Raw genomic sequence first — 72,089 nt, forward strand, 5'->3', positions numbered from 1 at the left:
ATTATGGTCCTGACCTCAAGTCATGACACCTTGTCACTTTCTATTTGTGACTTTTACAAGGAATGCAAGCCCAAGGGGAATTCAATTGCAGAAATCAAGCTCACAGGTAGAAGTGAAATCAGGGTTTGCAAGGGAGCCAATATGACTGAACAGGGCAGTGTGATTCTATAAACACCACTAGTAGGTGTTTTTTTTTTCCCTCTTCCTACTTTGAAGACTCAGTAGCAGCTTCTGTTTCAGCTAATTGTCGTTCAGAAAGATTTTCTGAGGAACTAAAGCCAGTCTATGATCAAGGACATACAGAAACAGCGGAGAATAAAAACCTTTTTTCTCCTCAGCTTAGACAAGATAGAAGTTGTGAGATCAATCTGCCAATAGCACACACTTGTCAAGTTTACCTGCTTACTCTTCTAGCATCTTTGTTCAAATTTCCTCTCATCAGGAAATCAAACGCTCTTAAAAGCAGTTCCTCTGTGGACTGGCTCTGGTGTTACTTGGCTGCGACACTCTGCTGATGACATTCGTTACAACCAAAGGTTGTCAGTATACAGCCTTTAGACCATTTCCACCATGCCATTCTACCTTGCCATCACAAATCCAGATTAAAAACAATGCAATGCCAATAGTCCGGGAAGGCTCTGGAAAATGGAAGAAGTTTATTTTGATAGACAGTGAATGCTCCTTTGCTCACCTGGATTTAATTTAATTTTACTTATTATGGGACCCCTTCATTAAATGCAGTTGTTTTGAAATTAAACATGAATTAAGAGGTAAATGTCTCTGCCAACTCTGAAGTTCAGTGATATATTCTTAATTAATGTGATGTACTGGTCTGTAGTTTACCATTTTTCTGGTAACTTCAGGATTTGCAGTGTGGCTTTTATCCAATGCAATAAATATGTTAAAGATTAAAGTCAGTGTTCTTGCTTTACAGGTATTAGACCCGTGGGATAAGTAAAACCAACATCCACTAAACCATACTTAAAATTATTGTTTCATATTTTATGGACATAAAAATGTACATAACTTGAAGGCAAGTTGCATAATATAAACATTAGGTTGTCTTTGCATTCCCAGTTCTTTGTCTTGCTTCAAATCAAAAGGCGGGAGGCCATTTAGAAGACAGGCAAAGATTCCCTTTGCAGTATCATTTCTAATGCTTCCAATGTGATGTAACTTACAGTGAAAAATAAAGATAGAAAGAAAGCAGGAAGTAGAGGATTTTTGATTGAGAAAGAGCATTTAAGCGATCTGATATAGTGAGGGCTGTAGGACAAATTGTACTTGCACAGTTTTTCCTAAGGCAGGAAGAATACCAGTTAAAGAATTATTCCTAAAGTCTTGTAACTGTAAACAGAATCTTGAGGTGAAGAGGTGTTATTTCCAGAGAAATGTAAATATTTAAGAGGTCTATTAAACATAATAACACGCTCCTAGATAGAGGCAATGAGTTCAACAGTGCTTGGAAAAACCTGTCTTGTGTGCTGTAAATTGATTGCACAGTTGTTTATACGGTGCATTGGCCTGTGGAAGAAGTCAGCTTACGTTTATCCTGCAGTTTTCAGTTGGAAAGGGTCTTCCCAAACTTGCAGAGGGTGGGTGAGTCTGCTGATGCAGTTCTGTAGTACCACAGGCTGCTCTTGAAGCATGCGAGTGATTAGGTCAATTATATAGCCTTAGGTAGTATTCAATTATAAAAATGAAGCTACTTAATTTCCACTGTGGCATGTCAATTATTTCTTTTGTAAAACACTGGGTTTAACACCTCTGATTTGAAAATCATAGGCCTGAACATTTAGTATGCTGTTTATCTGATCAGGTCATCCCACTGTCCCACTAATGCCAAGAGAGATGAGGTGTGAAACCAGTGTTAAGAGAGAGAAGATCTGGTACCATAAATACAAAAAACCCTCCCCTATTTAAAGTGCCCAACGACTACCACAAATTTCATCTTCCTCATGTTCTTTTAAGTAAGCTTTTTCTCCTGCCTGTTTTGTGGAGTAAAATGTGATGACTTAAAGCCAAAAGGCTGTAAAAGCAGAAGACAAACTATAAGAAAGCTGAAAATACTGGGGTTTAATTGACATTATTTTTAAACTGTTTGTGATTTTGAAAGCAGAGATTAATGATATCTCCTGTGAGTTTAGTTGCAAAAGTAAACAACTCTGAAAGCTGTGCAAAACGTTCTCTGCAAACTTTCCCAATTTTGAAAACCTGTTTATGTAACTTGGGTAATGCCAATTCATTGTACATGTTCTGCCTTTGTTTTTTTTCTTCTTTTTGGCATATATGTACCTATTTCTGTGTTTACTCTGGTTAAAAATATTTCTGTAAATGTATTTCATCCTTTATTCCTTAGGAAGATTTCCTACCCAGTCCTTGTCTGTATACATACCTGCTGCATATTCAGTCAAAATAAACAGGAAACAAGAAAAAGAGTTAAAGATTCTCCTGTGCAAAACTGTTCATCTTTGGTATTAACGTAACAGCCAAAGCTATCAGGTCAGGGTATTATTTATGTCTTTGAGTGTACCCGGTATCTGATCTTTGCTCTTGCCTGAAAGGGTTTTGTTTAAATAATCCCAGTAGTACAGATTCTCACATTCACAGTCCTCTATTTTAGTTCTCCTTTCAAGGGAATTACTGCAGTTTTAACCTGCCTCTTACTCTCTTTTCTAGTGCAAAGCTGTGTGATTACAGGGGAAGGGTGATGAAGCACATCAGCTCTGTCTCTTAATCTTCTTATAAACCCTAACAGATTTTGAAGATGAAATTTGGGAAATGTTAATTGTCGTGCAGAATTCATGCTGGGAAAATCTCTTTCACAAAAAAAAAATATAGAGAAGAAAAAAAGCTGAGTGCACAGCCGGGCTGTTATGCAAGATGTTTATTTCCAACAAATATAGCCCAGTGGAAGCTATGCAGAAAATAGGCCAAAGCTGCTGAGTTGTGACATCGTAGCATCATCAGAAAGGTCAAAGAAAACATCGGCACACTGAAAGTAGTAAAAATACTACTTGATACTACTAACCATTTTGCTCTACATTCAATATCTGTCTTTATCCTACATATTTGGAATAAAGCCACATAGTGGTAAGCAAGCCTGGGCTGTTTTAAAACTTCCAAAGAAACATGTTTGTGATAGCACATGGCAGCATAGCAACATGGCTGTGAGAACTACTCATTGTTTTGATGATGAAACTGAAAAACAGGAAAAAAAAATAAAATTGGTAGAATGTGAAAAATTGCATTTCACTAAAATCTGACTTTGGAATTTTGTCTTAAGAAATTGAAACATTCTGCATGCAGCATATCTGAATGAATCTACCGATTCCTTAAACTCACATTTTTTTCTCAGTCACTTTAAGACAAAAAGGATGATGTCATTAAAATGTCATTAAACTTTTTTTTTTTTCTGTTGAATAACCTAGTGATCAGAAACATTTCTCCAGCTCTCACTGTATTACAGTATCACAGTATCACAGTATGTTAGAGATTGGAAGGGACCTCAAAAGATCATCTATTCCAATCCCCCTGCCGGAGCAGGAACACCTAGGTAAGGTTACACAGGAACGTGTCCAGGCGGGTCTTGAATGTCTCCAGAGAAGGAGACTCCACAACCTCCCTGGGCAGCCTGTTCCAGTGTTCTGTCACCCTCACTGAGAAGAAGTTTCTTCTCAAGTTTAAGTGGAACCTCTTGTGTTCCAGTTTGTACCCATTACCCCTTGTCCTTTCATTGTTTGCCACTGAGAAGAGCCTGGCTCCATCCTCGTGACACTCCCCCTTTATATATTTATATACACTAATAAGGTCACCCCTCAATCTCCTCTTCTCCAAACTATAGAGACCCAGCTCCCTCAGTCTTTCCTCATAAGGGAGATGCTCCACTCCCTTAATCATCTTAGTTGCCCTGCACTGGACTCTCTCCAGCAGGTCCCTTTCCTTCTTAAACTGAGGGGCCCAGAACTGGACACAATATTCCAGATGAGATCTCACCAGGGCAGAGTAGAGGGGAAGGAGGACCTCTCTCGACCTACTAACCACCCCCCTTCTAATACACCCCAGGATGCCATTGGCCTTCTTGGCCACAAGGGCACAGTGTCAGCTCATGGTCACCCTGTCGTCCACTAGGACCCCCAGGTCCCTCTCCCCTACACTGCTCTCTAACAGGTCGTTCCCCAACCTATACTGGAACCTGGGGTTGTTCCTGCCCAGATGCAGGACTCTACACTTTCCCTTGTTATATTTCATCAAGTTACTCCCTGAGTAACTTGAGTATTACTGAGTATTGTCAGGCTCAGAATGAAACCAATGCACTGATGCTGTTCTGTTCTGTCACTGAGGAATCTTCAGTTTAGCCAGGCATCCCATTACCAAGTGCAAGGTCCTACACCTGGGTCAGAGCAAACCCAAGCACAGATACAGGTTGGGCAGAGAAGAGATTCAGAGCAGCCCTGCAGAGAAAGACTTGGGGGTGCTGGTCGATGAGAAAATGAACATGAGCCAGCTTCAGTGTGCGCTTGCAGCCCAGAAAGCCAACCGTACCCTGGGCTGCATCAAAAGGAGCATTACCAGCAGGTCGAAGGAGGTGATCCTGCCCCTCTACTCTGCTCTTGTGAGACCTCACCTGGAGTATTGTGTGCAGTTCTGGTGTCCTCAACATAAAAAGGACATGGAATTGTTGGAACAAGTCCAGAGGAGGGCCACGAGGATGATCAGGGGACTGGAGCACCTCCCATATGAGGATAGGCTGAGAAAGTTTGGGCTGTTCAGCCTGGAGAAGAGAAGGCTGTGTGGAGACCTCATAGCAGCCTTCCAGTATCTGAAGGGGGCCTATAGGGATGCTGGGGAGGGACTCTTCATTAGGGACTGTAGTGACAGGACCAGGGGTAATGGGTTAAAACTTAAACAGGGCAAGTTTAGATTGGATATAAGGAGGAAGTTCTTTACTGTCAGGGTGGTGAAGCACTGGAATGGGTTGCCCAGGGAGGTTGTGAATGCTTCATCCCTGGGGGTGCTCAAGGTCAGGTTGGACAGAGCCTTGGGTGGCATGGTTTAGTGTGAGGTGTCCCTGCCCATGGCAGGGGGGTTGGAATTTGATGATCTTACGGTCCTTTCCAACCCTAACTATTCTATGATTCTAAGATTCTACATTCACACGGATCACCTCTTCTCATGTTATGACTAAAGTGAGGCATATATATGCTCAAGTACATAATAAATTCTACACAAAGTAAACATTTTTAATTCAGATTTATTTTAGCTTTCATGCCTCTTCATACTTGTGTCTAGGTTTAAAAAAGCACCCAAACCAAAAGCAGACGATTCTATTTGAAAAAAGATGTTAGTATATAGACACAAATGCATGAGTACAAAAAATAATTCTGACCAGTTTCTTACATACTATTGAATGCCCATTTTTTTAAATTGACTTGTTTTTCTTACATGCTGTATATAACTGAAGAAAATACCAGGGGCCTTTTAAGTGTTCATAGGAAGGTATCCTGGCTTGGGTGCAAAGAAAGGTTCTGTTAATTCATGTTTTATTCCCTGCCCTTTGTGAAGTAGGTTATTTCAAGAACAGAAAGAACATGTAGCCAGTAGGCTAGCCTATAAGGAACACCAGTGACCTAACAGCATATGGAGGTCAGGAGAGGATCCTCAAATTTTCAGGTTTCAAGCTGCAGCTGCCAAAAGCCTCCTACTCTCCTGGCCAAAGTCAGGGCCACTGGGGGGTGGTGAAGGCACCTATATAATACCCACTAGATGCCTTGCTGCTCAAAAAGTCATTAAAAACATTTAATCTCTGATTTATTTATTTTTTTCTACCCAGATTGGGTGACAGTTTTCTGTAGATTCACAAACAGAAATTTGGAAACCAGCATTAACAGCAGATTGTATTTGCCTCAGCTTGTGTATGCAGGGGAAGGAGAAAGCAACAAGGCTGAAAATTCATCTGACCAAGTGTAGGTACCTACAACACAGTTGCCATGTAGGCTGTTTGCTAGATTTACGGAGAGAAACAGACATTGCTAGAGAGAATTTTTTCTCATCCTACAACAGACATCCCAAGCAGGATGGACAAATCATGCCAAAAAATGCCTTCTGCAGTGCTGCACAAGGCGCAAGAAGGATTTGTGGATTAATAAAACACATGATCTGCACTGTAGGTGCCTAAAGTCAGATGAAATGAATCTCATCCCAAATCTCCTTTTGCACCTTCTTCCCTCTAGGACAAGGAGTCAACATGGCTTTTCACATGGAAACTTCTTTCAGGCATGTATTTTTGTGTGTGCTTGTACGGAGCCTGGCACAATAGAGACTGCTTCAAGGATCTGTTCATATGGTGCAGCACCTACGCCCCATAGGTAGCCTGAAGTTTAATTTGTGATAGTAAATTTTTAGCTGAGTACTTTAAGGGAACGCAACCTGCTATAGGTTGCTTTGCTTCCTGATGGGCACTTAGGCACAGGAGATGATCTCACAGCCATCTGCACGGTCATGGCTACAGGTCTGGCTGCCTTTGCAAAACAGTTTGTGCTCTTGGGAGAACCTCAAGGCACATACTCATTGTTATACCTTGTTTGTAGCTTTATACATCCAGTAGCACACTTTCACAACTGAGGAATGGGACATGTAGATAATGCCACGCAAATATTTATTTCGCCCCGTGAAACCATCTGGCATTTAAATCCTAATGGGCTCTGCCCTTTCTTTTCTGCAGTGTGAAAGTCAATGTCCAGGCCTGGTGCTGGGTTCTGAAGGCAGTAGAGGAGGTGCTTTAAGCCTCATATAGTTCATATAGCTCAGCCTTCTCTTTTGCTATATTTCTTCTTCTTTACAGACTTCATACTTGTCCCGCACAGGTTAAAACTTTCTATGCCAGGAAAATGAGTTCTTGATTTACTGTCATTTGCTTTATCTCTGTCCCTTGGCTAAGTTCCAGTGGGATTTATTTGATTAGGATATAAATGAGACAAAATGGAATCATAATAGGCATTCAAACAAAACCAAACTTTGTCATGATTATTGTGTGATTTATAGCTGATATCCAGAGGACAGAGGAACACTAATCAAAAGAGGAAAATTTTGCACATAAAAACCATACAATTCAATGCAATCAAAATCGAATCAAACAAATGACAATCCAAATTAGCCAACATCTATTTTTCTCTTTTTCTTCCAGTGAGTGAATGACTTTCAAGCTAGACAGGGTTTGAGATTATTACAAATTTAGGTCTGCTGCCCCTTTTACACTTTAAATTAGTTTGATATCTTGAATATATTAATCTTGCCTCTGCCTTAAACCATGATGGCTCTCACCACACTCTTCGTATAAATAGCTGCCTTATTAAGGCTCATTCTGTGCTGAATTCCAATGAGGACAAGAGCTTACTGCTTTTTCAGTATGTGTGAATCGTGTGTTCACAAAAGAAAAAGCTTTAACTCAGACTGCTGTGCGCAGTTTCTTGATGGTGGTGCAATGACCAGTATCATCGTATTAGACTGTTCAGAAGGATGTTCTTGAGAACTGCTTTTAAATTCAGGCTCCCTCAGCTGTTATTTTGCTGGCTGAGGAAAATACCTCTCCTGAACAATATGAGCATACTTTGAAGGCCTTATGTATTGAAAGGATGCAGATCTTTATGCTTGTTCTTTCAACTTTTATGTGAGCCACAGTGAAAGCTGGGCCTGATAAAATCATTAAGTGGTTTCATTCTGTTATCCAGTGTTCCCTTTTCATCTTCCCAATCCCTGCACTTCATCAAGAATAATGTTTCAGGTTACAGAAAACTCAACTGTTGGAGCTTTCAGATGACAGCTATAGATGAGATTTCCCAATATTGATCCCCTTTCCCCCTATCACTTTTCTTTCCATACCTGAATCATATCTATCTGAATTATGAGCCAGCAAGGATTTCTCGCTCTGGCAGACTGGATTAGAATCACATAGCACTGGGCCCCAGGTTATTGATTAGCAGCAGACTGACTCTGCTGTTAACCAGGCATTTCTCCTTCTGCCAGAGACATCTCCATTCACAAATACCAGTGTGGAGACACAGAACCTTCTGCACTTGGGGAAAGCTCTGCTGCCATTGTTTGAAAAGATTTTAGCCAAAGGACCACAGCTACTCTCTTTGATGCCCATCAGAACTAACACTGACATTGTTGAGCCTCTTTTGACAGCAGTTGTGCATGTGGGGAAAGATTAAGTGACCCTGAGGTCTGTTTCAGGCCTGTGCTTCTATGATAAACAAGTATGAAAACCAAGTGCTTCATGATTACTGATACAAGTGTACTGATTTAAATGAGAACACATTTAGGGAAATTTGACCATGACTTTTAGGTTTGGATCATATAAAGAATTAAACATGGCAGCATTCAACCTCATTTTAAAGTGCCATTTTGTCAGTTAAATCTGAAGGTGACTCACCACCTCATATGTGGAAATGCAAATGCCTTTGATGGATCACCATAGTGGGGATGTACACACAGCACACAGTAGGATGCAGTATTGATTCACCAGGAGCATGTTATGTTATTTACCATAGCAATTTTTTGTCTTATATTCTTATTTTAAAGGGGTCGTCCATGAGTGTCAACATTTTAAGACAGAAACGTATGGAGGACTCTAATTTTATGAAGCCTGGAAAACATGCATTGGAAGTATTGCATTTTAATGAAGTAGTTATGAAACATGGCTGAGAAAAAAATAAAGATACTCTACAATACAAATCAATATAAAGCATGGCAAGTACAATTAGTACAGCTGACCAAGTAAGAGTCTTTCAAGTACAGAGTTTAAGATACTGGTATATAAGGTAAAGCACATGACAGAATTCTTACATGTAGCTCACTTATTTCTCCTTCTGAAGAAAAGCAGTAGTGAAGACATTCATGTACTGCAGTGAAGTGCGAGCTTTAGAAGAACAATCACTTGAATCTCCTTGTATGGAGAAAGACAAGAAATGCAAGCAGGCAGCTCCAACTCATATATGCTGGATTGCTTTCTAGAGCTTCCCGTATCTCCCACAAAGAACTTAGGACAAACACAACAGGCAACGGTGGAAAGTCCCAAGAAAGGAAATCCAGTTGGGTTACAGCACAAAACCTCTTCAGGATAAGGGTGGTTAAGGACAGGAACTGACTGTGTGGGGAAGCTGTGGGTGAGGCCCTGAGCAAAATCACCTTGCTTTGAAGTTAGCACTTCTTTGAGCATGTGATCAGACTAGAGTTTGCATTAGAGACCTCCAACTAAAACCAACCTCAGTCTATGGTCCTGTATACTCTTGGCTTAGGTACTCTGCCTCCACCCCTCATCCCAAACCTTCCTCTTTTTACAGTAATACCGATCCTGGATGTATTTACAGGTATAATTGGCCACCGATTTCACAAAGAGTATTTGTATGCATAAACCTAAGCATATTCATGGAACATGGCTACATAGAGATGTGGATATTGGTACGATCTTTTTTTTTTATTCTACCTTTCCCCTTTCCACAAATGCTTCAAGAGTTTTTAAACTTTCTTTTCTGTCAACTCCAATTTCAGTTGCCACATGGCATATTGCTATAGCCCTTTATCTTTCTGATTTCTATCTTGCTTCCACTGGATTGCAGTTGCCACTGACACAGAAATAAGAATCCTATGATATTTTTCGATGCTCATCAAGAAGATGTCTTAAAAATGATGGGGAAAAACCCCACATTATTTTTAGAGTCTCAGAAGTGGCTTGCAATTTTTGATTAGGAAAGGTATGTTTGAATGATATCTGTTGATGTTCAGAGACTGCCTCAAAGATGAGTCACTAGAACTGGCAAATACAACCTTGAAAATGCCACTAAGCTGTTTTCTCTTTTCTGTTTGTCTATGCACTGACTGAAATGTTACCTTGATGTAATTTCACATAATAACATTGTGCTCTCCTACACTACACTCCATGCAAATTATCTTCACTACTGTATCTCGAATGGTCAACGTTGTATTATTTAGGTTAAATGTTACAGAAACTTACCAGGGATGGTAAAAAATCCATACAGCCTCTGATAAAATCTGCAGAGCCTTGCAGGTCTAAGTTAAATTTATTTAGCTACACAAATTCAGTAGAAAGGATATTTTCAGCTCTATGGAGGCCAATGCATACAATTTTGTGAATTCTAACTCTAAGAGACTGCACATGCTCTTGTCATAAAAATATATCCATATATGTGTGTCTAATTTTACCCTTGGTACATGCTCTTCTTCTCTTCAAAAGAATGGGAAGGCAAAGCAATTGATACTATTTATCAGCTCAGAACAGGGCAGATAAGAGGACAATGGACTAGCTGATCTGCCGAGCTCAGCAGGTTGTGATCAGCAGCACAAAGTCCAGCTGAAAGCCAGTCATTTAATGATGCATCTCCTGGGTCAATACTACGGAGAATACTGTTGAAGCTCATTGATGATCTGGATAGTGGGACTGGGTATAGGCTCGACATGTTTGCTTATGACACAAAACTAGGAGGACCATTTGTTACACCAGATGGCTGTGCTGCCATTTGGAAGGACCTCAACAGGTACAAGAAATGGGCTTACAGAAACCTCATTAAGTTCAGTCAAGGTAAATGCCAAGTCCTGCACCTCAGCAGGAATAACCACATGCACCAGTACAGGCTGGAGGAAAGCTAGCTGGAAAGCAGCTCTGCAGAGAAGGACCTTGGAGTTCTGATGGACAGCAAGCTGACCAGATGTCAGCAATGTGCCCTTGCAGCAAGATGTCCAACAGCATCCTGGGCTGTTTTATGGAGACCCATGGGTCAAGGGAGATGATCCTTCTGCTCAACTCACCCCAGTGAGACACATCTGGAGGGCCAGGTCCAGTTCTGGACTCTGCAGTAAAGGACAGTCAAAGAAATACTAGACCGCGTCCACCAAAGGGCTAGGAAAATGGTTGAGACTGGAGCATCTCACATAGGAGAGGCTGAGACAGCCAAGACTGTTCAACCTGGAGCAGAGAGGGCTCAATTGGGTCTTAACCATGCAAATACTTTCTGGGTGAAGTAAAAAGATGGAGCCAGGCTTCCCTCAGTGGTGTCCCGTGACAGGATGACAGGCAATGGGTACAAACTCATACACAGAAAATTCAACTTAAAACACAAGGCAAATATTTTTTACTGTGAGAGTGATCAAACACTGAAACAGGTTGCTCAGTGAGGTTGTGGAGTCTCCATCCTTGCTGATATTCAAAACCCAGCTGGACACAGCTGAGAGTAATCTGCTGGAGCTGATCCTGCTTTGAGCAAGGGGGTCTTAGTAAACGATCTCCAGAGGTCGCTGCCAACATCAGCCATCCTCTGATTCTCTGTTATTTCATAAGTATCCAAGAGGAGTGGCTGGCATAGTCATGAACTCAGGCTACACAATAAAGAAATTATCTAAAATCTTGTAAGTTACTGACTGAATAATTATGGCAAGCCATTGCTCAGCATGCTCAGTAAACAGTTGGATCTATCTGAGTTTCAAAACAGACCTGTGCAACAGACTAATTCTTTTTAAAAATAGAACATGGATAGTCTTAAAAAGGAAGGTAAAGCAAGGACACACAAAACTTCATAACTATTTGTTCAAGTGGTTTAATGTAGAAACTCATTCTCATATGAGAATAGAAACTATTTTATCTATTTTGAAATAATATAAATAGCTAAGAAGACCTAAACCAAGAAGGGAATTTATGAGCTGAAGAAACAATTCTTAAAAGAAAAGTCCCACAAAATACATTTATATGATAGAAAATACCTTTCGAAAGGTTTTGCACTAGGATGTGCAAAATATATTTCCACAGAATTCCATGGGATACTTCAGAAAACCTAGACAAAGATTTTAATTTTCTATTAAACATGAAAGATTTTTAATGTAATTTTCTACATCCATATTACTTTTCTACAGAAGACTTGTCTTCCTCAGATCATTCAGATCCTCAACAGTAGTGTGAACATTCATTCATTTTATTGTTACTATTTTTGGCTTTCTTTTACTTTCACTGCATAAAACCCCAAAACTCCCAATAATAATAAACTCAATTCAGAGCTGTTGTGCCTAGTTACTTGAGCATGCATTGTACCTGTCATGGCTTTTTGGCCTTAGAAATCTAACAAATGCTTTTAGCTTTTGTGACTCTTTATGGAGAGTGCATACATTACTGACTTTTTATACACATTTCATGGGGGTTCAGTTCCTTTTTTACTCTCTGGTGTCCTCTCTGAGGCATAACAGCTAAAAACACTATTTAACTTCAACTCCAGTGCAGGATGGCTATGAAAAGATCAGAGACAGAAGAACTATTTCTCTTTCTTTCTTAAATATGATTGGGTTAAGAACTTTCTTTCAGAAGTAAACTAAAATGAAACATAGAATAGAATAGAATAGAACAGAATAGAATCACAAATAAACCCCACCCACTGTTCGAGCATTCCATTTGAAAATATGCTTAACAGTTTTGAAAGATATCTGGGAATCCATCAAGTATGTGATTATCTTGGTGGTGGAATTACACAGAAATTGCATCAACCTACTGTGTAAAACTCTTCTGGCATGCTGCCCCAGACACAGTACAGAGCCTATATGCCAGCTAAGCAATGACTGTAAGTGAACTTCAGGCTTTAATTTTCACCTGTGCATAGCATTGGAGAGCATTTAGTGCTGTACAAAGCTGTAGTTTAGCTGGTCTATGCCTTCTCTTGTTGAGGAACTTTGGTATTAATGAAGTGTCTCCCACTAAAAGTGAACCAGTTCTTACTCTCTGTAACAGAATCACATGGAAATAGTTGCTCTGTGTGTTTTCATGTTTGATAGTTTCTTTCCTCTATAATTTCAAAACTCATATGAATCCAGTGATTTTCTCCATGATCTATTTTTGCAGAAAAACAGGTATATCAGTGATCATACAATGCACAGCAGTCGATGCTAAGAAAAAAATCCAGACTATATAATAGCTGCTCATTCTTCACTTTGATGTCTTTAACAATTGTCAGCTATTTGGTATCCACCTCATTCTTCCATTCTATTATGCAAAGCTCTACTACCTAATAAAAATCATAGTGTTATGATAAAGAGAGAAGCTTTATGAGACTTCAGCAGGTGCTAGGATATTTTCTTCTATAAAACTGCACTTGTTCAGGATGGCTTCAGTTACATTTTAGCAGGATGTTATTTATGTCCATGTATTTCTCCTTTAAAAGTTTCAAAGGGCAAACTAGGTAATGTCATTAAGTGGCTGAACACAGTAAAGGTTCCAAAAACTAGGTCATTATTGAGATTAACGACTGGATTAAAAGGATTTAGGAGAGTGGTAGGATTTTGATTTGCAAATTACTCCAAAGACCTTTGACTTATGTAAAGTCTCCTCTTAAAGACTATCAAGCCAAAGTATTACATCAAGCAATTTAGTTGTTGCAAATTACTCTTGCCTGTTTTTTGACCTTGTGTGTATTACCCATATTTCTATACTGGAGTTGTTTTTTATAATTCAACACTTGGATTGCTCTTTTGGATGTGGCAAATGCAGAGGGAGCACTAATGTGAAAGAGATAATTTGTAAAATAATTAAATCTTATTAAGTATAAACTATGAGATTCTTGAAGGATTTCACCTGAGAGTCTTTTAGCCAGATGCTAAAACAGGAGACCTTGTTTAACAGCAGATTCTAGAAATTCAACCAAAATCAAGTCCCCAGAAAAAGCCTCACAAATTTATTTAGATTAAACTTTGTGTCATTCTACAAGAGTATACACAGCTGTTTTAGTATATGAAAAATAATTCTAAGAGTGCAAGCTTATAAATGCTTTGGGAAATTAAACTGGAGGGTCTGCATGGCTGAGGTCACCCATTTAGCATCAGCTAAAGGGAAAAAAATACTTTTAGGGGTTACTTAGTATAAAACTCCCTCCATTGACAGCACGTGTTCGTGTCTTAGCCTGTGTGAGAAGGTTGTTTATGGCACTTGTATGTTTTGGTGTTTGAAAGAAGGAGGGGAGGTACTTCTGTGCTGGCAATTTAGCACAGCCAAATGTGGGGGTGGGAAAGAGGGCAGATGACATTCTGCAGATGAGTGGTTCTGTAAGATACAACATTTGTGACAACAGGCAAAATAGGCAAAATGCTTCAAATGCACCCCAGGGTTAGAAAAGGTAAATAATTTTAGGATTTTCAGCACATAGTCAATAAATGAAGGCAAATACTTGCGGGTCATATTTTCATGAAACATATTCTTGATACATTATCCAGTTACTCATATCTGAAGAGCACTCTATTTTTACAAAACTTTAACCTGGCAAATGCTCTTATAATTTTACTGCTCTGCTTTTAAACAGTATTACTTTAAAATGTCAGTCCCCACTGGCTTGTCAGAGTTGGGATGATGTAATTTCAGAAATTGCCTTAATCACCTTCAACCTTTAAAGTACAAATTCTAACCAAAGGTACTAGTAATGCTGTTGTGTCTGAAAAACATACGTGGTATATGAGATCACTAGTTCAACTATGGGATTCATGTACATACATTACTCACAACGTGCATAAGTTTCTTCTGAGTTCAAGGGGAATGGATGACAAAATTCCCAGGTAAATACATCTTAATTATGTAGTGAGTGAACGAATACAAAAGTAAGGGCAAAGAATGGTCCAATAAGATGAGCTTAGGTTTATCATTCAGGAGTTGGTTTAGTGTTAAGATACCCCTTGTGCAACATTATAAAAGCCTATCAGTAACTTTTAGATTCCAAAAAAGCCAGAACCGAAACATTTAATTCTTACATCAAGAAAATAACAGAGCTTCTCTTTGAACACAGCTTCAGCTCTAACAAACTGTAGCTTTCAACATTTTCTTCTGTCAGTACCTTGTTGGCAGAGTTATTATGAGGAATGCAGCTTTTCCACTTGCTGGCTTCATCCCCTTAATTTTGTTTGTAGTCAAGCTGGCTTTCTATTTCTACAGCATTCAGATCTCATCAAATGTTTTCTCCAGTCTAAAAATGTGATTCTTCTTTCTTTCCTTAAGCACTTTTCCACTGTAATTACAGAAAGCAACATTTAAATGTGCATCATGAAAAGGTGTTATTCATGTAGAAAACTCCAAGAGAAAAATGCCTCATTTTAAAATCTGGTCTCAAAAGACTCAAGGCTGGAAGGGATTAAAGGGATAAAAAAGGGATACAAGAAAAGCTGATGTGGTAAATTGTCCTGACTAATGTCCATGGTTCTGACCAAGTGTTAGATTTTGATCCCAACATTATTTTTTTCTCTATTTTACTTAAAAACAGGTGTTGACTTTAAAAGGAGAGGATCACAACACAGGCTGCCTTAGTTATAGATGACAGGCCAATACTCAAGATGCAAATTTAGCTTCTCGGTATTGTTTGCTTATGGTTTTCTGGAGTCTTGGCTGTAATGTCTTCAGAAGGAGACGTGAAGAGCTTGTCCTATACAAATTGCTTTTGACCTGATGGAAAAGGCCACCACTTCAGAAGCAAGAACTGTGCCTTTGAACTTGACAGAGTTATAGAGTGGCTTTGCTTGGGAGAGACCTTGAACATAGAATCATAGAATCACAGAAACATAATCACAGAATGGTTAAAGTTGGAAGGGACCTTAAAGATCACCTGATTCCAGACACAGACAGGGACACCTTCCACTACATCAGGTTGCTCAAAGTGCTGCCCAGCCTGGCCTTGAACACTTCCAGGGATGGGGAATTCACAGCTTCTCTGGATAACCTGTTTTCCAGTGCCTCGCCACCCTCATAGTAAAGAATTTCTTCTTTATACCTAATCTAAATGTACCCTCTTTTGGTTTAAAACCATTACCCCTTGTCCTATCCCTACATGCCCTTTTAAAAAGTGTTTGTTAGACTGAGATGTCCAGCCCAGCAGCCTTACACATCCTGGGAAACTGTCCTTGCCGCTAAGCTGTATCATTGGATGTAATTTGTAGTGATAAGTTGTTGCAACTACCTTTTATGAAGAATCACATCTTGTTGACTTATTTTGGCCATGTCGTGAGGATAGCTACTCCCTTGAGGGGATTCACATTGGAAAATGCCATGTTGCTGGGTTCACTTCAAGTCTGAATGGAAGACAGATGTTGAAACATCCAACTTCAAAACTCATGGTCCTGTAGAAAACAGAGTTTTAGCTGCCAAGGGATCCTAGATGTCTGAGAAGCACCTACAGAAGAAGAAAATAGCTGAGTCAGGGGTCTGGGGCTGTAATACTCAAACCTGATTTTGGTATTTAAGAGCCTTAATTCAGTCCTTTAAAGAGACCTCAGGTTTGGAAGGCACAGCATGTTAAAAGGTGTAGTGGGAAAGTGAACATCCATCCCACAGATTCTCCCCAGCCCCCTGCAGAGGAGTGACAGTGCTCCTTCAGTCAGCCATGCCTGCAGGTGCTGGGAAGTGCTGTGTGAGATCCTCACTGCACACAGCCTCTGACTGCCTACAAACACTTAGCAGCAAAGAAGCACATATTGGTGGATTATACTAGTTCGTCATGACTAACATAAACATGTTTATGTTTATCTGCTCTTGGCTTCAGCACCTGTTTCTTGCTCCAGCAGAGGTTTCTATTTAAGAAAGGATTAAATGATGTTCCCTAAAATATGAGGAAGAAGTGATTAGCGATATTTCCTTTGCTTTGGAGGATCAAAAGAAAAACAGTTTCAATAAAAAAAAGTTTCAATGTACAAAAATCGGAACCTTTTGATTACTAGTTCTTATTCACAGAATCTAGAAGGAAGCAAGTCCTGAAAGAATCATTCATAAACATCAGTTACAACAATACTGCAGAACAGCATCTTCGTAGCTGTTCAACCAAGTGAACCAAGGACAAGGAAAGGAAGAAGAGATTCTTGGATTTTTTTTTTTTTAATGGAAACCAAAAGATTTTAAGAAAAAGCTTCTTGAAGTGCCAAAATATTTGATGCAATATCTCTAGTTTCATACAAAAATAATTATAAATATAAAAAAACAGGTGTGCACACCACAAACTTTGGCAGGTCAACATAAAAAGAGCTCTAGCTGACAAGTACTGTGCAATACCATTGGAAGTGTAAGATTTGGACTTCCCGATAGTTCCAGCAGGTCTCAGCCCAAAGACCTTTATGTCTTTTTCAGGCATCTAGACATAAAGGGTCAGCTTTTCCAAGGTTCTCAAGGTAACTTGGGAAGATGTCACAGAAAATTACTGGTGGAAGCCAAACATATCTATATGTGTTTAGGAGGTTTATTGTTATTTTGAAATGGTAAAGCTTTTTGTGTTTTGGTGGTGCTTTTTAGTTTTTGTGGTGGGGTTTTGGGGGGTTGGTTGTTTTTTGGTTTTGTTTGGTTTTGTTTGGTTGGTCGATTTGGCTTGTTTTAATCCCATGGGTATCTACAGGAACATTTGGAAGACTTACTTAAATTGTGTCCCTGAATTTCTTCCTCAAACAGCTTCCACTCTAGAGATAGAATTCACCTACCTTTACCTATATAGCAGTTGAGCATCTACTCCATGCTAGATGGCTGCATTCCCTTCAAAAAGTAAGTGGGTAGCCCACTTCCAGAGGGCAATTAATTTTAATCTTTCTAAATTACTTTTTATAGTATAAACTGAATCACCCTCAGGAGGTTCCTGTCACTCTCTACTGACTCTCACTTAGACTAGATTATTAACTTCTAGATGGCTGAAGTTAGGTGAATCCCATTTGAAAAGACAATGTTTAAATGATGAATAGGATAAACAGAAAGGTGACAAGAAAGAAGGACAAGGGATTTTAAAAATACATTTTAGAATCAATCATCACAGTATGTAACCTTTATTAAATCAGCACCAGAAACTGCATTTTTTTACTAATCTAAGTTTTCATTACTTCAGTAATTGAAATGAAGAACATCTATCAGTAGGAAGAAGATGAGATCTGCCACTCAAATTTAGCCTGCTAGTCAGAGAAGTCCTTGCATTACAGAAACCAATTAATTTGTCTGTCCTTTCTTTTAACAAGAGGTAATTCAGATTACAGACTATTTCCATCAGTATTGGTTGTCATATCGACTTAAACAAGTGGTCCAATCGTATTATTCTTCAACTGCCCACACACAAACATGCATGTTTCTCCAACTTCTGGTTGCAGAATAGAGTGACTTCCAAAAATAATTTCATAATTTTAAATTTCTCATCTTACTACTGAGTGTACACACTCAGCATCTACATTTTATCTAAAGTGCCGGAAAAATGAGCAAAAACATCATTCAAACTGTTCATTTCATGTGATAGATTAGCTATACACATTATTATATGTTCCTTCTGTCTTTTCGTTGCTTTCCTCTTCTTTCTTTTCTTTCTTTCCTTCAAGCAGCAGCCGTTATATTCAAAGATGGAAAAAAAAAATCAATAAGGGTCACACATCTTTCTTTTATTTATGAGCTAATTCAGTTACATCAGATGAATAAGTGCTGTTTCCAACTATGTTTTTTAACACTTACCACAAGTGATTTAGATTGTGGGATTTTGAGTCTACTAATTTTATTAGCCAGTGTCTGAGCTGTTGTTTTACAACCAAAAAAATCTGAGAGATAAGAAATTCACTGTAGCCCGGTATCTCTTCACACTGTGCAGTTGAAATACAGCCTTGAGCAACCACCATTCCACACAATAGGATACAACCTTCTGTGGCTCTGCATCCTCTATGCAGAGATTTACAGTGCAATCCAAAACATCACTTACACGCCCAAAGTAAAAGATCCAGCAGTATTAGATTGTATCTATGAGACTTTGGGTAAGATATACTCCACAACCCAATACGTACTTGTGGTCCCACAACTGGCCAGATCAAAATCCCAGCTGGAGAGCAGTGCCATACAGGCAGCTCCCTCCCAGACCATTCCCCTGGCCCTGCTGTCTGCACAGGGGGTGGCATGGCAGCAGTACAGGCATGCTGCAAGGAGCAAGATGTAGCTCAGGTTCTCCCAGAACTGGAAGTCTCAAAAAAATCTTGAGGTCCCACAACAAAAAATAAACTCTACTCTGTTACTACAGGAGTTACTGGGCATGTGCAGATCTGCAGAATTAAAATTTGATATTTTTCAAGCAGAAAGATCAAAAGAAAATAGGATTGGCGGTGCTTCATGACAAAAATCTGTGGACAAGGTATTCTTACAGTATCTGATTATGCAATTTATTAAACAAATCATAGAATTTCACATTATAGAATCTGGAGAAGAAATTATGTGGGAACATGATGCTTTTTCTTTCTTGGCACTAGAAAGGAAATCAAGCTATGAAAAGCTTTAAGGAAGTATGAAAAACATGAAATGAAACCAAGCTGAGCCAGGAAAGTCAAACTTGTGGTTGAAATTCATGATTGTTTAGGGGAAATAGGGAGGAGGGTGCATCACTTTTTTCTAGTTTAGTGGAAATACCACTTTGGGCAAGGCATTCTGGCTTAATTTTTTGGCTTAGGTTTGTCTGTTTCTGTCAATAAAGTGGTTCAAAATCGAAAGATTAGATTAAAAAATCAAAATTTAAAAGGCTGTAGAGGTTCCTGACAAAGTTACAGCCTAAATTCACACTCTTTGTGGGAAGGAGCTCCAATGAACAAAGACATCTTCATATTAATTTTACCTGCGAAAATAAACCATACAGATATAAATGGAAAAAAAAAACCCTCAACTTTGTAGTCAAAGATACTATTTCTTCTTTTGTCTTTTTTCTTGACACTTTTAACTATTTTTAGAACACCACAGTGAATTCAGACTCAGGGTAAGAAAAAATATGAAAGCTGAGTTGCCATTTTTTCTACTTCTCCATTTTTCAGCTTCCAATTTCATCAGTATCAACACTAAAAAATACTGTTAATTTTCCTTATACCTGGATATTCTTATATAAGAACATAGCTGAAAATAAGGATATTGACCTTTCAGTTAATATGTTTTAGGCTACATCAGGAGTTAGTGATATATTCAGGATACTAATTTCAAGCTAATCATTTGTTAATTATGTTAATGAGGCTGTTAATAACTTTATTAACTTAGTATCTCAGCACATCATCATCTTCAGCACTGCTATCCCACAAATCCCCTTGGATGGCAGCTCCCATGGAAGCTATGTGACGTTCCAAGACAGTCTGGGTGAGACTGATCTCACGGAAGCATCTATGATTCACATGACTCCTTTTTGAATACCTTCTATAGAAAATTAAGAGAAATGGGTACCTTAGGAAATGATTAATCTGAGCTATCTATTTCGGGATGAGAGAAACCATGTCCTAGAAATGTCTTTTTCTTTCCTTCAACTATAAAGGGACTCTGCCCTCCAAGTGTGATGAATCCTAACTTTCCTGGTCATAGAGACATCATTTAAGGTATGATGGAATGAAGCTCTTTGCTCCAAATACTTTAGGAATAGGCTCGTTGCTTCGGGGACAGGAATCTAGGGAAGATTTGGGCATTTGTGTGAATTTTGATCCCAGCAATAAAATGGAATCCTTTAAAAAAAATATCGAGGCCATTTTAAGAGGTAGTACAAAGTAGTATTCTTTTCTAGACTTACTATTGTTCCGCAGAGTTAATTTAAATGTGAATTCAGCACCAGAGATCTTTTCAGTGCTGTTTACATTTCTTCCTCTGGCAGATTGTTGGTTAGATTGAACTGCACTGAGCAAACTTTATATTTGTGGCATCTGCAAATCAAGGACTAATGTCCCTACGAGATGTCCACTCTAAGGGCACAGACTGACCCCCTAGGAACAAACCTAGGAGAAACCTAGAGTTTCTCGTAAGCATAATCAAAATTGAGAGTTAGGAGACTGCATGAAGAAAACTATAGGCAACTTTTGATACATCAGACTGAACCTTAAACTAGGCTAGGTCTTCACTTGTTTTATTTTTCTCCAGTACTTGACTTCCTACTCAGCTTCTACTCTTTCACTCTCAAGGGTGTCCTGAAGGTATTTGGAATGAGCTTAAAACAGCTTTGGGTTTCTTTCCAATTACACTGCTCTAAAAGAGCACATCACACTGATCTTTGCATAGTGAAATTTCTTTTTGAAATATCATCATCATGTTTAGTGCTACAAAGAATGGTATTTTTTTGACCCTTTTAGGGTCCTTAAAGTGGAACTCCTATCGTGTTCTTTAATGACTTTAGGGTGGAAGACCTTGATGCTGTTCAGCAATATATTCACCTGAAAATTTCTGACCTGCTTACTATGGGTTTGGTCCTACACGAGTGCATAAGAACAATGACACATTTTTGCAAGAAACTTTATGTCTTTGAAAACCAGAAATTCCATCAAGCAGTTTACTGTATGTGAAGCCATTTTGTAAAATTAGCGTGTGTAGCAAAGAGTTTAAATATCCACGTGTATCCCTAGTATGAACGAATACATATATAAGAGCATGTCTATTTTTCTGTATGGGTGTACATGCAGAAAATTGAGTACCAAGTAATGAAGGTTTCCTTGAGTATTACACAAATGCCAAATAGGCAGAGAAGGCTGAAAGCCAGACCATTCACCAGTGATGAAAATCTATTAACAGATACCCAGTGCCTCCCAGGAAATTTCAGTTTATCTAAAATCAAACATGTCTGATGCTTCAAAAAAGTTATGGGCTGCCTCCACAGTTACCACACATTCAAACCCCCCACCAACTATTAGTAAGTCCTCATTAGTACACACCTGAATGTATCCTAGGAGAATACTGGGTTATAGATGCAGCACTCTGAAGAGGTTATCAATTCACCTTAATCATTGTCATCTGTAGCATTTAAACAGTATTCTGCCTAATGCTAAGAACACAGTCCTGAACTCAAACTGCATAATTAGCTACACTATTGCTATTTTAAATTATTTTCTTTTTCAAATCATCAAGTCAAACAGTAAAAATGATTATTCACTAGAAAATGAGTAAACCTCTTATTTGCCCTTTGGTAAGAAGAGTGACAGATTTTAGATCTAATATTTGTATAAAGCAACACTGTGCTTTAAAAGTGGCTCAATACAATGGGTATTAAGAACTCAGCAAAAGCTCAAGGCTACCAACATGGTAAGTAAACCGTGTTTCTGGATGGGTTCTGACTCATATTCAGATATCACCAAGTTTCATGTCAAATCTCAGGCCAATGGGGTGTAAAGCAGAAGACAGGGAATGAAGTAATTGTGGGAGAAAGAGGAGGAGAAAATAAAAATACTGTTCAAAATTAGAAGCACAAGGTAGATAGGAACAGAGAGGGGATGACAACTCCCTTTGCATTTGATATTGAGATGTCCATCAGGATTGGACTGAGGCACTAACTAATTTTGTCCCTGGACCTTCACAAACACCTCACAACTATTCCACATCTCCTTCAGATTGCTCAGCTTTCGTAATACCACAGGCAAGGCACAAAGCTTGCCTAGGCTCCTCTTTAACAAATCATCCAAGGGCTCCCCCACCTGCAGTCACGGCCACCCTTTATCTGTAAGTTTACAAGCATTATTTTAAAGCCATTCTTGCTAAAACCATGTTAACAACTAGTGGGCTTGTAGAGAGAAAAGTGTCAGACACTTTCACCTTAGATCCTTCACATTCCCATATTTAGGTAAAGCAGCTGCACTGACATGCAGAAGCATCATTCTCCCTGAACTTCAAAGAACACAACTCACATCAAACTGGAAAGAGTCCATTGAAAATACAGCACCATGATTGAAGCTATTTTTTAAAAAACTTAGTGATTTTGTAGGACTTCCTTTCATTTATTCATCCTGGCTGCAAATTCTTCTTCTGATTTGTAACAAAGAGCCAACACTATAGCTCTGCTAATTCACGCACACAACATTCACCCATTTAAACTATGTGGCCATGGCTCTCAAGTCATGGCCAGCAAGGGACTGAACATGTTTGTACTAATATTTGAGATTCATTTTCCCACTAATGCTCAAGGTTATTTAGGATTGGGACTCCAGGATAATTTAAAATTTTTAGAAGAAAAAAGTCTTAGAGAACAAGTGAGAAAAAAAGATGAGCACAAGTTGTGGAGAGTTACAAAACGCAGTAAATTATGGAAAAATGGTTGAAATAACAGAAGTTTTGACAGACTTTCATACTCAGATTAGCTGATGGAATCCTATGCAGAGAAATTACATAAATCGGTGGATTTACTGGTGGTTTCAACAGAACCACATAAAGCTACTCTGCTGGAGATTTTTAAGTAGGGATAGTCTTCACCTATCCTTAACAACTATCAATGTCCCCATGTCAGATAATAATGAGCTAAAAGTGGATCTTTTATTTTTACTTTAAAATCCTTTCATTATTGTACTTTTCACATTAAACATCTTTCCAGTTGGCAATGAAAGTAGTGCAATTTGGAAAATATAGCTTGCTCTGAAGATTGCCAGTATACATTTCAGGCTGATAGAGATTACTTCCCAGCCGCTTCCCATTCACAGACAGTATGTGTGGCCTTCCCTAAAGAAGATGGAAAATGCGGTACTATATCCCATACCACATGTCTTACACACACTTCATGTGTTTATATTAGGTTTTACTTCTGGTTGCTAAAAGGCACAGTTTTCTCAAGACATTGCTTCTTGATGTATTTTGTATATGACTTTTGGTTTTGTTATTGTTTTTGTTGCTGTGTTTTATCCTGCTGTCTATGAGAACATTTGTGGGGCTTCAAATGACAGACAAAACTGGGTGAGCTCTGCAAGTTTGTTCTGGAAGTTCTTTGATGCTATTTATCATCACTCTGAGGGAAACTGTGCCCCAGCAGGCTCAACTGATGCACCAAACTGAGTGTTATCTACAAAATGGTCATCTCATGCTGCTCTTTAACTGCTGGCTCCACTGTCAACAGTAATAAAACTAGGGGACAGTCCTTGGGAGGTAAGCCAGCCATTGACTCACTCCTGATACCTGACGGCATTGGCTAATGTTTGATCTTGTGGTGTCACAGAGATAAAGTGCAAATTGTTTTTGAAAATCATTGGCAGGAGTGGAGTGGATGCATTTTTCAGAATGTCACACCCAGTGAGCTGTGACACATAGCCCAGCTTTGTTCCTTTACCGAGTAGAGGAATCAGGTTTATGTTTTATGGAAAGACCCAAGATCAGCCCACCACTGATTTACTCTTTTTTAACCTCTTCTTGTCCTCGGTGCTCCTCCTGAGACAGATTAATGTTATACCTGCCAGCAATTCAGTGAGCAGAGCAATAGCTTTTCAAAAGATGGTGAACTACTGCATGCATTAAATGCATGCCCTCCCAACTCATGTTTATATTCATGCTCTGATGTGTAAAGCACTGCATCGGTGGTCTGTGATGCCCATAAAACAGTCTAGCTCAAGAAGAGGCTGCTAGTTCACCCACCACCCCTGAATGGAGGGAGCACATCCATCTCTTACTGACAGCAGGGGAATGAGATGCACTGTCCTCAGCACACCTCCATCACTGGGCTACGAATGATCAGCTTTCAAGAGCAGAGTATTGCCATGGTATGCTCAAGGGCAGAGTGCAACCTCAACCATATTGCGCAGATCAACTCCCAGTGTTTGCCTGACTGGAAGCGACTGGAAGTGGGGTGGCTTTCCAAAAGCTTTTCCCTCATAAGAGGGCATGATACCAAGTGCCAGGCTTATGCCCAGGAGGGCTTTCACTGAGAAGTTTGCCCATGCCGCTATCTCTGTACTGAAGCAAGAGTTCCCATGAACTACTTTCTCAGCTGCACTGCATAGGCAGTTAAACTCAGCTCCATGTTCTCTATCTAAAATCACTGTAGTAATGCCTGACCATTTAGTTGGCAGTGGCAAAACATGGGAATGCAAAGACACAGAAAGCTTTTGGGCTGCAAACTGCTGGGGGCTTGGAGTACTCCATAGCATGAGGCAAGTTCTCTTTTCTGCAGGCAGATACTAGAGATTCCATCACTGCCAGGATAGCACATTGCCTTGCCTTTTGGGCATATTTGGTGTTTAAAAAGAGGAACAGTTTCTCCAGTAACTTGGATACATAGTATTTGAGCTTTCTGATCAGCCAGTCTGGAGAAACTGTTTGTATACCAGATACTGATACCCTGCTCAACTCCTTTGCCAATAAAATACAATAGCTCTTGGTGGCAACAAAAGACCAGTTCTCAGCCACAAGGGTCTGTGGAAGAAAGTGTAATAATCTTTAAGTATCATTAGTGGTTTCTATTCTAACATTCAGTATCCTCTGACAGACTCCAAACACAGTTTAAGATGCTGAAAGGCAGGAATTAAATGAAAAAAAATAATCTAAAAATACAAAAACAAAGGGATAAATACTACTGTTTTCTGCAATAAAGTGAGCCACTTAATTTATTTATCTCCTTCTGGATTCCTTCTGTTTTGTACGTCTGCTTGCACTGTATTCCTCTTAGGCAGACAATGCCTCTTGCTACGTTTACGTATGCGCACAAAGCCAAAATCAGCAGCATTACCAAATGGGCATTAAATTCTAAGCTCACTGGGGAAGGGCCCCACACCAACTGGGTATTTGAAGACCCACACCAGTGCACAGGGACCCCAGTATTACCTGGAGCTTCTAGTGAGAACACCAGTAAAAAAAAAAAGACAGAGGGGGAAAAGAAAAGATAGAAATGGCAATGACTCAACAAACAGCAGAGCCAAGACCATGATTTCTAATAAGAGACTGTAGGCAAATTAATACATCGCTAAACTTGGTTCAGCTTCAGTCTGCATCCAGAAAAACAGGCCACGAACTGGGCAGGAATAAAGCAGCAAATAGCAGTCTTTCAGAGCAAACAAGGAGCGAACATGCTGAGACTATGCAACAGAAGCAATTGCAGTATGCCCAGTGGGTTAGGAGGAAAGGTGGTTATGGTGCCACTCACTACTGTTGTGTGAAATTGCTTTGGTATAGGGTTCCCTACTATTTCCTTGATTCTGTTTTGCTTGAAAGTGGCAAAACCCCTAAAAGATACTCAGTTACACTCAACACTGAAAGGAAGATGCTAAGTGGTAAAACTTGTACCAGAGACACAAAAGTGAAGCAAGAAACTGAAGGGCTTGTCAAATCAGGGAAAGATCTGCTCCTAAAACACAGCTGTAGGCAAACATGCTCGTAAAATATAATTGTGAAGCCTCCCCAAGAAAGAGGTCATCCATGATTTAAGTGACCAGCTGTCATATCCTCAAGGAGCACCATAGGCAGTCCCATAACCACTTCTCTCACTAAAGAATCCAGCTGAGTATGAGAGCAGACTTTCCCCTGATTTTTCAATTCTCTTAGAGAGGAGGGAAGGAAAAGAATTCTTTTTGCAGCTTAATAAAATTTAGAGGAAAAACAATCCTGAAATAACTGCTTTAGCAGTTAACAAAATTAAAATGTAGTTATGAAAATTATGAAACTACAAATTACTTTCAAATTCAAGCCATGATCAGAGTTGCCAAAATTCATAACCTGAATGTTACTTATTTAATACACATACCTAGAATAATGCAAATGAAAACTGGCTCCAGTCAAAGTCCACATTACAGACAACATAAAACCAGGTCCTACTAAATAAGAATGTTTGGTACCTCTGCCCAGAGCTTCGTCTGCATCCAAACTAAGCATCATCTGAGGTTCACGAAGTTCAGATAACTTTGCTGATTTTTTAACTGCCACCTGCCTCCTTAACAGTTCTTGGAATTAGAGGCCAGAGTGCCAAAACTGCCCTGGAACCTGTTTCAGTGCCATTACGTGAATGCCACAAAAAGTCTTCCACAAAACTTTTGGAATTCCAGCTGACTTCTGACTTGACTGAAGGAATTATTGGAAGAGGCAGAGAAGACACAATCCTATGCATAGACTGGAACGGACAGGGCATAAAGAGGCAAAGAAGTGCACTTTTTCTTCACCTATATTTTGGGGTTTCTTTACAGCTGGCTGCTGCATTTTATCCTGAAAATAGGAAAGGGGAAGAAACAAAGGAACTTGACTGCTTAACTTCTGGATTTCCTTGTATTCCTTTTTTCCCCACAGAAGCAAGAATATCATTCTGTTCCTGAGTCTTTTATCAAATTATTCAACACAATTCACCCCACCCACAACTAATTCCAAGGTATTCCTGTCCTTTGGTGTGTCCTGTTGCAAGGATGGTCTCTGCAGTTCTGAAGATGTGGCTACTGCAGTGTCTCACCATCACTCTCAGCATCTTGGAGCATGGAACCTACTGTGCTTTCTTGATCCAGAGCAACAGAAACATGCTACTTCAGGGCTAATTAATTGAAGGCCAAAGTAATGAAATAACTGTGCCCTTGATTCACAGAAGGGTTTGGTTTTAGGGTGGCATGAGGTGCAACATTATATTACGGAAAATATGTCCTAAACCAATGCCTGTGAGGTGAATGGCAGCCTGAGCATGTGATGGGGTACTGTGGGTTTAAGCAAAGAAGCATTTGGCTGGGAGTTGAAATTAGAGCTTATTGTGTGCCCTTGAGTAAACAAAGCTATAATGGGTTATTGAGACTGCTGACTTCTAACAAACAATACTTTCTGTGTAAGCATGACATTTTAAAACCATGAAGCCTGAGGCATGTATGCTTATTATCATATGTATTTTTATTGACTCATTTTATGTAATGCTTTTGAAAGAACACAGAAATACACAGTATATGAAGGGAACAGAGCTGAGGTGTATGAATAGGACTGTCAATGATTATTGGTACATGCCAAGATGACAGACAAGTAAAAAAAAATCTAGGACAACACTTCAGAAGTAGCTGCAACTATAAATGAGCAATATAGGTTTGTTCCAAAGGTGTTGCCTCTCAGGAAAATTTCCAAACTAGATCTTAATGATCCGGGGATGTACAGATATACAAAAATCCTTACAATGGTGTTCACAAAATGGACCAAGAATGTGCTCTTTTTCAATCCAACTTTGACTATTCCTAGACCAATACACTTCTTTGTCAACATTACATTGGTGAGAAGATGTGGAAGCTTTACAGATTGTTTCTCAATGATTGAGGTCTTTTCTGTACATTCTGTGTCACTTTTGCTGTTTTTACAAGCAGTTTGCCAGTTTGCCCGGTTCTTGTAGGATCAAGCCCTAGTGAAAACTGTATTTATTTTTTCCTCTGGTTAATATTTTGGTTAAAAAGATGGGCAAGTAGAAAAAGCTGTATAAACCAGCTGTTGTATGAGATTTTGAGGACATAAAGCATTTCAAAACATACCCTTAGAAAGAACCAGAGCTGCCCTTGTCCTATTTCTCATTCCTGTCACAGCCTGAATGAGCAACCATGCTGCCTCTTCTGTCTACAGCTGGAGGTGCTGGGATGGGAACAGATTCATGCTGTGCCATGGTCAGTTCTCATTTCTGGCTGTGGATAGTGAGTTACAGCAACACCACTACAGCAGCAAATATTGTTACAGGCTCATTTTGGGGACACATTAAGTAATAAAGAACACATTAAAAAACAGAACCTGTTATACAAAATTCTTAAAGTTGTGAGGAAAATAAAGAAAAAATAATCCATTTTTAGGGTAAAAATTTTCCTGAAAAGCAGAGAAAAAGCCTTGCCAATCAAAGCTGTATCACTGACAGTCATGACTAAATGCATGCATGACAGGGTTTCATCTGAGAACAAACTAACTCAGGAAGTATCATTCCCAGAGAGACCACTGCAAAATGTCTTCCTTAATCTCAGTTTGTGTGGTAAGCCCCAGGCTCACAAACATGATACTGAAGTATACTGAATTTACAGCAAAAGGCTTTTTGTTTGTTTGATTTGACTTGGTAATATGAAATCCCAAGCAAAACATCGCATCCTGATTTTCCAAGTAGAAAGCAAAAAAAGGATTGGAAAAATCCAGAATTTCCTTAAGAACCAAGTGTCAAAAGCTTTACTCATGACATTTCTCCTGCATACAGTTCAGCTCCATCCAAGATATCCAGCTTGACTAAGTGACTACAAATAGGACTTAAGTTTGGTGGCTATAAGCATACCTAATACTCTATCTCATTTCTGAAGCAGGAGCTCACGCTGTACATTTGGCTTGTCTGGCTCTGTAAGACAGCAGAGCTCTACTCCAGTATTTGAGGCTGGGCTCCTCTCAGGACAACCTTTCTTTTCCCCATCAGAAAGAAAGCAATCATGAAAAGTGAATGCATAAATTGCATTTTTGCTGTGACCTTGTTACTTCAGTACCTCCCATTTCCAGACAATGTATATATGGAAACCCTTTGTGTGTATTCATTTTCCAATGCATCCCAGGTAATCAGGAAATCGTTTTCATCCACATTCTGAACATAAAAATATTTATAATATCTAGCAATAGCATACCAAAGGAAAGCTACACACAATAGTACCTTATGTTACTATGCACTCCACTACTGAATGTTATCTGTTTCATGTATTAAAAAAAATTTGGTTTTCATATTTTATTAAATGCTAAAAAAAAAAAGATAAATGCCTCAATTCACGTGGTTCTGTGATGGCAGTAAAAGCTCAGAGAAGAGTGGAGTATCTTTATTTCTTTTGATTTGACTTTCTTTCATCTGAGTTTCACTTATAATAGCAGCTGGTTTGAAAGACGTAATGTAATTCCCATCAGTGATTTTTTTTTTATTTATTTATGCTATTATGAGCTAGAGGCTCCATTTGACACAAGATCAGGCAGATGGTAACAAGTTCTTTTTATTTGCTGTTGTTTAACAGTGAGTTTTTTCAATATTTTACATACAGCTGTCCTGTGGGGAAGAGATTAAATTCTCTGAGAAGAGTGTTAATATCCTGGAATAAATATGGAAGGTCAGATAATGTGGAAATGCAATTAATGTCACCAACTAGCTAGAAGGAATGGAGGTGGGAAAAGATTCCAGTCAGCTAAGTTATCACTACATTATATATAATACGTTAATCATGCGATAAGGAAACATACCAGTTTCCCAGGTGACGTGGATCTATTTCTGGCTTTGCCACAGATATGAATTCTGACATGGGGTGAATAATTTTATATATAAATAGACATTTAAAATATATTGTTTCTGGCCAGCAGTCAGACCACAATCAAAACCAGATCAGTACCACAATCAAAAACAGATTCTAAGGTATGTTAGGCACCTGCTTTGTCTCAAAAGTTCAGAATATTTTAGATACAGATTCTCATTTCTAACTGTTTTTATGATAGCCACACAGCAGGATCTCAGCTGAAACCTACAAGTAAGATGCAGATAATAGCAAAACCGTACCATCACCATATGGATAGTATGAACTTTTGGACAAATGTATCTGTTACAATTTAGCCATTGTTTTTTCTTTTGTCTTCTTCCTCTTGTTGAGACTGCCGGTGCTTCATTCATTGCCCTTTGCAGCAAAAGGACTCTATGCTCTTGTTCTTGGTGATCTCAGGAGAAAAATGAAGGAGGGAAAAGGACATAATCCAAATGAGTGATATGTTTTCTTCTTTACTATCTCACATTTTGTCTTATTCATGACTTGGCCTTAGCTATACTATTTGCACAGCAATTTCATGTTGCTGTAAAAATGTTTTATTGGAAAGGAGTAAGCTAAAGGAACTTAAACAAAATCTACATTGATATCCTTACAAACACCCTTTTTAGCATAAAAATGTTCTCTGCTTTTTTCCCCCAGCTCAATATATTTCATTTTGTTTCTGCTATTATCACAAAGCTTTTATTTCAATTCCCTACTAACTTTATCTGAATTAATTCCACATGAAATGCTACTTGCTTTATCTTATACTATGGTAAAATTAATCCAAGAAATGTGGAGACGATCATCAGTTCAAAAGGATTAAGGCCATTTGAGCTAGCTTTGATGTTTGTGCATGTCATCTAGAAATTAAAAAGAATTACTGGGAGGTATCTTTATATCTCTAATTAGTTGGTTATAGTAGTTCTACAATCTCTGTCATCAATTCTAGGTCTCTGGACTCTGCACAAGCAGTTCATTGATACCACTTACTATCTGAAATGTAAAAAAATTACACTGCATTTTTACAGTGTAGTTGGATACAGACACACAAAATTCCACAAATAGAGTTTCCATTAGGGTAGCACATTTGTCAGTTCTAAATAAATTGATTTTCAACAAAGTCTTTACTCCTTGATGTGCGTTCCAACTCATTTGCAAAGGGATAGTTGTTGAGGAAGACAAGAGAGAAAAAAAATAGTCTCAATATACGTTTAAACCAGAATTGTTTAGTATATATACGCTTATATTTATACTAAGAGAATAAAGATTAGATTCCAATTCAATTTGTGACACGGCTCCTTTCGAAAACAGCTACTGCAAGACCATGCTCATGCTATAATTTGTATTAGACAGGATGAGCCATGATGCAGAGCACATGTCTTAAATTAGAAGCTGCCTTTTCATCAGTATGTCAGCTAAAGACCACATCCTAATCTTAGCCATGTGCCATTCTTCACAGCACATGCATGTGCATCTGAGACAAGAGTGCTGTCTCAGGATGCGGCATAAAAAAAGAGGCTGTTCATCCTGCTGTGGGCCATGAAGAAGCACCTTGGGGAATTAAAAAAAAGCCAAAAGCCAACCGCCCCCCCCCAAAAAAAAAAAAAAAAAAAAACAGAAAAAACAATCCCAAAACAGAAAAAGGAATAAAGAAAAAAACAAATAGGCTAAAAGTCAGCACCATACAGATATGTTTGACTCTAAATGGCTTTGGAATGGTCCATTTCAGGCAGTTAATTTGTCAGTGTTTTTCCCTCTGGAGTGAAAGGACAACACAGTATGAACACACAAAGAGTTTCTTAATCACTGCAGCTCTTGTCACCCCCCCTTGCATAACAGCATTATGTAAGTATCTGATTTGCATTAGTGTACAGCTCTGATTGCTGAGAAAGCAGTTTGCAATTCAATCAGGTTCATACACAACATTGTCTTTCTCTTATTTTCTTGCAGTAGTATTGGTAGCTGGAATTATACAGATTTTCCCCTCACACTACCAAGCACCAAGGCCACGGTGAATAATATGATTTTTGTCTGTGGGTGTATTAAAAGACCTTTCCAGACTGAGAAAGATATTGTTCATATTTTGTATACTCAAGGCTCAATATGAAAAAGACAAAAAATACCACTAGGTCAGGAAGCACGGACACACAGTTTCTTCCAGAGAAGGATGGGATTGCTTTACAATACACTTTTAGCTCACAGTGTCTGAATCATTTGCTCCTGGAAGTATTTTCTTAGTACTGATGATATCCAGCATCTCAGAGCTCAGCATATTATGTTTTGATTCAGAAAAGCTAAAGATGACATTTCTAGCCTTATATCGCTAAACACACAATAGACACCAGCAATAGACACCAGAGCTAAAATCTGGGATACTTACAAGAAGTGATCTCAGACATCTTTTCTGAGTGATCTTTGGTACAAACAGACCTCAGTATAACCCGAAAAGACAAGAGCTGAGAGGCAAGGGGAAAGACAAGTTACCCTTTCCACTGTGCACATATACCAGTAAGCATTAAACAGCATAAAGGGAGAGGCATCAGGAAACCCACAGCAGAGTTGGAAGTTGGACCTGTAGATGACTCCTGCCTGACACTTCCATTGGAAGGCTGTGCAGGAAAGCCAGGTGGAGAATGTGGGTCTTGTACATGTTTTAAAACAAGTGAAAATTGCTTTATCAGCGATGTCATCATCATAAACCAGATAGAATTTGCTAGCCCTGTGTCTGAAGCACTGGGGCACTGGTGGTTTTGTGAGAAACCACTTGAGGTTTGGGCTAGAAAAGGCTGTGGAAGAAGTTCGGTAATGCACCCACCTGCAGACTGAAGGGGATATTCAGTGCTGTAAGTATCCAGCACAGGAAAATGTGCTTCTGTAAAGAAGGTTTCTTTTATTGGTGAATTCTGAAGACTGCAGCAATACCTGAATTAAAACATGAAATAAACACCAGGGAACAGTGGCAAAGGATTAAAGTGATTGAGTATTGTAGGGAAAGCTATAGCCATATCAAGTATTTTTGTACAGAAATGGCTTACTTATTCTTCATCTCTTTATTTCAAGGATAATGCACTAAACAAATGGATTAAAGCTATTTTTGAGAAGATAATATCTGAAAGTAGGCCAGTAAGGCGAGTTTCTCAAATTGGCCCTTTTTCAACAATATGCAAGACTTCCTCCTCATTTATAGCGGACAAGAGAATTCAGGTTAAAGCAGCATAGTGAGCTTTTGGGTTTTAAACACTCATGTTTTAGTGTACCCAGTATTTTTCAAACACTGTCATTGAATGAACTGAGAATTTGTTTCTAAAGACATTTTCTCCCTTTTGGAGGAATGGAACATTTGAGATACCCTTTGGCAGTTAAAGCACGTGAAAAGAAGTCAAAACAAATGGCATATTTGAGCTGATGAAAAAATCCCAGTAGTAAAACAAATGAGGTCTTTATTAAGACGAAAGAACCAAACACATTACATCAACTGTTTCTGAGCTGCTTATGGATTTCTTTAGACAGAAAAGTTCATGACATTTGTACTTCTATTAGTCACTGTATTTTATTTAACCTTACTAAATGACTGCTATGATATTTCTTTCCCCTTATTTTTTAAATCATCTAGGTTTATTTTCAAATTGTATGCTAATGATTTATATTAAACTTCTGGAGGTATCACCAGGTTTCTACATAAATACAAAATGGAAGAAGAAATGCTTTTATTGAAGCACTATTCTGTAGCGCTCCTACCACTACCAACAGCTAAAGAGTATTTTCTTTACTCTCAGCTGTGTGATATAGTAGTGAAGATTACTCCATGTTTTACAGCTTGTCCACTACCACTAATGGCAGTGGACAGTTAAAATGCAATGCATGTTTATAGAGGTGAAAAACATACAGGTATTTTAAAGTGCATTTCTGGGGAGGGCTAGAGTCAGTTGCCTTAAAAAGGACATTAATAGTACAATTTAAAGCTCAGAGGTTAAGGAAATATTATTAATAAGACATCTTAATTCAGTGGGATCAGGAATGACTTTACCAATTTTAAGGATATGTTCACCTGTGTTTTCTCCAAGGTGCTGATCTGAGCACTGTTTCACCTCACAGCTCATTCCTGGTGCTGCTTACTTTTCCTCCCCAGTTACCAGTCTGTCTTTCTCTTATTAGCAAGTGCCAGCCTTCAAAACCAGCCTTTCCTTGAAGCACCAACAACCTCTAGTCTTAATTTCTTTATCTTATGTTCTTCTCCCCAGTTAGTTTAGATCAGATCTGAATGACTTTCTTCCCATGTGCATGGATTTCAGGGCAAAGGAGAACAGCAAGTATGTTTAAACACCCCTCCCCCTCCACACTCCCTTTAGTTTTAATGTCTCAGGGGGCTCAGCAAGTAAAAGTAGACAATTCTACCTGGTTTATAGCAGAGTCGAGTATGGATGGATTTTTAAACAAAAAGCAAAATGCACATCTCACAAAAGCAGCTAAACCATCAAGAAGAAGAAAACTCCCACACTGTGGCAGACACCCAGCATAATGAAAACCCAGTTTGCCCAGCTAATTCCAAATCGAATAGTGTATTTTGTAATGTGAAGTACTTGGTTGTCTGGAAAATAAGCTAGAAAAACCTCCTGTATGTAATACACACAGACATAGCACACTAACCCAACCCTTTTCCCTTCTCTGATTCTTCTTCCCTTAAGTTTCCTAATTTCATTGTGCACTCAGGTTGCCCAATATAGCAGTGCTGCAGTGTATCTCAATTAAAGATTGGTGATAAAAGAGAAACAAAGAGATTTTTTTTTTCTTTTTTTCAGAAACCCTACTGACAAACTGAACTTTGGAACGCATTATTGTAACAGGTTTGAAGGGCAAGACAGATGTAAAGGCAATAGTGCACCCTCAAATTCATCACTACAGAAAGGTAACTGAAGAGCTGTCAGGAATACAATAAGAACTCTAAGGTGGCACAAAGATACCATAGAAGAGTGTTATGAACAAGGGTTTTTTGTTTGTTGTTTTTTTTTTTTTTTTTTGTCATCCAACTCAAATGCCTTTTCATTTCGTGGCTATAGGTGATCTTTAGAAATGGCAAGCATTTCTGTCAATTGGATTTATTAAAATTCCATGTTCTCTTAAGGTTCTTCTTGCAAAACCTAACTTCCAAAGCCCAGTAGTACCAAATCCAATATTCTTTTTCATAAAAATAGAAAACATTAACCCCACCCAAGAAAAACCACCCTGATTTGCTTTAAGCTTTATGTTAAAATCTGACTTCCAGTCTTAGCTTAGACCTCTAATTTATAATTCTAAGTATATCCATCAACCTTCTGTATCACTCTTTCTAACCCTTCACATCCGTTCATTCAAAAGGTATTCCTCATTCCTCTCAAAATCAAGATCCATAATCATGGACAACTCCTTCCCCTGCAAATAAGTAACCCAGATGTGACAGAAATTTGATCTGTATCCAAGCTCAAAGTATTTTTGTTCCTTTTTTTTTTTTTTTTTTTTTGGTGAGGCTAAGAATTGTTTTATTTGCCAGAAGGGAAGTGTTACACCCTCTCAGCTACAGATCAAGATTCATGGAAAGCCCCAGAACCAATTGTTTCTGATGTCCAACTGCCACCATTCTGCCTACTGACACCCTGAGAGGGCTTCACAGACCACAGCTGCCTTGTATAATACCACCTCAGAGGAGAGCTCTGGGACTGGAACCAGAATGTGAGACAGAACATATCCAGCCACGCTGCAACCAGAGATGTCTTTGGAGGGTGGCAGAGACTAGCAGACACTCCAGGAAACTCACCCCTCTCCCTTCTGACTTCACACAGCTGGTGCTCTGTGGGAAAACTTAGGGAGAGAAGGCATAACAGAGACTTTTGACCTTAATTTCACATGGTACGGAGCATGTATCCCAAAGTATCTCTTTAGATGCTTGTCCTCCAAATGAGCAAAAAAGCAGTAGGCATTGACCTGAAGGCCCTGACAACATCAATAATATGCCCTTCAAAATATTAATTCAGTAGCAAGCACTCCACCAGATGTATTCCTTTAGGCTTAAAGTCACCTTTCAATGGTTGCCTTTTTGAAGTTTTTCCTAAAACAGCAGTTGCATCCTGCTGATGCAGCAAGCCCCAGATAACTCCCAGTAATAGCAGTTATGAGAAATATGAGGATGACATTAGTAAAAAAAACAGCTGTAGCAGCTAGTACTAAGACACACATTGACGATACACAAGGTAATGAAAAATATGGTTTGCATTTATATTTGCTTTCAGTATCAGACATGGAGTAGGTAATCTCTGCCCTCAGTTCCAAACACCTTTTTCTGCTCCTTCTCCACAAAGCAAAGTAAATCCCTGCAGATTTAGCACAAGCAACTTTCAGAAGAGCCCTGCTCCACATAAAGCATGCTGATGGCACTGTGAACACAACCAATTCCTTGAATGAAATGAAAGGAGAACCAACTGTGCCAAACTCAGCTTTTGAGCCATTATAAAAATATATTTTAACCACTTTAGAGTCTCTATAAGTGTTTCATTTCTATTTATCATGAAATTAGCACAGGTTACTTATGTTGGGAACACATTTGTGTTGAGTAGAAACTAAGCCAATCAAATCAAGAATCAGTATTGGAAAATTCACGAAGCTGTGGAGAACACAAGTCATGACTTGAATTAGTTTTTTTGAAATAGCCAGAATATGGTTCAAACATTTTAGAGAACCTTAGAGGGTCTCGACAAACACATAGCCGGACTCCATCTCTTTCCCAAATGTATGCCTATAAATGTAGACAAGCAAAGTGCAAGAGGGACAACAGAAGATCGGCAATGTAAAATGTGTAATTGTCCTGTGTAATACACAGTGTTACTCACAGACCCAGGACCTAGTCTCAGCTCTCCAGGGTCATAAGATGAACTGGATATCTACTAACTTGTACTGGAACTCGGGCATCATATCTCCTTGAAAAAACGACACAATGAGAAAGACTTCCTCCTCCATCCCCTGCACCCTGCTACCCACAAAACAAGAAATGATCTGAAAGGGAAGGTGGAGTTCAACCTATAGATCTTTTTTTTGCTCAGGCTGTATTTGCCATATCTCTGCTGTCAGAAAGTACCTGAAGCTGATTCTAGTAGAGTCCTCAGATAACTCTCACCTCTCCGTAAGTGAGAACAGACTATTCCCATTTGAGTTGTCACTTTGATTTTGCCTTTCAGAGTACATTTTGTGTTCCTTCTTTTGAAGTCTGACACTTGCAGCTTGTGTTGCTAGCATCTTTGTATGCTAAGCTGCACTTACAAGGTTTCTCAAGTGGAAACTGAGGGGAAGCCATAAAAATAAGATATCGTACTTAACTAACTGGACAGAAACAACAAAGTCCAGAACTCACTCAACAGCCTGCATACTTCCAGTAAAATAGGATCACAATTCAGATTAAAAGGGACTGCTTGACCTCCCTCATAGTGAAAAGCTTGTCTCACTTGCTCTTGTTTCATCCTATGGACACTGCCTCATTGTGAAGAGCATGACTCCATTTTCTTGCTGCCTCAGAAAACCCCCAAAGCCACTGCTGGAGCTGGTGAGACAGCTCTGGTGCCTCCAGGCTCTCTCTGACAGTAGGTTTTCTAGCCCCTGATTGCATTTCTGGGTCTTTGCTGAACTCATGCCGGTTTCCCAATCTCTTTTAGTCTTGGCTCCATCTCATATAATGAGGATCTACATCTAAGTAAGCTCTTCTTGCATCTCTAGCTTGCATAAAAAAATATACAGCCTCAAAGGACCTATCATACAGACCTCTTATTGCACTGGCTGTTTTCTGACAGTGCTTATTTTCTGTCTTTATCTGTGAAGGGAACTCAGACTAAACAGCCCCATTTCCTCAGTCACGTTAGATTATAGAAAGTTCAACTATAACGTCACTCTTTTTATTCCCTTTGAACTATATTTTTCAAAAGATTTGTAAAAAATAAAAGAAGGAAAAATCAGTTCTAGGAAGTGGGTCACTACTTAGAATGCTTGCCTACGAGTAGATATTTGCCAAGATCGACAGGAAAATGACACCAGTCAGCAAGTTTTTTGTTTACAGTTACTTTTACTCTGTAGTCCTACTATCTTCAATGGTTTGGCTTTCATACAGTTCAGGAAGTTTCCTATGTTAACAGTAGTTTTCTGGGTTTGCTCCTTAATCACAAAAAGATCTGTTTGTACTAGGTTTACCCTTTTCCTCATTATCGTGTCAACAAAGAGAAAGATGCTGAAGCATGTAAGTGCAGTGTGACTTACCCAAGCACCTCATGCTGCCAAAGGGTTCTTCTCATCTGCACTGGTACACATTGCACGTATTGGATCTGATGCTGATTAATTAGATTCACTAGAATGAACCAAAGCAAATACTTAATAGACCAGGGTGAACAGCCAGAGCAAACAGTTTGTAAATAACTCAGTGGCTGAAAATCCAAATTCATCCAAGTAATTTCAGCAAGCATGAACCACTAACACACTGCCCAAAACCCAGGAATGACTCTCAGTCAGGAAAAAAAAAAACAGCTAAATTAGCATGAGTACTATTTGCTCAGCCTTAACCTTTACATTAAGTTCCACGAGGCAAATCTGTTACACGTTGTTCAGATTGAGAATTGCATAAAAATTTGCTGCAAAAGTCTATTTTTACCTCCAGCCCAGAAAATATTTCTTCCTTATTTCAGACCTAACTGGGGTACCACATTTTGTCAAAATCCTTAAATCAATGACGATTATTAGTCAAAGGTTTTATACCAATGTTCTTCCTCACCAGCATTTTTGTATATTGCATGTGTTTATAGATTTTGTTCATAAGATCAAAATCACTTATAAGTCTTAGTCTCTTTTTTTTTCAAGAAATGGTCTAAGTCAATTTTCCATTTACCTCCAAAGTAAAAATTAAACATTATATGGAGATTTCTTGATGTTTATGTCTTGAGCATACCCTTGCTTGATACACTGGTTTGGTAAGGAATATTCCTTCACTAGAAAGCAGCCCTTGTTCGCTGCATATTGTATCTTCATCTTTGCAGGAGAGCTGTCTTTGAACTCATGTACTCATACAAAGTAGGATTTAATGATATACAACACTTGCATGCAACTTAATTACATCGGAGCCTGGAATACTTTCTTGTGGTTCAATGATAAAACTATAAATGAACACTTTGAACAAAATCCCAAAGTGGTTAAACCACATTATAAAGTAGTGACATTTGGCTGCAGAATCAAAACCATACAAATAAATAATTATATATGTGTGTTTGAGCAGGCTGTGCATGTGAAGGAAGATGAGTCACTTCATTTTTACATTGGCCTTGTGACAGCTGAACAATGTAATTATCTTCTTTTGCATTGTGCTAGTTTTATCTCATTGGTATTAGATTTTTATTTTTTCCATATTCTAATTTCTGTGTCAGGTGAAGTGCAGGACTCAGGGAAGCAAGGCATTGCTATAATTGAGTTTGCTCGGGTTTGATCTAAAGAATGTTTCAATACTTTTAAATAAAGCCAGAGGGATTATTATGCACCCAAATAATGACCAATAAATATTCCTACTGAACAGTTTTAAATTGGATTAATTTACTCTAGTTTAAAATCAGGAAAGAAAAACAAGAAAATCCTTTCAACCAGGCCAAAGGGTTTACTGAATCCATACTACAAATGAAGTGTATTCATGAAGGTAGAAAAATCTCTTTCGGTTTTGTTCATAGAATCATAGAATCATAGAATAGTTAGGGTTGGAAAGGACCTTAAGATCATCAAGTTCCAACCCCCTGCCATGGGCAGGGACACCTCACTCTAAACCATGTCACCCACGGCCTTGTCCAACCTGGCCTTGAAGACGGCCAGGGATGCAGCATTCACAACCTCCATGGACAATCTATTCCAGTGCCTCACCTCCCTAACAGGAAAGAATTTCCTCCTTATATCCAATCTAAACTTCCCCTGTTTAAGTTTGAACCCATTACCCGTTGTCCTATCACTACAGTCCCTAATGAAGAGTCCCTCCCCAGCATCCCTACAGGCCCCCTTCAGATACTGGAAGGCTGCTATGAGGTCTCCATGCAGCCTTCTCTTCTCCAGGATGAACAGCCCCAACTTTCTCAGCCTATCTTCATATGGGAGGTGCTCCAGTCCCCTGATCATCCTCGTGGCCCTCCTCTGAGGTTGTTCCAACAGATCCATGTCCTTTTTATGTTGAGGACACCAGAACTGCACACAATACTCCAAGTGAGGTCTCACGAGACCAGAATAAAGGGGCAGGATCACCTCCTTCGACCTGCTGGTCATGTTCCTTTTGATGCAGCCCAGGATACGGTTGGCTTTCTGAGCTGCAAGCGCACACTGGAGCCGCCTCATGTTCATTTTCTCATCGACCAGCATCCCCAGGTCCTTCTCCGCAGGGCTGCTCTGAATCTCTTCTCTGTCCAACCTGTAGCTGTGCCTGGGATTGCTCCGACCCAGGTGTAGGACCTTGCACTTGTCAAGGTTAAACTTCATGAGGTTGGCATCAGCCCACTTCACAAGCGTGTCAAGGTCCCTCTGGATGGCATTCCTTCCCTCCAGCGTATCAACCGAACCACACAGCTTGGTGTCATCGGCAAACTTGCTGAGGGCGCACTCAATCCCACTGTCCATGTCAGCGACAAAGATGTTAAACAAGACCAGTCCCAACACCAACCATCATGCCAAATAAAATAATAATAATAAAACAGGTAAAAATTACTATATTTACAATAAGGACTCTGCTAGTTGACTTATGAAATATGTGTGAGCACAGGGCAAATGGCAAAGGCAATGCTAAGCTACTATTTACTACCAAACATGTGGGCAAATGAAAAATACACAAAATCTTGAGACTGCAAATACATAGCAGAAAGCCTGGGTATACCCTTAAATAATGAAATGTTAATAAATACCCCTTGCCCATTCTAACATGTATCCCAACTGGAATTAATCTGATTAATCTGATGTCAAAAAGACTTCTTCCAGTACCAGGCTTTGACAAGATTCCTGTAAAGCCAGTTAAGTTGGACAACTATTAAGATAAAATTAATTTCAAAATTACATGTGCTTCTGTTTTTACAAATGAGCTTGAAGACCAAGCCTGTTCATCACAAATAGATTCATAGGAATAAAAACAAAACAGGAAAGTATTCCTGGTAAAGTAGCATACAAAGAGGAAGGCAGTCATATTTTGCACTGGTTTGGGATATGGGATTCAGACTATTAATATGAATGTCTATAATAGTAGACATACACATCTACAATAGAATATCTACAATACAGTGTACAATAGTGTACATTTTGTACACTAAAATGAGATGGCTGTACACTAAAATGAGAGCAGATCTCTGTAGAGCAAGTGTTAAAATTTGGTGAAAAGAATCTCACCTGAAGTGACAAACATATACAGTAGAGTAGTCAAGCTTTTACTTAACCTGTTGCTAGCAGTGTGAAAGGAGTAATCACCTTGGATCTGATTATCTAGGCTGACTCAGCAGTCAAAGAGCACTGACCTGATGGCAGCACATGTGTATCTGCATAAAAGGGGAAAAATACCCTGGCTTTCAGACCATCCCTATTATCTCCACAACTTTACCCTTGCTTAGGTTACATTTCAGGGTTACAGTACAGGAGGCGTGAGTTGGTATGCAGTGGCTGCTCTGACAGAGCTCTGCTGGAACACAGATACTCCCACAGTGCTACAGGTCCTGTCTCACCACATAAGCTAAGGGAGGCACACTTGTTGCATCCAAAACTACTAGATCAAATCCAGGTTCATTACTTATTTTGTAGCTCAGTGACATTTCCATCAAATCATACAAGCTCTAACAAATTAAAAAGTAACTCTGGTCCACTGACTCTGAAATCCTATGTACTGCAGTAGATATTCTTACTAGCCCATAATATTGTGGAATGAGTCATACAGAAATGTTTATGAATATGAAAAAATAGAATTAAGAAGATGACATGTCATTTTGATCTTAATATTAAATTCTGAACTTCAGTCGTGAAAATCAGTGCAGATTACCTCTTTATATAAAGGTATTCCAGTACTGCAAATTCCCCCAAGCAGCACATTTTGCAGATACAGCAACTTTCTTATATGATTGTGAACAGTAAGCAATCCATGGGCAACACTATACAAGAGTAAAAGGATGAACAGTCTTACACATAAAACCTACTAAACTAAAACCACAAGGCTCTGTTTTCAAGCCATTCAAAAGTCGAATTCAGAAGCATTACTAATGACAGGCACATGTAATAAGAGCTGTGTGGTGAAGCAATGCATCATTGCGGCCAGATTTACAGCCAGATCATTACTTTAGAAATATCAATAGCTGGATAAGGTCCAAGCTACTTCCTCATCAAAGCAGTGTGACTCTTGACTCAAATGAAAATAATAACCTCACTTTGTGGAGACAAAGTCCTGATCAATAATGAATCTTAACGTGTCTACAGGATCTTTTGCCTTTTCAAATGTGAATTAGTACTGACACCTTCTTAGCATTCTGCCAACTGTGGCTACTCACTGAAAGCTGAGTGGCAAATGTGGGCTGCTGGAAGTTGAATTAAAATGTGATATTTGAAGTGTGCTTTACCATGAAAACTACGATACCACTGTAAAAAGCGGCTGAGGGAAAACTAGAGAAACATTTGACTGTGGTTATTAAATGTTTGATATGAAATGTAGTGTGACACACACATTGTTAGGGCCCTAAAACATCACACAAGACCTTAGTCCTTCAAGCCACCTCTCCAGGTTTTGGAGCCAAAGGACAATCATCAATCTTTTCAAGTTTCTCATGGATTGCCATACAGCTTGCTCACCAAACTTGTAACTGAAAATACTACCAATTTTGCTGTTTAATAGAACACTACAGATTAGCTGTGGCCCACATATCAAGAGAGACACAACTCTGGACTGCACAGATTTTGTTCCTCTACTCAAACTTCTGACACTTTGTCTTTCAAAACAACCCAGTATTCACCAAGAAGGTCCCTGGAAACCTCTGGGACAACAGGAATTACTAAATTAGACCCCTGACCCATTTAATCCTTTCTCTGGTAACATGAAGATTCAAGAAGGTAGGCACTCATGACCACCACAATAGGTTTCAACTCTGATTTTCTGTGTAACTCAATGATTGACTTAAATGCTAAATTGCAGGCTTTGCTCTTCATTCTGCATTTTTATTATCATAAATCTGGATGTGAATTATAGCTTTAGAATCACTACATTCCTAAAATATATTTAAAAACATGTTCTGAAGGTCTCAATTCTATGGCTAACGTTCACATGATGAAAGAGGGTAATTTTAACTGATTGCCTGTCCAGGCTTCCTCTGTGATCAAGTTCTACGCTATATCCACAAGCATGCTCACACAAATGCAGAATTCTCCATGGTCTGGGAAATCTGTTTTACTAGTAGTAGGTTAGGACTGAGTCCCCAAATAAGCATCTTGTACATTTTGTCATTTAGTAAGCATTACAGTAGATGTTAACATTCAAAATACTCACAGCCACTACTCTGATAGAAATGTAAGTATCTCAAACATGCATTTGAAGAGACATTCCTGCAGGACTGAGTGGAAATTCATCAAAGAGCATAAATGCTTGCCTAAACACCCACTGAAGTTGGCAGCACAAATGTATGTGAACCTTCTGACTGAATCAGGACCACTAACTGCTTCAAGCCATTTTTTTAATCTGGACTTCCAGAGGTGTCACAACCATTCCACTCACACGTTCTGCACTGCATAGTTGCATGAATAATGTTTCATACATATATGCATGATATATACAGACTCCAGAAGCAGAAAAACACATTTTACTCATAGCATTTCAAGTCTTCCCTGGAGCACTTATACATATCTTAAATTCTAGAAACCCTGACTTTTGTAGTATTTCTGCAGAAATTAAGCTTGTCTAATGTTTTCTCAATGAAGACCTGAAAAACAGGCTTCTGAACTCATGTTTATATGCTTTAAGAAACTACATGATTTTTAAAAGCAATGAGCCTCAGGTGACTGGTGGATTTAGATGAGAGGTCTTCTAAGAGAGATGGAAAAAATGCCTAATCTGCTCCCTTTGTCATTGGTAGGAGTATTAGTGTTGAGCTCAGCAGAGCTCAGCTGCTAACTTTTAGACATCTGTTTTTGAAAACAGGTAGTCATAGGAACTGAATACCAAAGAACGGGACAGGATTTTCAGAACACCACAAATGAAACACAGTCCCCGTTTCTGAGTGTTTACTGTCATCGCTTGCTTGAAAAACTAACAGGTGTATGGGAAATAGGAGAAAGATGTCTTCTTGTTTCAAAATAATTTTAATCCTATCGTACCTCCTATGCCTAAGCCTTGAAAGAGTAGATATGCCATCTGTTTCAGTAAAAAATGAAAAGCATATATGTATACAAACCCACATTTAATTGGGGCACTCCAGGAACTAGGGAGAGCAAATAAAGAATCTATCTTTAAAATATTAAACATGGAAAATTACAAAAACAATAAAACATCTGTCCTTTCAGCACTCTAATACTCGGGGTAATGTTCACCTACTGCAATTATACTCATAAATTTTCCTCAGAGCGTCACATTTCTGTGTTCATCAAAGCAACACAAAGTTCATAATTTACAGCAACAGACTGAAGCAGTTCAGCAAGCTCAGTTCTCCCTGTTTCTAATTTTCAATTATTGGTTATTAGTAGAATCTTCTCAAACACATATCTTCGAGGTGCATTTTCTTTTAGTGATTGAGTTTCTTCATACTGCAGCTGATGTACTTCTCAGCGTTTTAGTTATAATTACCAAATTCAGAATGAAAATGAAAACTACTTAATTATGTAATTGTCTTCCAGACAGCACAATAATTAAAGCCCTCAGAAAAGAGCCCAGAGGCACTGACTGCACAGAAAGGTAAAGAACATATAATATAGGTGTCTTAGAAAACGACTATATAAAACATTTTAGGGAAATAAGTTACATATGCATCCCTGGACATATGCTTTGAGGAACTGTATACCTTAATCAACACAGGATTTACATAACAGAGCACGTGCAGCAAGACATACCACCATGATCTGTTTGTTCAGAAGTTCTTAACAGACTGAAGCTATACATGAAATGACAAGAAATAAGGTGAAAATAAAATGTGTGACACATTAAGAAGAAAAATTAAAAATATAGGTGGGATTAATCTGCAAATAAAGCAGTTAAAAGTTTACTAATCAATGTATAAAAAATAATAAAAGCTGAAGATGTTCTTGTTGAAGGACTAATCTAGAAAGATATCTCTAGTGTGACAGATCCTCAAGCAGTGGTATTAAAGGTGTGCAGATGCCATATTAAAAGACAGTGTACTGTAAACTTATTTAGACACAGATCTCCAAGTTATTATGCTTTCCTAAGCTCTGGAAGTATCTGCAGCTGCACACAGCAGAACCCAAACCAGTTGGACTCTCTTATACAGTGAAAGGTTAAATCTAAAGAAGTTTCACAATTATAACTTGCATGAGAAATTCTTCAGTTAAATCCAAGAGAAACACATTTACCTTTCTAAAAAGCCTTAACCCCTCCATTCTAGCTTTGTGAGGTAATGACACAGGACAGGATTAGGCTATGATCAGATGGTGGGCCTTGTTAAAAACCACAGAATTTCTGCTGCTGCCCAGAGATAGGAAGCATGACTGTGTGCACACTGGACAAGTCCCACCAGCTGCAAGGGGTGATACAAGCCCTCAAGTGCTCAGAACCCATGTGGAGAATGGCCCCTCTATATATAACTTGCACCACCTCTGAATTAACTGTGCCAGAGTTATTATGCTATTTCTCCTGAATGCCATCACCACACAGAAAATGCTGTTACATTAGAAGAATATGTGAACAATGATTTTCTTTTTCATGCTAGAAGCCTCAAACTGCTACACAAGAAATTAGCTTCCTTCTGTTCCCAGAAGTTAACACTCATTTTGCATGTGTTTTGGCATTTGGCAGTACATAATTACTGGCTACACTCTTTGTCATGAAGTACTTTCCTTTTATAATTAAGAAATCCTTTGAATTGTGGACAGTTAGCTTTTCTACTGCTGACGACTGCAACCAATTAGTATGTAAATTACAAGTTGACACTGACAGCTCTTATGGGCAAGATAATGCTCATGAACCAAAGGCTACCTGTGCTTAATGCATGATCAATAGAAAACACTGATTTTTAGAAGCTTCAAAGCATTTATCTTTGGGTGGATCGGAACACAGAACTGCTTGCTCCCTGTGAACCAAGGCACAGGCTCAGTGAAAATGAGAAGATGAAAATTTCTTTGGAAGTCTTCTTTCACTTCCCATCTTTACAGTTCTTACCTTCACTACACTTGGACTCGCACCTCTGTGATGCTCAGTCTGTGTGGCACTCATGAAAAAAAGGGATTCTGGAAAAGAGATATAAAGGAGTCAAACCACTCCTTGAGACTGTGAGATCTTTTAACAGTTCCAGAAGTGTTATCCAGTGCTTGAATACATTAGGACACAGCATCCTTCTAATCAGCTCCTGCTTCTGCCTTCCAAGTTCCCTAAGTGCACTTTTTGTGGCTATAAAGCACTAACAGATATCAAACTTTTTATATAAATATGCCTATACAGCAGGTCTCAAACTGTTTATATAACTGTATTTATATGTAAAATTGGTGGTTTTCCAGTGAAACTACTGGTTTGATGTATTTATTGTGCACTTGGATACATGCCTGAAATTAGATTTGAGGGCATTTGCTAATTCTCCACTGCAACCGTTTTACTACTGTTTCTTCATAATCCCATGAAAAAAACACCTCAGCAACAACAAAACCCCCCAAACAAACAAAACACACACACACAAAATCCAAACCAAACAAAAAAACCCACTTCTACTCCATTTTGGTCCTTTCAGCTGTTATTTCCCTGCTTTAAGAATTTGTCACCTCAGGTACTACTTGATACACATAAGTCCACGAAATTTCCTTAGAATTTACAAAATACATAAAATAAGCTTGATACCAGATTCCCGTAAAGGGATAAATTTACAACAAACAGCCTTTGTTACTTCAGTGAGGAAAGACGCGTTGACTAAACCTAACAGAGCAGGCTGAGTGCCACCGACCCCGCGTCCTAAGCCCCATGGAAGAAAGCAGTCCCCCGGAGACACGTTGCTTCCGCGGACCCGAGCCCCGTCCCACCGCCACAACCGGACCGCTACTGCGGCACCGGGCCCTGCCCGCTGCTCCGCCACAGCCACGAGTGCCCCCTGCCGGCGCGGGAGGGCGGCAGCCGCGGCGGCTGCGCGGGAGGGCAGCGGCCCCCACAGGCCGAGCCGCCGGCGACTATCGGGGTGCAGGCGGGAGGTGGGGCTGTGTTTGCAGCGTGGGCAGGGGCAGCATCACTGGCCTCGCTAATTCTGAGGCTTTAGGCTTCACAGAGGGGAAAAGCAGAGGGGAAAAGTACGGAAGCAAACGGTGGGTCCCAAAGCCGCGGCACCGCACCCGCCATGGCCCGGCCCGGGGCCTCGCCACTCTCAGTGGCCTCCACACGTACGCCCACAACCGCCAGTTCGCTGACACCGGCTCGGCTCGGCCTTGCCCGGTCCCGCCCTACCGAAGCAGCCGTCAGTCTCGGCGCCCTGCCGCGTCCCGCGCTCCCGTAGGCTGGCGGTGCCTCAGCGACAGCCAATCAGAAGGCAGTTGTCAGGTTCTCCAGTCTATTTTTAGCGTGAGCGAAGGCTAGCCGGTGGAGGAGTGTGCATGGGGAGAGGGGCGCGCAGAGAGATGCTTACACGGTCAAAGCGAAGCGTCGGCGGCATTGAGCTGCTTGTCGACTAAAGCCGGAGCGTTAAAATAATACTTTAATGTCGATGGCTGCTGCAGCCGAGGATGGCTCTGCGGACCGCTCCATCCCCTGGCTTCACGGCTTTGCTTTCCCCGGCCTTGAAACGCTGAGAAGGATGGCCCTGTGCTGGTGCTGCATGCAAAATGGCTGCTCCCTTTACCCCTGCACACAGGCGGAGCACAACCTCTTGAAATGTATAGTGGCAGGAGGAAAGTTAGGATTACTAGTATGGGCTAAATTCTGCATCTTCTGAAGTTTTAGTCACGCATAAGGTAGCTGGTTATTTCTAACTGATGTGCTTCTGGCACATCGTTACTACTGACTAATGATAAATACATAGGTTCTGGAGAAGCAAGACGAGATACAAACGTAGATAATAACAACACAGAGTATTTTTGAGGGTTCATATGTTTCAGGTAGCTGGAATTGCATTGTTGTCCAGTTTCTCATTGAGGTCCAGATTCAATACAGTGTTTTCCTACATCCTTGAAGGATTAGACATGTGCTGAAGCATTCACTGGAGTACAGGGATGAAGCAGGGCCCCTGGGTTAGTGAAGGGAAGGCTGAAGTGCAGTAAAGAAAACTGTCCTAATATTTAAATTTACTTAAAGCAGTGGCAATATCAGTATACTGTAGAAATGTCAAGGAAAAAAAATGTTCTTACTAAGTAAGTTTTTAAGACTCTTCTGTAAGTATAAAGAGTTTAGACATCTGTCTAAATACACAGGTATTTTGCCACAGGTGATCAACTCTTCAGGGGTTTGTGCATAATGATGGATCATAATAGATTCTTGGGCTTTGTAGTAACTTGCTCATATAAAATACAAAGAGCAGATGAAATGCAGACCTGTCTGTGCAGTAGATCTGCAGCCCCCAAAAGGAGTAAACTGATCTGCAGACCTTGTGAGCCCTACAGCACAGAAATGGATTTCGGCATCCACATGCATTGAGAGAGTATTGTACACCTTGAGAAGAAAATCTTGCAAAATCAGACAGCCTCTCCAAAGTAATCCAACAGCCATTCGCTGTACAATGAAAAGTGTTCCCTGACAAATCTTGCAGTATCAGGGCAGAAATTTGCCTGCCTGCTCTTTGTCGTCACCAACCCATGTGATGGTCATTGTAAGGCTGTTCCAAAATCCTTGTCCTCATTACTTGATCCCCATGGATGCTTTTCAGTTGCCAGTAGGACATACCAAATCGGCAGTGAAACAAAAGAATGAAGTCTGTTGCAACAATGTTTGGATGCCATTTAAAAAAAAGTAGCCTGTGGATTTAAAATTTGCTTGGAAAAAAATAAAAGCTGTTTATTCTGTCATTGCCAGAATATTGATATAGTCAGAAGCATTATTTCAGCGAAATTTTTACATGCCATTGAACGTTTTCTCTCTGTTCACGGGTTGTCAGTCTTACATGCAGATTAAACTTAAGTTCTCACAGAGGAAGTTCACGCAGCGTGAATTCCGTTAGCTTTGCTGATCCCATTATGCACGATAATGTGAGAGTGAAGATTGCTCTGCATAAATATTCATCTAGCATCTTTCAAGTTTTCACTTTTCATTCTACTGCTGCCTGACCCTGTCTGCCACTTTTCTCTGAATAATCATTACTGCTGAGTAACCCATTTGGAGAAAAATGCATTTGCAAGACTAAAATATCCAAGCAGCACTGGACTTGTGAATTGTGACTAGGACACGTTGCAGACCATTGCAGTGTATAGCTGTGGATGCTAAAATGTTCTAATGTGCTGTTGGAATTGATGTGCATTTTTCTCTCAAAGTGTCATGACCTCTGGCTCACACAGAGGCCATACAGAACATGTGGGTGGCAGCACCCCAGTTTTCACTCTTGTCACCCTGAGTCCAAATTATATGTTTTCCTTGTTTTAATTCCAGTAAGTTTTGAATTGTCTCAGTGACTTTTTAGTGCAGTTTCTATAGCTTCCCAACCTAAAGTCTCTGCTTTTTGCAATGAGGTAAATTGGAATGGGTGCAAATGACATAATGTGTTGTGTTTTTGTGGAGGCGAGGAGTCAAGTCAAGGGCTCTTTCCATAGCAAGTGAGTTAAAATGACTACACATTAGAGAATTTAGCCCAAACATGATAAAATCTACCACAGTTCTCAACAGGACCTGGGATATGAGTGCCTGCTCTCCACTATTGTTAACTCAAGCCAGTAAAGGAAATTGCTGTTGTGGTCTGTTCCCAAATGCACTGCTTTGTCTTTCAGACTGTGTGTTTCCAGCATGTGAGAACAGGCACAGATTTTCTAGGTGAGCTAACGAGATTGCATCCCCATCCCCCTCTAATGGGCTGCAGTTTGTGGAGTGTACTTAACTGAGCATGTGATGGCTGTGCTATTAGCTGTTTGTTTTAGGGGAAGACTGTGTCTGAGTTTGTCCCCCACCCCCTACAGTTATGCAGCTGAGTTTCTTACATTTGGGAAAATCAGGGTCAGCACCCCTGTAATGCAAGGAATGACCATCGCTGGGAAAATTATTCTCCAGATCATGGGGTCTCACATCTGTATTGCCTTGCTGTGACTTCAGGGAGATGAGCATGATAAGCTTTTCAGTGCCTCAGACGTGCAGTCACAACTCCCTCATACAGAGCTCTTCTACAGAAGAAAAACCATCCTGACTCGCAGCTGCCTGAGAAAAGCAAGAGACACTGCAGGGATGCATCCCCATGGCAGGAGTGTGATGAGCCATTTCACAGGCTGCGCTACAGGTCTTCCCAAAGCTTTCGTTGTGCAAAGCATTGGAGAACACAACCTGTTCTCCCATGCAGTGCTCCAAGACATGCTGGCAAAGGGACAAACACTACTTACGTATAGTTTTGCCAGGTATTATCATAACGCCTTTTTTCTTTCCCCTGTTTTTATCCAGCTAGAATTCCCATAGACAACACTTACATAATTACTCTGGTTATCAGCTTGACATCTTAATTGCAGAAACGGCGCTAACAGGGAAAAGCTGCTAGATATCAGGCACTGATGCCGTAACAGGTAAAAAAAGAGTAATCATATTAGTCAAGGAAGACCAAAGTTGTGAAAATATGCTGTCTTCAGAATTCAAGTCTAAACCCGACATATTTCCATGCTGACTGAAGTGAATGAAATTTCTTTCTAGCTAGACAGCTTTGATCCAGTCTTCCAGCAAAAATACCCCAACCCAGTGCAGAGTAGGAACATTTGTGTGACAAAGGCTATATATATGATTCAGAAAGGTCTGTTACTGCCTGATGTTGGGCTAACTGCTTGGGCCTGGTCCTGCACCTATGTACTTGGCTGTGTGTTCACACAGGGACTAACAGAAGCCTGGACATCAAAGAAATGGGTGAGGCATTTCCAACAGAAGAGTGGGCTGTTATTCTCTCTGTAAAGAGCTATTATGTTCATAAAAACACCCCAGTCTGGTTTAGTGGGAAGTTAGAATGGCAATCATTTTCCCATTAGCAGCAGCATAATCTCATTTTTCATGTGTACTTCGTATCCACAAGCCTTAAAATAGATCTTGTCTCTGTGTTTTATGAGGACTGATGCTGACATTAATATCTCTCCATGCCCTATGCCTTTTTCTGAAAGAAAATTGTCATGTAAAAAACCCTTGTTCTTCTAATTAAGATCAAATCATTTGCAGAGTACATTATATTTTGAACCTGTCACTTCAGAGCATATACATCACATTGACTTGTATGTGGTGTGGTCATTCAGCCGTGTGAGCGAAGGATTATGCAGAGGCTTTCTGGATGCTTTGGGGCTTGAACCCTGCAAGCAGTAGATCACAGATGCTTTCTGTCATGTATTAATAGCTGGCTCAGCACAAGGACTAGAAGCCCAGAGCTCCCATAAATGCTAAAAACGTTTCACCTCTAGGACTTAGAATGCATAACTTAATGTGTCAATGAAGCACTCTGGAAGCTGCTTTTTTCTCCAAGCTGCTTTTAAAAGGACCTGAAGTTCAGAAAGACATTAATGCATCATAAAATTTTTAAACTAATGTGACATTGTGATTGTTTTATTTTTTCAGTGGAGGCATAGCAGCTATTTTCATAAGCAAAACCGCATTGTTTCAGGTATTTAAGGACAAACTCACCTATTTGGCGTTCCTGGTTAAGCAGTAGAGATCAGTAAATCTGGCTCACGCTTAATTACAGCATTTCTTGTACAAACCTAAGATGGTTTGTCTTTACAATGTCAGTGGAGTGAAAGCAGTTTCTATAGTGGAGTCCCTGGTGAACCAACAAGGTGATGGCTCCTGGTCCTAGTCCTGAAACTCCACAGCTTCCCATGAGACCTTATTAATATCTGCATCCTAGGCCTTGGAAGAGGAGAGGGAAAACAGGGTGTGTTTTTTTCTAGTTGTTAGTGCAGGTTTAGGAGTTCTAACCAAACTGGACTAATTTTCAGCATTGTTTTGCGGGATGTCCCTGCCTATGTCAACCTCAAATGGTGGGAGCATTACTGATAAAACATTCATCAAAAGAACAGATTGATCTTTAGGGAACATTCATTTTGGTACTGGAAATAGATGCTAATTTCCTCTGCTCTGTGCTACATCTGAACCTATTCTGAAATGTAATTCTTTAATGGGGAAGGCGCATCCCCTGAGGAAATACAGTGATCCACATTTAGTCCCAGTCCCTAATATACAGCCAACATATCTGTCTACATCAGCCTATCTGGTCAGCTTCATATTCTTCCCATCTGTGAGAATGTGGCAACGTGCTTTGCCTTGGGGACTGGGAATGAGTTCAGCATTTACAGCACGATCATTGTAGTGGAACAATGTAAAGATAGGGACTGATCCCATCCTTTTCCAGGCATGGCTCATGTTCAAGGGCTGACCTTTGTGTCAGTTCTTACCCAAGTTAATGAGTCTGGGTTACTGAACACGCCCAGCCATAGCCATTTTCTAGGCCTATTTCTGTGCCCAGTGGTGTCTGGAGTGCTTTGCTTCCTTGGTGCTGCTGCCAATTCAATAGAGCTGTCTGTGATGGTCCTTTAGACTTGAGGAACAACACTTGGGCCTATTCCTATGTTGAGTGATTTGATGAATTTTTTCTCTTTCACAAGGTGCTTACAGATGTGTTATCTGTGGGGTGCCCACTCTATTCTTCTTCACTTGGAGGGTGCAGAAGCAGATTCTGCCTTGAGGGTCTGACTTGATTCCTCCCTTTCTTTACTGACAGTGCTTCTTTTAACCAGGGAATGATTAACCTGCCTTGCCCCTCTCTCTGCTTTCTTACTGCTTTGACGCATTCTTTTATGAAGTGAGGAGAAGGTAACCAGATCTCTGGGTATATCCTTTCTCTGTCTGCAGATGGCTTTAGGCAGAATCAGGACACACAACCCAATGTGGGTTAGACAAATCATGCTGTACCATACGGCAGAAGCAGCTGTACAGCAAGGTAACATCTGAGATGAAGCTGAAATCCATCCCTGCTGCCGGTGGTGCTGTGGCTCTGGCAAGCTCACTGGTGTGTGCTGCCTCCTGGCCTCCCCCTTCACTGAAACATCAGCTTTTAGCTGCTGCCAGGGGCACTGTCATTGGAGTTGGGTTTTTTTTGATCTTGCTGCTGTTCCAGGTCAATGGATTCTATGTTCTTCCAGCACACTGAAAAAATAAATGATCTCTCAGAGCTGCATCATCTCACTGTTTTTTTCTTCAAGATTACTGTTATCAAGTGAGCAAACATTTGAACTGTTCACGTTGATTTAGTTTCTTTTTCTAACTGGTCACTATTAGAGGTTATTTGGTTTCTACTTTATCTTGGGATAGGATTATGCATTATGGCAACCAGTTAGTTCAGATCCTGTTGTGTTGCTTTCTAGGTGTTTAGCCAGGAATTGGAGCCACAATTATGTAAATGCAGGTTACCCTGCTCTTGCAGGGGGGTTGGACCAGATGATCTCTCAAGGTCCCTTCCAACCCTTGGGATTCTGTGATTCTGTGAAATGCAGTCTTCTTTTCTGTGACTTTCAGTAGCATTTTTGCTGTGAAGTGGCATTTACTTCTGAGAACGAAACAGACTGTTTTAAGAATAATGGTTACACCAGGAGTGAGAGAAATGCACTTGCAAATGATGTTAAAAAAGTTAAATATATCATGGTCTCACTTGGCTCTTTGCACAAACCCAGTTAATGACTGGACAATTAATAACTGGATAAATTGCTCCAGGGGAAGGCACAGTTAAATGGACTCCACACATCATTCACCTCTGAGTCCAGGTGACCTTTTAAGATATTTGTGAAGAGATTACTACTGAGACTTCTTTTCATTCTCTCCCTAATTATATATTCTTGTGTCTTGCCTTACCTTACAATTTAAGCCCTGGAAGAGATCGTTTTTGTGCTCTTCAGATTTTTAGTTATGTTGCCTCCTTTCCTAGAATGAGTTACAACAGACTTCACATTGTCCCTAATTTATTGTACCATGTGAGATGTATGTGAGGGCATTACTAGAGCTCAGAAATACACTATCACAGGATGTGGGATGATTATAACAAAATGGGGAGAAAAAATAAAGCAGAAATCAGTCAAACAAATGAGCGATGCACCTCCTGCCCCAGCAAATGCTACTCTGAAATATAAAAGAATTTAAAGTCTATTTATTTGTACAAAGGAATGCACTAGTAATAGACAGTATTTGAGGCTTCAATACTTCCCTTAGTATCTTCATAGCTTGCAAAGTGCCCTGTGTATTCTGAAGTGAAAGGATCTCTCTCATAATCTTGTGTATGATTTTCATAAACTCATTCAGTTTTTAAAAGTGTTCTAGGGAGAAAGACCTCAGTATGTTGTTAAACAGCAGAGACAGACTGAAATTCATGAAATGAAAGATCACCTTAAGCTGTTGCTTTGAAACTTCACCACAGTTTTCCAGCTCATTTCCTACTGATGGAAAACTTGCCAAAAGTACTCTCAGCAGAGATAAAAAGTATTTGGCCTGCTGAAATCACAGACTTGGAGATTATCAGCAGATCAAAGACACGAGAGTCAAGCTGTATGCTATAGACAATTTACATAAATTTCATACATATATTTCACTGCCTGTGTATCTCTACCTAATTAATGCATGCCTTACACAGGTATCTCTAAGCAAGGTGTGGAAAGATGTGCCAACAATACCTACAGCATGAAAAGCATGTTTTGGATGATTGCTTTAGACTTTAAATATTTCAGGCTAACCCTACCGAATTTGGTTTTTTTCCTCTGGAAAACTTTCAATGATTTCTTAAGTTTATTAAGTTCCTCAATAACTGCTGTTGTCCAAAGTGTTTCTTATGTTTTATTTTGTTATACAAGCACATCTGAATGGTTTATCTTTAATTAGATAATGGTTATTTGGAAAGGATGCTTTGCACAGAAACAGCAGCAACTAAAATTGAAGTTCTTATTAACAGAAGTATTTGAACCTGAAAGCTTTGTTTCTTATTTCTTCATTAATTTCTTCCTGTGGAAGGAGATATTGGGTAGAGATGAGTTGAGCATCTACCAGGCAAAATCTTGTGAAGCAGCACAGGTCGGGATAAAGAACCCGAGGCTGCTCCTCCTGCCCACTGCAGCAAAGTGCTTGTTGTTTGCTAAGTGTGACACTCCTCCCCCCTCGTGGAAGTGGCATTTGCAAAAGTCTCTGATGTAGCCAAACATCCCACCCCGTGTATTTCAGCTCTGGGACAGGCTTCAGCAAAGTATGCCAGAGGATGCTGATACACACCTGCTACAGAGGTGGGGGGGACACTTATTTTAACATTGCATTTTCATGTCATGGACTGAAAGGTTTTGTTTTCAACAAATCAGTGGGAAAAATCACACCTTACACTTTTCTAAGTGCCACAAGATAGAATTGTCCTCTGAAAGCCCAAGCGCAGAGCTTGCTACTCATTTCACAGTATTCCAGACCTTCAGCCTTAGCGAGGTGGTTAGTGGATGTGTAAGGAGTCAGAGATAAAATGGACTGGAGCAGAAATAAAAAGTAATTCTATTTGAAGTGAAAATCTCATGGTGATATGGTATGAAGCCACTGCAAATAGCCTCTTCAATGATCTTTAAAAATACAAGCACAACATACAAAGCTTATTTTAATAGATTTTATTTTAAACTCTTTCTTTGAGCATATCAAGACTTCCTGCTCTGTGTAGTCAGTCCTGATTTTTTTCTCATTACTCACTGTGCGTTTACTTGGTTTTAGTTAACTTCATTTCTCTTCCTGGGATAATGCTGTTTTGTCATATTTCAGTCTGTTTCTAGGCCTATTTGCTACGCACGGTCAGCTAAAAATATTCTGCTTTTCCCTTGGACAACTTACATAAATTCAGTCCCGAGCTGTTGCACTGTGCTTTCCAGATGATGCTGACTTGATTTCACTCATAGCTTGTGTAACTTTGATGGCACCAACAGAGATAGAATATGGTGCTGGGTTTTCCAGCAAGAATTCATATCAAATCTTTCTCTATTGTTGTTCCCCAGATCACAGCCCAATTTAAACATATTTAAACTGTACAGTGGGCCCTCAATCTTTTTTTATATGGTTACTATCATTGCATGTAAGACAGATTTCATTTTCATGCCTGGAAATTCCTTCTTGATATCTGTGATGTTTAAGCCAGTCCTGAAATAAATGTTGCTGTTTGAGCTATCACATGGTATTATTCTGGTAGCTTGGGCTGCCCTCTGGCAGCCTTGTTTGGCCAGTCAGATCCTCCCGAGATATTCCTGTGTTGCTGGAGAGGACTGATCTGTGCTACATGACATGCCCCTCTCTTAACATGTCTTGCATAACTCATCAAAGCAGCTGATCATAATGGTCTCTTGGTGTAAAATTGATTGATTGACTTCCTGCTTTGTTCAGATACTATAATACTGCTGTAAACCCAGGACTTGCGGAAGGAGCCGCAAGGCTGTGAGCAACTAGGGCCAAAACTGTGGGGATGGCAAGGGGGAATATGGGAGAAACAAAGTAGTGATAGAATCAGGTATGAGGTAAGCCTTTCCTATTCATTCATAAAAAGGCATTATCATAAATATTACTAATTGGATTTAAGCCATAAATATGCCCACTGTTTAGATGTTTCCACTTAGAGCAGTAAAGGACAGAGGTATCTATGAACCACCTCACTGGTATGTGAATCTAAAACTTATACCCATAAAATGCTTGCTCAGCTGCTGCCCGGGTGCGTGTGCCCCTTCATCTACAGTCTTGATAGGCATGTACAGAGAACAGCCACAAAATACATCATCTGGTAAAAGGCTCAAGGCTTGTTGCCAGGTCCACCGGCTCAGCTGCTAGAGGGCTCACTGGGGTGTGGGGTCCAAATTTTCTTGAATCCTTGGCCTGCAGGAATAGAATTTATTCAGCTCCGGACCATCTGTTGAAACTCTTTCATGCGGCAATAATTAAGTAATTATTAGGGCAGAGAAAGCATGAGTCTATGGCTTGGGGACAAGGATGGGGGTGGCTTGACTCCTGCACAAGCTCTGTTGAACACTAAATGGAAAATACTCAAGACACTTTTGAGAGCAGGGACGGGAGCATTGACGCTCCTCTGTAACTCAGAATATCACTTTTGCTAACGCATCCACCTGGGGTCTTTGAGATTAACTCTATGGTCTCCATAGGGACCAAAGAGGAATGTAGCCCGGGTCTTCCTCCTGCTGGACAGGAGAGCTAACCAGTGAGTCACTGCAAAAGGAGGAGGTGTACTCCTTCCTTCCCCTTGGCTTTGTGTGTCAAATAGAGATAAAGGTCAGTGCTCAAAATCATCATCTTGAGACCAGCACCTCCTGTCAGCCCCAGCTAACACCTTCTTACAGAGAAGAAGCACAGATAATACACCTGAACTTCTATGAGTGCAGGCATATCCCCACTTAGCCCACGGGGTTTTCTTCATCTGTAGGATGCTTTAATCTTTACATTGAGTTCAGTATGAAGTCATGGGTTCTGAGGCTCATGTAATACTTCTAATGGCATCAGCTGGTCTATTAAAAGATGCTACTTCACTCTGTGAGCCATCTTCACTTTATTGGGGTCATACCTGCCTAAATCAAGGCTTGGGATATCACCAGACAGTTTGGACACAGATGTAATTTTGTTGATCTGCATCATAATTCTTTTGTCATTGCCAGTATCAGACAGAAATGGTACATGAAGGTGTATACAATATCACTTTTATTGGAGGTTTGGTTTTACAGACTTCATTGAAATCGCTTTTTATTGACATCAGAAGGTGTATCACAATATCAGATGACCCCAAAAGACATTTTGATAAAGTGAATGCAGTACAGATTATTAGTGAATGAATGTAGTATCAAATTTTCATGAATTAATTAACCGCTAAAAAAATCGTACTCATTCCACTTGTTATAGAAATTCTTATCCTGAAGTTACAGAACTGAGGACATAAATAGAAATATTTGAATGAACAGATATACTTCAAAAATTTTTTCCCATTTTCCTCCAGTAATTAAGTTTTTATAACATTATTAACTTACAACTCTTATTTGCAAAGCTGTTTTTTGTTTGTTAACAAAGAATTCTATTGTGGCATCATTGTAAATTTTTCAAAGCCAGTTTAAGATTTAAAAGGCACCTTTATTTTTTTTTCCCCTAAAAGGAAGGTAACAGTAGTACTTTTAATTGTAATGTTTCAGTGGGACTATATTAAATTTCAGTGAAAGGGAGGCTATCGTGTAACCCCAATATTTTAGGCATAAGTCTCATTTTTGAAAGTTCCTTAATACTGAGAAACCTAGCTCTCCTGCATGATACCTAGTCTGCCTTCTGTGGATCATCAAGACCTACAGTGAGCACACTCCCAAAGGCAGCCTGACATACAGCTGGAAGATGCCCTGCAGAGCATACAACATCCCACATGTACAGCTTTTGTTTATGCCATAATATATGCCTGAACAGCCTTAGGGGTGCTGTGGGCTATCCCTGAGACATAAACAGGGCTGGAAGGCAAGAAACATCAGGAGAAACTTGATGCTTACTTCTGTTCCCAAAATTAAATGTTGAAAATATACTGCCATGAGTTTCAAAAACATATTCACTACATATCTCTGGCCAGTAAAGTGCCCCAGTTCTAGCAGCTTGGTGAATATTGTTTGGAAGAATTAAGGGATTTAAGATGAAATAATACTTCCCTCTTCATATGACTATATAACACCTTTCCTGATACTGAAATACCCAAAACCAGCAGGAAAATGAAGGAAACAAAGAAAATAGTGATTTTTTTTTTCTCACTGTTTTTTGTTGCAAAGCTGGGGAAGGGAATCCCTACAAATACAAATGGTACATCCATAGATTCCATTTATCAGTGATGGTTCTGGCTTGACTATCCATCTACCCTAGGGAAGCTATTGAATTTTGGGAGTAACCTTATTACTTCATCTGAGCAAAAGCTAATTTTCAGAATATTCCTTTAGCGTCCTATTGTTTCCTAATTCTCTTTGCTTCCTAATTCTGAATTAAAACTTATGGAGAAATGGAAATGATTTATTAAAAGATGCAGTGGGAAATCATGCAATCGGTTTGATCTAAGCTTTAATAGGTATTATTTTGCGTCTTTAAGGCCTCTGTGATCTTGCTTCACTGAAGGCATAGTCCATCTGTATAGCTAAGTTAATAGACCACTGGATGTCACCCTTGCTCTCCCGTGAAGCAAACACAGCAATAAAAGCTGAAGAATGTAGTTTTAAAGTCCTGGATACGCTATGAGGTGGTAAACGGCAGGTTATGATCAGAATATATATCGTAGCATGATTTCTATATGACACCTGGAAAGGTCTTCTATTAAGAGCTTGTATTACCTTTTACATAAAGAACTCTTTGAGGCTAAGAATCCTATTTACTGATTTATTTCTAGTCCCTCAAAAATGGCACTGTAAAGTCGAAGCCTGTAGTATCTACTCAAAATCTGCGATTCAATTCCCTGATGACAGGGAGCCATCACCTATTGATTCTATAGTATATTAAACTTCTGCATTTTCAGTAAGTTAAATCTGAGTTTTATTTAAGCAGAAGGATTTGAATAGATTGTAATCTTTTTATAGGAAAAGCATTGTCTACCACCTTCTTGCCATTGCCACCAGATTCAAATACTGTCTAACAGCAATAATACAGATATTCAGAGTTGTTTCAGCAACTTCTGCAGTAGCATCCTTCCAAATAATTTTAGCTCTTGTCACTGCTCTGTGCTTTTGCTTATAACTGACTACAGTTTCATGGCTCTCAAAAAAAGCCCCGTAAACCCCAGGAAAATGTTCCACATAAGCATTATTAACAAATCACTGTGTAAGTTGTGTGGGGGCAGAGGGAGGAAGAGGTAGATACATAGACCTTGCAAATGGTCTGAGATGAGCAGATGACAACATGAGCTAAGAATTTAGTCCCAAGAATTTTAAGTAAACCTGTACAAAGTTTGCCTCTGAAACAAACTCAGCCACTGCTGGCTGGTTGAAGATACCCAGAAGCATGCAGTCCTCTCAAGTTCCTCTCAGCCTGACTGCAAACAGGGATGGGCTCTCAAGGGGAGCCCATACTCTTCATACTTTTCACTCATAAATCATCCTGTGAGAGGAGTGTGGTCCTCTTGAGATAACTGTGATTTGGTGGCTCCCCGTCAGCAAAACAGAAATGAAATATCAGACAAGAATATTAGCTGGCACACAGAAATGCTCAGAAAATACTGCAGTTATCCTTGCCTGTGAGACATTGTCCCGAGTGAAGAGCTAGTTAACAGTTACTCGCACTCTAGTTGTTGCAGAATGTTGTTTTTATATAATGAGTTGTATACGTAGGCATAAATGTATTTTATGGAAGAAAAGGAAGAAAAAGTAAGGGGGAAAAAGGAAGAAGAGCAGAAGTAATTGAAAATGGAAACTAATTTGTGACAAATTTGTAATAAAACTTAATTCTGATTTCCAGAAGAGACAAAAAGATTCATAAATGTTTAGAGACAGAAAAAGGGAAGAGTGATCTATACATTTTATTACACAAAGTCACACAAAGAGTGAGATGGAGAATTGGAAATAACATTTTACCTTCCAATTTTACAGTACCAAGGGTACAGAGCAGTCGAGATTGTAAGAATTCAATACTTTTGACATATTATAATAACCAGGAGCAGTGAAGCTTCCCAGAAGTGAAGCAGTCTAAAATAGCTACTCCAGCAGATAATAAAAAGACAAAATATAAATTAAAAAACTGAAATCTGTGTGCTTCCTCTTGAGCAGCATTAAAATAACAAGGCAATAAGAACTGATGTAGATTTTCACGAAGAAAAAGAAGGTATCTAAACCAAAGTTAAATAAGACTGTACAGATTTATGAAAAAGTCTAGATCTAACAGTTAAAGGACTAGAACATGGGCTTGACAATTATGAGAAAGAGGCTATAGAGTAATCACATCTAGCTGAAGTATGTCACTGGTAGTGAAAAAATTATACCAAATTCTTTTAAATTTTTCCTAAATGTCTTCCTTTAAATGTATTTTTCACATTAATATGAACTATTATGTATCTTATGCTCTGGAAGTGGTATTTATTGACATATTTCCTCAATATAATACTTTGATTCTCAGGGTTCGTTACCTGTATTTGTCCTCTTAATTCTTTCTCTGCCCACTAGATGGTACTGTCCACTTTAAAGCCAACATTCAAGGCTGAAATTACAGGGTGGCTTTGTTTCATCGTTTTATCATTTCATCCAGATCACAGACATCAAGGGCTACATTATATTTTTCAGCTGCCCCAGCATAAATTCACTTCAACTCCACTAATTTTACATCAGTTTCTGTAGGAACATCCATGTATTGCCAAACAGACATTGATGTCAGATCTTAAAATGAAATGGAAATATTTCAGCCAAACATAAGTATTTGCAAAACCCGTACATTGTATCACAGTTCAAAGATAATGAACTTTTTTGGCTGCACACAACTTCTTCCTCAGAATTCACTATCACCTCTAAAGACACAGATGTCTTTCTTACAGATGAAAGAACATTCTCTTTGTATTTTGGATTCATTACTCCTTTCAGCATAACTGTGCTATTTTGTAGCCAAAAATTTCAAGTAATTTTCTGAATTTAATATTAATACCTGAGCACCTAAACTTGAAAAAGGGGATACCCCCACAAAACTCGGTACAGCAGGTGGGGATTTGAGAAATAACCCTAAAACTGAAAACAGTAATCAACTTGGAACAATTGGAAATTGAAATTCTCCAGGACAAAAATGGCAGAGAGACTTTTCTAAATCACCTAGGAAAGGAGGTTATCAATATTTGATGGCATTGGCAAACACTTTTTCAGGCTGGCCAGAAGCATTCCCTCAGGGTGAATAAGGTGAGACAAGTAATTAAAACACTATTAAATGGATTCAATATGTTGTAGCTAGAATGCAGTTTATAACTACGGTCTCAGCTGGTGGTGTCAAACAAGCAATCCAGGAGGTTCCTCGATCATGTGGAAGACAACTTCCTTAGGGACTGTAGTGATAGGACAAGGGGTAATGGGTTAAAATTTAAACAGGGGAAGTTTAGTTTAAATATAAGGAAGAAGTTCTTTAGTGTGAAGGTGGTGAGGCACTGGAATGGGTTGCCCAGGGAAGTTGTGAATGGTCCATCCCTGGCAGTGTTCAAGGCCAGGTTGGACAGAGCCTTGGGTGACAGGGTTTAGTGTGAGGTGTCCCTGCCCATGGCAGAGGGGTTGGAACTTGATGGTCTTGAGGTCCTTTCCAACGCTAACTATTCTATGAATATTTGGGTCTTACAGCTGCACATATTGTCTGTTTTACTTGCCATACCATGTTCATGGATTATATGTCTGTTTCTGCAGATACTCTTCAGAGATTATCAGAAAAGAAACCCAGATTTGCTCTCTGAAGAGTAAGGTCTAAGCCATCATTAACAAACCTTATCCTCTGTTCTTGCTTAGAGAAGAATTATTCATCAAAGGAGTGAAAGCTACTTTGATAAATCTTAATAATCATACATGTAAATGAATTTCAAGCAATGGAACTGAGGGGTTTTCAGCAGCAGTGAGCTTTGGGGAAAAAGTAGAACTCAGGAGCCAACATGAATCATCCTGAATTGTCACCACCTTGTGGTAATGGAAAAGCTATGACAGTTGCAACCAAAAGGATCATCCTTCCATAAGGGCATGGACCTGCAGTCTGTTATTCTTCCTGAAGTTAGATCCATGATATAACCTTCTTCTTGATGACTCACTTCATCAAACATAGCATTTACTTGAGCCCATGCTTTACTTTCCCTTGTTCTATGCTCCCCACACCACAACCCATTTCTTGTGGTTTGTTTAATTTGTGTAGTTTTACCACTGAGCAACTATTGCATTCGGCCTGGAATGATGTGAAGAAGGCTGTGCCTTGTGCACAGAAATTGAAGCAGATTGTGTGGCATAGTAAGAGACCAGGTTCCTTCAATCAGAGAAGACATGACCCTCTAGTTGAAAAGTAAATGTAGAATGTTATTCTGAGAACAAGAGCACTGGAACCCGGGCAACAGTTTCTGATTCTTGCAGTCTGTTAAAGGTGAAGCAGTCACTCAGCTGAAGATAAGAATTGCCTTTTGAGATGTGGCAGTCATGATGTTTATGACAGCCAAAATAATTACTCCTTTCAGAAACATTATAAACTTATACACAGATAACTTTCTGTGTGTTAAGTGTTCTACAGTGTACTTGGTTTCTATACTAACTGTTGTTTGCTTTATCTTCTGTAAAGCGGCTTATTACTGGAAAGCATTAGGAGAAAAAAAAAACATTCAAAATGGGATCAGTATCTTTGACATAGATATTCTTGCTCAAGGAATTTACAAGCACCCGTATCTCACAGGAGTCATACATTTGCACTGCAGCCATTCTTGGAAGTCAATCTGTAGAACATAAGATAGAAATTAAGCCCAAATTCATGAGCACTTAAATGTTGCCCCCAAGCTTCTAAGAGAAACAAATAAACAAAATCAGCTGAAGTCAAAATTGTTTAAAATTCTGACCATCACAAGCTGGAAGTAAGTGCATGCTTTATTACCTGGGTGTGATATTCACAAATGAGAAGAAGTAAGTTCACTCCTGGGAAATTCCTTTTTATGTTGGAGAGACTTCAATACCACCTTAAAATACATACACGTTGCTGTTCATTAATTTTCCATCTGTCTGTATTGGGTATGTTCAATTCATTATGTACCATTAATTTAAAGGACTTCAAATTCTTTTGTCAGAGTTGGATGGATGTTATAAATAATTTTCCATTGATATATATTTATGTATTTTAATGACATCTTCATATTTCCAAGGGTCTAGTGATGGATTGAGTAATCCTGAAATGGCTCCAGACATTGCCTATCATTTTATGCACCTGTGTTGTAGTGTAACTGACAGGATCAAGGCATTGGCAAGGAAACCAGTGAGATCTCCATCCAGGGAGACAGCAGCACCAGTTCCCTCTCTCCTCTTCTTTACGACCTGCTACATGAGCCAAGACACAGTGGAACCAGTTGCTTATTTGATGACTTTACCTTCAAGCAGTAGGACAACGTGTGCTGCTCAAAGTAGTTTTATAAAGCTATTGTTAAAAGACAACTGTGCTTACATTAATGCTTTCACAGTAATGAGACAATCTCATTTATAGTCTGATTGTCTGAATAGTCTCATTGAACTGAATCATAAGAAATACAAGAGAAAAAGGCCTTGTAAATATATTTTCCAGACAAAAAAAAAAAAAAATCAGCTTCACTGTTATTTCTTATATTTATTTGGTTTATTTTCTGAAGTTTCTGTCCTGATGATTCAGGTTATTGTTCAAGATTCCCCATCTGAACAAGCTGAACAAGTAGTACCAATATATACAAGAATATTTAACTTAAAATTGAATTTGGATCAGAAGTAGCCAATTTCTGAGAAGGTTTAGAAGAAATGTACCTCAATCCGATATACTGACAGAGGCTATTAAAACAGTCCAAGGAAACAGATGACCTTTTGACTCTCTTATCATCAGCAGGTGTTTCATGTTCTTTACACTTATGTGGTTCATTAAAAATAACATCCTAAAATTTGGATCACAAGCGCTGAAATCATATATGGCCTGCACAAGTAAGAACACATTCAAAGAACTGGCCATGATCTGTAATCCAGTGTTACTCTGAAAGTCCTGAACTTAGCGGATAGAATGTGAAGGAGTGATTTGGCAGAATACCACCGAATAAAGATGTGTGGTGCTTCCCTGGTCCAGAGAAATGTGCCTCTGGTACTTTTAATGAAAAATTGCACATGTGCTCTCATCAGCTGGATGCTAAACAAACACACTGAAATAGCAAGAAAGGATCAATAAATTCTTCCCACCTTGGAAGACACAGGTTCAAGAAAACTGGTACAGCAATACTTCATTATATGCAGCTGGTGGATTTGGCAAACTGAGCTTGTCTGTAACAAAGCAAAGCTTATAGCTTTTACAATGCCATCTGCAGACAGACTTTTCATCACCTTTTGTTTGGCACTAACACACTATTTACTCTTCCAAAGGGGAAAAAATGAGTCAGGTTCTTCAGGATCCAGTATTTAAATTGGTGTTTTGTTCAGGAAAGACAATGTAATGTTAAAGACACAGTGATGGAAAGCTGCTAGAAGTTTTTACCCAACTTTGAATAAAATAATAACTGTGTATGCCATTACAAATCTAACTGTAGTTCTTAGAAAATATTGTTGAAAAGGAGCATAAAAGGTCTGATCTAAAGGCAAAGCATAATTGAAATAACTTTACTTCTACCTACATCATAATATCTCATGCTATTAGTGAAAATGGAATTTTGCTCAATATCCCTATAGATCCCGTACATTTCTCTGTTCAACCTTGGCTGAAATATAGGATGGTGTTCCTGAAAGATCAATGTCTTACTGACCACAACCCCATCAGTGGACTGCATGTGATGGTTCCAGTTGTTGAAGCTGTTTCAGCTTCGGTGGTGCAATTGCAGTCACCCATTTGGATACCTGTGGTATTTTGTTCAGCTTTCAGAACAGGTATGGCCAAAAAAGGGAAGGTATTTGTAAAACCCATGATTGTGAAGTTCATAAACAGTTCATGTGGTCATCCTTTGAGAAAATTCAGGCAGGACTGCTTCAAAATCTTCTTTTTTTCTTGGATGGGAAATGACCTGGACAGCCTTGCTATGGTAGGCATGATCCAAGGTTATGATCTGACATTTGGCAAAGAATAAATAAAAAAACACCCTGGAATTATTTGGTGGACTTCTGTAGGAGCCATTTGTACTGATCAGTTGACAGGCAAGAAAAAAAGAGGATAAAGGGAGGGCTGAGTTAGTATGGCTCCTCAGATCATTCATAATGATTCATTCAGTGCCTAGAGGGAAACGGCAGGATGTCGTTACAAAGGTTACACTGAACAGGTAAATACAGCTCTGTAAGACATCCATAAAGCTTTTCCCATGGTAAAAAGAAGATGAGAATAAAGTAAGTGAAAATAAACTTCAATGAGAGTACATGAGATGGAGCAGAATGCTGAAAGGGAAGACAGACTGAACTAGCTTAGTGGTCCTTAATCACTACTCAAAGACAAGTTTAATAGACTTGGACAGGGACTTTCATGAAATCAGAGCTATTTGTTGCAGTTAATAAAAACTAAAGCCAAAACCTGAAAAACCTGAAAAATAATTAGGAATGGTGAAATTGCAGTCTGTATCTTAACTAAGTTTCCCAAGGTTTGGACTAAGGCTTGGATCTGATTTTGTTCTGTGTCTAGGAGGTACAAAAGAGATGATTTAACATGTTAGTTGAGCTGAGGTCTGATAACAAAATAAGTCATATTATGGCCAGTATAATCTCTTTTTTTATCATAGATCAAAAACTTGTCTGTTTGAAGAACAAGTTTTTCTAATTTAAATAGTTCTGCTAGTCTGTGATCCCTCCTACATGTTTTCACATGCATTAAACCAGTTGATTTAGTAAGATGATATTGTTAACAGATGAGTTTCTGTGCACATATTCATCAGTCAACCTGGAGTTTATGTTTTGTGGTCATGATGTTTGTTTTGGTTTAGTTTTTTTTCCCCCCCTTTGAACTTGATATGTGGAAGGAAGCCCCTTGTGAGATTATTGCGTTCTAGCATCAGCACAGAAGGTATATCTGGTCTTTGTTTGCCTGATAGAGAAACTTTGAACACATGTTCTCAATGGTGAGTGTACTGATTTAACTGATAGCAAAGTCTAGTAGAATTTATTTACATTTTTTTAGCTCCGGCTAACTCGTAAAGAATAGGAATTCATTGTGTTAAATCCTCATTTTTTATGAGTGCATACTTTAAGAATAAGGCCCCTTTGAAAAGGAAACATACTATCTCTTTGAAGCTCTGGCATGCTGCTGAGAAACATTTAACAGACTGCTTTCTCCTGTCAGGAAGCTTAATGAGCTGACTTCTCGGGAAGAAGCTGAGTTAAATTTCTGGATTCTTACTTGTTGGAGAGCAATTTTGTTTTACCTGAAAGAGGAAAAATAACATTTTTCATCCTCTACTGTTGGCAAGACATTGACAGACACTGGGCAAATGGGACAAATTTGAACTCCAGGCAGCTTCTTTATCTGACAGACAGAACCAAAACTAAACTAATTTTAAATTACTGTCTTTCGCCCTATTGATATATTTTACTCTTTTACACTCAAGAAATGTGGGGAAAGGTGCTCCTCACTCTCACATGTGCACAATCAAACATTTATTTATAGTTATTTATGTTTCTATGTTGTGTGAAAGTCAGATCCTGGAACAGGACTGTCTGATGTTAGGCACAGCATACACTGAGAAAAAAAGGCAGTTCTATCAAGGGCAAAATATAAACAGATCTATAGGAGACAAATAAGGAGACCTTACCTGTTAATGTGATATGTAGTGGCCTCAGGATACAGCAAGCTAAGAAATCCCAATGCTTCAGCTGCCTTTGAAGCAGAGGTAATATGCTTTTAGGAGGAAGGGAAAAGGAAATGATGTAAATTTATGTATGATTACCAGAAGTTCTTCCCAAGGTTGAGGATCAGATAGAAGAAAAATAAAAATGCTTGCTTGAAAGTTTGCAACTGGGCAATGGAGACTGGCTGCAATGGAAGGATATCACATCTGATGAAGTTTGACGGATTGGATGGAAGTAAACCATTAGGGGCTTCAAGAGTGAAGATGGGCCTCTTGAATCATTTTGATGGAGTGGTTGTAGGAACTTGTATCAATCTCTGTATCTCATGCATGGAGCCACAAAAGCAGTCACTTCTGTAGGCTTAACAGACCAATGCTTTCATTTGCAGTTTGGAGACTTGTGGTTTATGAGTCACCTGCAACAGTACCACAGAGGTCCTATGGATAATCCTTTCCTCCATTAACACACCAGAAATATTGCTGGAGCTCCAGACTACAGCCTTTTCTATAAAAGAAAGAAACAAGTTTTCCATTCCCCAGGAAACAAACTGAACTTCTTGAGGCCCATCTTCTCTTACAAATACCAGCACAGACAGCTATGAGTATATGCTTGCACACCATTTCTGCTACCAGTCACCTGCCCATACTGTGAACCTAATTCTCAGGGGCTTTTCCTATGTAGGAAAAATGCTGACTTTCCACAGGTACCTCCTGGTAGACTCACTCATTCACGTTACCATCCTCATCCTCCCTGCGACTCCCCATCACACCCTACTGAATATGCATGCACAGGTCCCCGAAGGGAAACAGTTAAAAGAATCTTGAGGTTTTAGCTACATTTCTGTACTTTTTCCTATTAGCATTGAGTCAGGCTTAATATTATTTTTCTTCTATCATGTCTGTGACTTCTTCACAAAGAAGCAGTAGACGTTGGTGTGACCTCTGACAGTATTTTAGATTTTGGAGCTGAAAACAAAATCAGATGTATGCCCATATGACTGGTTGAAAGCCTGTGGACAGCATATATTTTCCATGCAAGGCTGTCTGATAAATCTATCTAAAGCTGACTTTGTCCATCATCAGACTCCATTCTAGCCAAAACCACAAGGAGGAGAGAGTGATCTGACACTGATTGCCAGGGGCTCTTTGCCTGCTATATTTGCACAGATGTGCATGGTTACACAACTCTGGCTTGAAAAAGAAGGGGAGAGTGAGTAACCAAAAGTGGAATACAGGTGGTCTTCTGCTCAAAAGTCCCTGTATAGTTGCACTGGGTATCTCTGTCTTTCTGTCAGCAGTAGAGTTCTCCTTAGTTGGCTCCTGAGAAGGTGCTAAATCCCAGAAAATCTTTTATAAGATTTATCAGTTGGATGCAAACTTCAGTCTAATGGGAGAGAATAGGTGCAATGATAAAGCACTTGGGGCTGGAATAGACAGCTGTGGCAAGAAAGATGTATAACACACCATTTACGCTGCAGAAAGCAGACACAGAATGATATAGGAGGGGTTGCCATGAACTATATTTGATTTCATTTTCCTGAGTGACCCACAGGGATGATGTAGTCAGTGCTGAGTGGAAAGTGAGCAAGCAGAGGCCTGACATTTATTCTCTGAGGTCTGGTCAGTGGGGGAGGTAGGTCTGAGTGCTGATGACTTCAGCTAGAAGATCCCTCTAGGATTTTGGAGTCCCTTCAGCTGGCAGCCTTGGGTTTCTATTCCAGCCTTGGTCTTAAATCCTTTCTGTGCAACCTGAGACTATTCACGATGTGCAAAGCAGAAGGCTTGCATCTGTCAGAGAGGTCCCTTCTGAAAGCCAGGGAGAAGGCTGTGCTTTGTAACTAAGTGGTAAGACATGATTTTACTGTGAGCCTTTAGCACATCTTGCAAAACAAGCTAAAAAAACTGTGCTGTGGTAAGAAACTAAGAAGTTTTGGAGACATCATGAAGACTGAAGGGATCTGCAGCTGGTCTGCAATATGCTGACCTTCAAGTTTAAGAAATGTAAACTTACTGCATGGAGTAACATGAAAGACTGAACTGACCACAAAAACAATGGGGAGGATAACTTGTCCTGTTTGACTGGCTGAGATTGAATTTTGAACTCCTGAGCTGTTTGGAGGGCATTGGCATCCATATAGACAAAATTAGACTGGACAGAGTAATAACATGTAGAGCCAGAGTTGTGAAAACATAAAGGATTTATTATCCTAAGACAGCAATGAAGAGTCATGTTTTTGTAGCGTGAAAAGACCCAGAACACAACACAGCAAACCAAAACCCCAACAGTATCTGAGCAATACTTTGACAGAATTTGTACGTAGGGTGGAGGCTGAGGGAGGTAGGATCGAAGATTACAGGAAATGTGACTGAGAGGGAGGAAAGTGTGCAGATGTCAACAGCAGTGAAGAAAAGTGAAAGAAGTGAGGATTTATACGTGGAGGAGAGAGAGGTTCAAATAAGACAAGCGTCAGCTGGCAGCAGACAGTCCAAAAGCGGTGTGCCAAGACGACAGCTACGTACCAACATAGGGAAGGGGATGGAAACCATCAGATTTGTCAGCATTTGTCCCTTGGGGAAGCAGCTTGGAAGAATAAAAAGACATTGGTGAAAATGGAACTTCTTACTGTGACTATAGCAAGGCTCATAAAAAGAAACGTGGAAAGAGTATTGCCCCTTAGTTCAGGGAAAAATGATTTCTCAGGATCTTTATCCTTCTTCAAACTGGGATAGAACCTAAAGAACCTACATTGCTGTGCTTGAAAGTTCACACAAGTAATAGGAAAGGCATGTCCTTTTTGGAAACTTGAATTTTTTTCACAGCTCAGAAAATCTTGCAGCACTCCCCAATTACAATGTGGTACTATCTGGCAGTCAAGGTGGAAACTCTGCAACTACTTTTAAACAGAAAGCTTTGCTTTTCACTGTGCCTGTAATGCTGCACTTGCAACAAGTCTGAGGAGATGGAGATAAATGGGCTATGAAATTAGTTTTACTCAATATTCCCATGCCTTAGAGTAGGACTTGCTCTGACTCCTGGGCACATCTTTGTCTTGCTTTCACTGGAGAAGTGGCACCACAAAGTCTTGTACCTTAACTGTGTTGCCAGATGGTAAGACAACAGGAAATGGTGACCAAGGAATAGGAAAAGCTATTAGCTTGGTTGGTGGATATGCTTTGAGTTCTTTGTTGGTGAGATGAGGCAGCATCATTTGTAGCTATTCATGGCTTCTCACACCTCTTTGGTGACCAGAAGCAGAGACTAGGGTATCAGCACTGTTAACAGCTGAATGTATGTTAGGTATCACAAGTGACTTCCAAGGTAGAGTAGGTATTACTAACCCATTCTGGGACTGCTCATGTGAATGCATTTAATATAGACATGCTCTAAATATTCATGGAAAATTATTCAGATTTTGGATGCACTGGGTAGCTTACACAAGGAAAATGTATCTAATCAGAAGTTTTAGCTCAGGCTATTTTTTCAATTTTTAATTCAACCAGCACGCATCAAATGTTTGATGTAAAATTTGAGTGTATAAGCTACCTTAGCATGCTGTCCCAATAAATTTCTGAGGGGCTGCTTTTAGAAGGAATGCTCAGGAAATGACAACACCAAGCTACACGTTGACTAACCTCTGATTCATTCAATTGCATTTTAATCTGAGGCAAAAATTAAGATTCAGGGAAGATCAGTGTAAAACCTGTGTCTAACACCCCACTTGCCTCCCTGAAAACACAATGCTCCAGACAAAAGGAGTCCTGAGTATAATTTTTCTGTGAGTCCTTTTTCAGCAGTGTAGTTCAGTCCACGTATACTGAAGTTACTCATATGCTTTATGTGAGCCATTCTGATAAAGCTTCCTGACATAGAAGCTTTGTCAAGATGAAGCTGTGGTGGTTGGTGGTCACTGGTCCCTGCCCTCCTTGGCCTTCCTCCATTTGCAGCCTACAGAAGAACCCTCGCAAGGCTGACCAACAGCTCTCTGAGTATTAATTACCCCAACTTTTCTCCTTTCCTAGATGATTTTTAATTTTCCTAATTCATAGTTTATCATCTAATAAAATTAGATATAGAGATAGAGCAGTTCCTGGCACAATTTTGACCAAGGCCAACTTGCATTGTCTCAGATGATCCGCAGCCCTGGTGACAGCAGGGGACAGGAGCCATTCCTCCAAGCAGTCTGGAAGTGGAAGGGTGTCTTACCTCCTTTGGAAGACAAGAACACTTGCCCAGTATGGTGCTGGGCATTTCGTAACTGTTGGCTGAATAGTCATGGGCTCTCTTGGGCACATCTATTCTACCAGTATAAAGGCAGACTA

The 72,089-nt window shown here is 39.5% G+C and overlaps 1 long non-coding RNA gene across 1 annotated transcript; it reads right to left on the reverse strand.

The window, feature by feature from the left end:
• Positions 1–12,437: 12,437 nt before the first annotated feature.
• Positions 12,438–46,573, reverse strand: LOC133211144 (uncharacterized). Its single transcript, XR_009725134.1, has 3 exons — positions 46,334–46,573; positions 15,987–16,199; positions 12,438–15,044 (listed from the first exon to the last, which is right to left on the reverse strand). It is a non-coding gene; the product is annotated as an uncharacterized LOC133211144 (long non-coding RNA).
• Positions 46,574–72,089: the final 25,516 nt, after the last annotated feature.

The sequence above is a fragment of the Neopsephotus bourkii genome, unplaced genomic scaffold (genome assembly GCF_033783945.1).
Source record: "Neopsephotus bourkii isolate Nb327-2 ecotype Australia unplaced genomic scaffold, CSIRO-AGI_Nbou_v1 NB_567, whole genome shotgun sequence".
In the NCBI taxonomy this organism is placed as follows: Eukaryota; Metazoa; Chordata; class Aves; order Psittaciformes; family Psittacidae; genus Neopsephotus; species Neopsephotus bourkii.